The sequence below is a fragment of the Pholis gunnellus genome (genome assembly GCF_910591455.1).
Source record: "Pholis gunnellus genome assembly, chromosome: 14".
In the NCBI taxonomy this organism is placed as follows: domain Eukaryota; kingdom Metazoa; phylum Chordata; class Actinopteri; order Perciformes; family Pholidae; genus Pholis; species Pholis gunnellus.
The window spans coordinates 20,107,261-20,174,777 of record NC_136541.1 but is presented as its reverse complement, the minus strand read 5'-3'; the positions used below and the strand labels follow the sequence as shown (position 1 = coordinate 20,174,777).

Below are 67,517 nucleotides of genomic sequence, written 5' to 3'. Positions count from 1 at the left end.
CCTCGCATCCTCCAGCGTGTCGGGGTGCCGGCGGGACTCCGTTCTGCGCGGCCGAGAACGTCCGTGACCGTCGGACAGCGAAGCCGCTAGCCTGACGGTTTATATCCTGTGTGGACCGCCTGTTGCTGGAAATTATTCTTTGCAAATAGTTCACCACCTCTTGTCTACAGAAGGTGCGCGAACATGCATTATGTTGCATCATATCAAGTGTAAACCACATCGTGTACAAGTCAGGTAATTCGGATGGTGTTTGTCAGAAAACGCAGATTATCTTTCGCCAGCAGGTGGCACTGTGAGCATTAGTGAAAATGAGCTTGTAGACATCCTCAGGCCATGAGGTTTATCAAGCATGTGAAGTTTGGGACCGTTTGGAACAAGTCCAGTTGAGTTAGATTACCTTTTTTCATGGGGAATCACGTAAATTAGCTGCCCGCTACGGCTAAGCCATTGCGTCAAACATAAAGCTTTTGATACCTTTTAATCACAATGGTCTTGAGATTGTACTGACCAAATTTGAAGTGGATCTGACAAAGTCACTAAGAGGAGTTCGTTAAAGTATAGCGACTAGAAATAGGCCAAAATCTATCAAAAAATGACATAAAAATCAAAATGTCCAACTTCCGGTACAGTTTAGAGCAGTGGTTCTTAACCTTATTGGAGGTACTGAACCCTGCAAGCTTCATCAGTGCATTCACCGAACCCTTCATAATTGGAAAAATAAAATATGATTTCTTCAAAACATAGGTATATATTTTATTAGTGCACAAAATTAACCATGCATCAGTTGCACACAAAATCACTGTGTTCAAAGAACAAAACCAACAAAACATGAATTTCGCACAAAAACATAATTCAATGAATATTTACTGCAAATCAATGTGACTTTTGCTGTTGCCTTTCAGATACAAGTTCAGAAATGCGCGGCTTCACCTTGGCAAGTGCTACTCTCATATCATTTTCGCAACAAAGTCTGTTCCTTTTCTTTTTTTATGTCTACCATCCTCGAAAAAGATTGCTCGCAAAGATACGTTGTAACAAACGGTGTGAGTATCTCGAGGGCTTTCTTAGCAATAAGAGGGTATGGTACGATTTGGTGACACCAAAACGTTGAGAGCGTTGTTGTTCTGAAGAGTTGCTGTTGAAGCTGGCTCTGCTGAAGTTCAATGATTTCTTCGAGGTATTCATCGTCGGCATCTGCTGTCGCAACACTAAACGTGAACGGTTGTCTCACCTATGCTGGATATGACTCTCTGGTGGGGAAGTATCGAGAGACTTTGCGAGCTCATCTAAGTGCATGGCAATTGCTTGCTTCAGCTCCCCAGGTACAGAAATGTCTCCAATTCCAGACACGTCTTCGATCTTACTTACACAAGTTTCGAAGTCATCATTCTCTGTTCGTCGTTTCCATAAAGCTAGCTTTTTTTTAAACGCCTTCAGGTTTTCTTCCGCTTCGATGATGTTGACTCCACCGCCCTGCATCTGTCGATTGAGAGCATCGAAAATATCGGCCATGTACGCCAAAATGAGAATGAACTCAGACTTTTCGAAGCAATCTGCGTGACAATGTTGGTACTCTCGCTAAAACAGGGCTAATTCCACACGCATGGCAAAAACACGATTCAGCACCTTTCCCTGGGATAACCACCGAACGTTAGAATGGTACAGAAGTACCTCGAATTCAGAGCCCATTTCCTTACACAGCTCTTTGAAGATGCGGTGCTTCATAGCACTATTTCGCACGTAGTTCACACATTCAACTACAATTTTTAATACTTCTGCCAGTTTTGGAGGCAAGGTTTTTGTTGCCAACACATGCCTGTGCAGAACACAGTGCGTAACCATGATGTGTGGTGCATCGGATTTCATCAGCGCTCCAAAACCAGAGTGTCGTCCCATCATGGCTGGAGCTCCGTCCGAACAAACTGCAGAAACCATATTCCACGAAAGATCGTTGTCTCTGAAGAAGTAATCCACGAGTTTCTTCACATCGACTGCCTTGGTTGTTGTTGTAAGAGGCTTACAAAATAAAAAATCTTCCTTTATCACGTCGTCTTTCATATAGCGCACGAATACAACAAGCTGGCTTATATTGGAAACGTCGGTGGTCTCGTCGAGTTGGAGGCTGAATTTTGCTGGGCTTGAAATCAGATCTGCAACCACTTGAGCCAAGATGTCATCGCTCATGTCATCTATTCTGCTGCTGATAGTGTCATTTGAAAGAGGAATTTGGGATAACTTATCTTCAGCAGCTTTTCCCAGCATGATATTCGCCATCTTCAACGCAGCTGGTTTTACGAGTGTTTCGTCAATGGTGTGTGGTTTGCCCTGCTTAGAGATCAGGTACGCTACTTCGTACGATGCTGTGAGGATCGGTTTGTCGATGGGTACAAAGCCGAGAACAGGCAGAGTAGCCTTTTCATCGAATCTGGCTCTCTTCACCTTGAATTCAGTGAGCGTTGTGTTCTTGTATTTCCCATCTCCATGCAGCTTTAGGAAGTGTTCCTTTAGTTTTGCCAGTGCTAGACTAGAATTGCTCAACTTGGCATTGCAAATCATGCATTGAGGACGCTGACTCCCATCACGTTCCTTTATACACGTGAATCCGTATTGTACGTATTCGTCCAACCACTTTGTTTTTTTGCTCAACATAGTTAGTATGAAGGGATTGAAAGATTAAAAGAAAATCACAAATGACGTACAATCACAACAGCCACAAGTCCACTACTGAGTGCACCAAGTTCCTGATACAGGCAATGTGGCGTGATCAGCTGCAGCCAATGATGGCCAAGCGGAGCGTGACGTCACAAATAATACGAGTGGACTGAATTTATCTCATGCCGGGTTTACACCGGACGCTGAAGCGCCGCGCAGCGCCCAAGGAAAGCCAGGCGCCTCCTTTCCGCCCCCCTGTTACACAAATGTGCTGTTCACATCGGCCGCGCCAAGGGCGCCTCGCGCCCTGCACCGATGGTTTTCGGCGTCGAGTCTATTTTTTCCGCTCGCCGCGAGCGTATCGCGCCAGGAAACACACGGAAAAATTATTTAAACGATATAAATGACATTTTATATTATATAAATGATCAAATATGCATCCCATACTTTGTATTCCCCTTCTGTTGTCCTGCAGTTTCAATCTCCCCGATATTTCCCCTCTCATTATTAACTTTCCCCATCTGCCCATCCACTACAAACAGACAGACAGAGAGAGAAAGAGAGGGTTGGGGGGGGGGGGCTATGAAGACCATCATCATTTACCCCCGAACCCCTACATTGAACGGGTTACATACAACAACAAGCGGAGAAAGCAGAATCGCGGGCTGACCGGCGCGGAGAAATGTGTGTCCAATGTGAACAGCCAGGCGGGCGCGCTTGAGAATGGCGCTGCGTGGTGCTTCAGTGTCCGGTGTAAACCCGGCGAAACACGGCGAAGAAAAATTGTGTGTTGCCAATTGCCAATTTGACGGCCGACAAAAACGGCCCGACATTGCTAGTGCGAACCGGGCTATACTTTATGTGTCTTGACCCCTGCCAAACCCCGGAGAGTGACTCACCGAACCCCTGGGGTTCGATCGAACCCAGCTTAAGAACCACTGGTTTAGAGCATGGTCCCAGAGACTTATTTGTAAGTCTCTATGTGATACATGTTCTGACCAAGTTTCATACATGTAAGTCAAGCGTGGCCCCGGGGCTGCTCTTTTGAACTGGCTAGGAGTAAATAAAAGTATAAAATATGACATTTCCTTTCACCAGTAGGTGGCGCTATGAATTATTGCATTTTTTTCAATTGAAGTATGTTCAGGCTTGAAGTAGCATCATGCATAAGACGTTTTGTGCGGATTGGATTATGTACCTTGGAGTAATAACTTGTTTTTTCATAAAAATGATGCAAAATGGCCGCCACGTCAAGGTTCTTCGACGAAAACTCTAGCTTTTAATAACTTTTAATCACAAAGGTCTTAAGAGCATCCTGACCAAATGTGAAGTGGATCGCATACATTTTCTAGGAGGAGTTCGTTAAAGTACGAAGGCTGAAAAATGGAAAATGTGACAAAAAGCACAACTTTGCGGGTTTACTGTAGCGCCCCCTATTGGTTGAATGCAACAACAATCTCAGGGTATGTTACAGGATGCAATGTGCACATATGCTGAAAGTTTTGTGAATTTTCAACAAATGGTTGAGAAGTTATGTGTATTGACATTAAGCCACGCCCCTAAGAAATGTATTGCTCCATATCTTGTCAACGCAAAGAGCTATCAAAAAGCTTTTGATAACTTTGTGTGATCTACATCCAATAATGATTGGGGCCACTGTAGGCCACTGTGTTCAACAGCTCATTGGCCATTGCATTGTACAGGTCTTTTAGAAGAAGCCTGCGGTCCGGATTGGTGCTGCTGGCAGGCATGGCAGTCATTAGAAGATGAGAGCCACCATCGACATATCCGACAGTGTGGCCAACCGTATTCCGGAGTGCCCTTTCGCCTTCTTGGCTGTAGGCGCTGAGGTCCACGTGTTTTTAAAAAAAATGATAATGGCCCTTGAGTGTGTTCGGGAAGAGGCGTGGTCGTAGGAGATAGTGCAGGCCAGCAAGCCTTGAACTTTCTGAAACTCCACTACCACCCCATCAATATCAAACATATATTTGATAAAAACATGCGGGTACGACACCGTAATGCAGTGCACTGGCACGTGCAACTCCGCATGCATGAAATCTTTCAGTTGTTCATACATTCCAAATTTATCCAGGAGATTGGTTGTGTTTTCAATGCCCACATCATACAGCTCATCATCGATCATCCATCCTGCTGCTCTTGAAGCACTGCACTGACAGGAATGCTCACAGGGTGTGTGTGAGAACCCGCCCCATAAAATGCGAAAAAAAGATTCCTCTTATTGAATGGGAGTCTGTGGCAGCTATACCAAAGGAAAGAGCTAGAGACGCCAAAATTGGATACCATTAGCACCGGCATAGGACAAACACACACACACTCAATTTGGTAAGTATAGCACTAACTCCTCAAACGTGATTAATTATTTAAGGATCGGGTCACGGTCATGAACCCTGTGACTATGCTGTGAAAAATGTATAACTCCACTCTGCTTGCTCCAACTGACCTGAAATCTCGTGTGCACGCATATCAGGCTCCCCTTCACTAATACCCTGAGAGCCAACTGCCTACCACCTACCCAAGTAGGTTTTACTAACCACAACCAGTCGTAAATGTGGCGTAACGCTGACCAACTAATGAGAGTCTATGGCAGCTATACCTAAGGAAAGAGCTAGAGACGCCAAAATTGGATACCATTAGCACCGGCATAGGACAAACACACACACTCAATTTGGTAAGTATAGCACTAACTCCTCAAACGTGATTAATTATTTAAGGATCGGGTCACGGTCACGAACCCAGTGACTATGCTGTGAAAAATTCATAACTCCACTCTGCTTGCTCCAACTGACCTGAAATCTTGTGTGCACGCATATCAGGCTCCCCTACACTAATACCCAGAGAGCCAACTGCCTACCACCTACCCAAGTAGGTTTTACTAAGCTATACATAAGGAAAGAGCTAAAGCCACCAAACTTAATACACAGGTGCTAGAGCATGCTAGGAATACACACACCATGTTTCAGGAGGCTAGCATCAAGTGGCCAAGAGCAAGACACCATCTAAGCCTCTTCACCATATATTCATTACCCCTTCCGAAACATGGACTAGAATAGTTGAGAATTTAATTTTTTCTGGGAACTACCATCCTTTATTGTGGCTGAACATAGGATTGTGGATCAAACAGCTAAAAAATTCCAGAAAACTACACTTTATAGGGGAAGTAAATTGGTGTAGAAAAATGTAATCTGTGGGATATAGTGATTCCTTGTACATCCTCTTTTTCTTAAAAGGAATTTTTTTCAACCTTTTGAATGTTTTTCGATGTGAGATTGGTTGCTAAATCCTTGTTGGGAAATCATTAGTCCTTCTTGCGCTCCCTCTAATTTGAGAAGATAACATGCAGGTGTGATGTGTGTGCAGGTGTGATGAGTATGTTCAGCGAATCAGGCGCTTTCTTTTTAACTCCTCCCTTTGGTTTTTCTTATATATTGTGTGTCAGTCTCCCTCATATATTACTCTGAAGAAGCCAGAGTGGCGAAATGTCAGGAGCGCTTATATTGCACTCAACCCTTAGCCTTGCTGACTTTTAACATATGGTCTTTTGATCCATGTTATTTTTTAATTATTTGATCCTTTCCTATAAAAGTTGTTTGCACAAAATTGCATTTACCAAATGCACCAAATCTTCTGGTTTTCTAGCCAAAGGCCTCGAGAAATCAGCCATCTTAGTGTGTGTGTGTAGGGTGGTTTGGCACAGTTTGCCAGTGTTCGTGTTCATTTTGACACAAACAACACTGGGGTGGCTATTTTTCGAGTCTTTTCGGCCTACCAATGGTTTATAATTGTGCTGAAGTGTTCTAGAAACGTGCTAGTATACTTTAAATCCTCGGGTTGTTTATGAGAAGGACCTGGAGAAAAGAAAAAAACTTCTTAGTATTAGGTAGAGTATGTGCAGGCTGGTCCAGGGGACTGTTCTGCCCAAATTAGGACAAATAAGACATAGGTAGATACACGTGGAATACCTGACCATGACATTTTATGTGAATAAGAACGAGACATTTGCAAAAACAGATTTATTAAAATATATAAGTGTGTGTGGGTGTGTATACTTTATTTATTTATTTTCTTTATCTCGAGCCATCGCTTTTCTCTTCGCCCGCAACCTCGCCCTCGTCACTCGGTCCTTCACATTAATACTGACTATCTTGAAGGACATCTGAAGGGGGCTGACCTTCACCGTGACCATCCTTGTGTATTGGACCACCTTCTCTGGAGTCTGTTGAGGAAGCACAAACAAACACATTGATTATTAGAAGTTTCGTATTCACACAACTGTCATGTACTTTAAACAACCTATCTTTACTTACACTTTCCACAATTCTCGTAAATTCCTCCTTCAATGAGGTCGGCCATCTCTTCCTCCAATCTGGAGCTCCCCGACTCCTGGTAGTGGACCTCAGTCTCGTCATCGCTGTCGTCCCGTTGCAGGGTCTTTGCTTTCTACTTTTATTTCTTACACTGCTTTTTAGTGTTTTAATGACTCTTTAATGTTTCAATGAATGTTCTTAATTGTTTTTGAATCTCCTTTTCTTTTGCCTTATGTTTTGATGCTTTTAATGTTTTTATGTGAAGCTCTTTGAATTACCTTGTTGTTGAAATGTGCTATACAAATACACTTACCCGAATGGCAGTAATTGTCCCGGTTTCCCAATGCCTTTTGGATTAATTTCTGCTATTTGGGTTGGGATTTTAGGGTGGAATGAGAGCCCCGTCAAATGTAGTCGACATGACCCTTTTTGAGTTCTAAGGCTAGTTCGACTAAATACCTTATTTGTGTGAATAAAGAGACGACAGTGATTGACATCAAAATCATAATTTATTGAACAAAATGTAAACACAAATATAACACCAATACTGTTGAACTAAAATATGTAAACTATTTGAACCACACAATGTGCATAAGAAACTACATAAAACATTATAAAAACCTGGAGGAAAACAAAAAGAACGTAAAACTAAGGAGCTTATTAGATTCTAAGAGAACTAGTGTGTCTGTGTCGCTCCTATTTAATCTGCCTTTTCTTGGCTGCGAGCGACTGCTGCCCTCGGCAGCCGTTCCCTGGCCCTCTTTTCTAGTGGGCTGAGCTTCACCCTCAACCTCAGACGTTGATGAATTGGTGTCTTTTTCTTCTCTGGAGTCTGTTGAGGTAGCACAAACAAACACATTGAGTCTATCATTGGAGGCTTCGTTTTCACACAACTGTCATGTACTTTAAATAACTTATCTTTACTTACACTTTCCACCAGCTTGGTGAATTTGTCCTCTTCGTGGAGGTCATCCATGTCATTCTCCAAGCAGGAGCTTCCAGATTCCTGGTATGGAACGTGTTCGTCTTCTTCCTCCGTCTCGTCCTCCGAGTCTTTCTTCAGTGGTCTTTGCTTTTCTTTTTCTTCCTTGTGATTCAGATTGGGAGGCAGAGGATGGGCCAGGTTGGGTGGTGGTGGATGAGGGGGCAACGACAGCTTCAAACTGCTGGCGCATTTCTTTAGCCCCAACAGTGTCACAGTGTTTTTGAATATCCTTTTCTCTTGCCTTATGTTTTGATGCTTTTAATGTTTTTATGTGAAGCTCTTTGAATTACCTTGTTGTTGAAATGTGCTATACAAATACACTTGCCTTGCCTTTCGACCTGATGAGGCGGATTCTGGGGGATTGACGGTGGTTGAGGTCGAGCCGGCCTCAGTTTGGGTCAGGCGTGGTAGTGCTCCCGTAGCTGTGCCTACGGTATGATAGCATCTGAAATGTAAGTCGCTTTGGATAAAAGCGTCAGCTAAATGACTGTAATGTAATGTAGTGGATGGTGCAAGGACCGCCTCGTACAAATTTACATGAAATTAGGGGAGAGAATGAGATGTGTACTTACTCTAATGATGTCTGCTCCACAATGCAGGTGAAGACAGAGGCAGGGCCTTTTATACCCTCTTCCGATTCGTTGAGTCTCAAAATTCGTGTCCGTTATGTCCTGTATTTGGCCAGAAATCCCATATAAAACAATGGACTAGCAGGCTGAAATTTTCACAGTAATTCAACCTTTGACCATAGTGTGAATTTCAATGGGAAATTCAGTTTTTTGTGAATGTCTCCAGTTCTCAATATTGTTGACAAATGACAGCAAATTATAATCAGCACTCAAACCAGTTACACTAACAGATACAGAGTCTCAAAGTGGGTGTTGTAAGGAGGAGAATGAATCGGAAAAGGATGAAAAATGACTTTATTAGGAGCAAAACAAATTAAACATTGTCCATATGGCTCCTCGTCATCTGCAAAATATAGAAAAAAACAATCCAAAAACTGCATATCAATTTTGGAAGAAAATTGATTTGTTAAAAGTCATACCTTACATTCTCTACAAGATCCTGAGCCCAAAGAGGAACATGACTATGCAGTCAATCGCCAGGAAGACGGACAGAACAACAATCGTGAAGAGGATCTTTTCAGTTCCCTCTTCTGGGGCCACATCATTGACTTCCCCCTGCAAAATGGCACAGTACAATAGCCATAAAATATAACATAATAATCACAATGTAAAAACATATGCAGATATTATAAAAACCTAGAGGACTTTCAATTTTGTGCCAAAATGTCTGTCGTCCGCCTTGATGATGATCTCAATTTCTCGTGGAATTAGTTTTTGGAGGAGTCTACGTAGATTTATAGATAAATGAAAGTCGTGTTTTAGGAGGCGAATGCTCGTAGTAGGCAGCTCATCTGAGTCTTCTGTGATATTGTTGTAAATCATACTTAGTTTGTGGGATGATATCCTTATTAGTGCCCTTAGTGGGAATAAAATTGAGAGCAGGGATAATTGTTCCGTTGTTAATTTGACATTTTTGGTTAAGTTGATAACCGATTTGTTCCCCTCCTGTGGTGGCAGGCTTGTGGGGATTCTTAATTTAAATGTGAACACCACATGCACACCAAACATGGCTTGTGCCGTCTCGTGTGTCCAGTGAACATTGTCTGTTTCTGTTTTAAATTGAGTGCTGAGTAACATGGGAATATACAGTGCCTTGCAAAAGTATTGACCCCCCTTGGCGTTTTTCCTATTTTGTTGCCTTACAACTTGGAATTAAAATAGATTTTTATTTGGATTTCATGTAATGGACATACACAAAATAGTCCAAATTGGTGAAGTGAAATTAAAAAAATAACTTGTTTCAAAAACTTCTAAAAAATAAATAACGGAAAAGTGGTGCGTGCATATGTATTCACCCCCTTTGCTATTAAGCCTCTAAATAAGATCTGGTGCAACCAATTACCTTCAGAAGTCACATATTTGGTTAAATAAAGTCCACCTGTGTGCAATCTGAGTGTCACATGATCTCAGTGTGTGTATGTATATATATATATATATATATATATATATATATATATATATATATATATATATATATATATATATATATATACACACACACACACACACACACACACACACACACACACACACACACACACACACACACACACACACACACACACACACACACACACACACACACACACACACACACACACACACACTCTTGTTCTGAAAGGCCCCAGAGTCTACAGCACCACTAAGCAAGGGGCACCACCAAGCAAGCGGCACCATGAAGACAAGGGAGCTCTCCAAACAGGTCAGGGACAAAGTTGTGTAGAAGTACAGATCAGGGTTGGGTTATAAAAAAATATCCAAAACTTTGAACATCCCACGGAGCACCATTAAAGCCATTATTAAAAAATGGAAAGAATATGGCACCACAACAAACCTGGCAAGAGAGGGCCGCCCACCAAAACTCACGGACCAGGCAAGGAGGGCATTAATCAGAGAGGCAACTAAGAGACCAAAGACAACCCTGAAGGAGCTGCAAAGCTCCACAGCGGAGATTGGAGTTTCTGTCCATAGGACCACTTTAAGCCATACACTCCACAGAGCTGGGCTTTACGGAAGAGTGGCCAGAAAAAAGCCATTGCTTCAAGAAAAAAATAAGCAAACACGTTTGGTGTTCGCCAAAAGGCATGTGGGAGACTCCCCAAACATATGGAAGAAGGTACTCTGGTCAGATGAGACTAAAATTGAGCTTTTTGGCCATCAAGGAAAACGCTATGTCTGGTGCAAACCCAACACCTCTCATCACCCCGAGAACACCATCCCCACAGTGAAGCATGGTGGTGGCAGCATCATGCTGTGGGGATGTTTTTCATCGGCAGGGACTGGGAAACTGGTCAGAATTGAAGGAATGATGGATGGCGCTAAATACAGGGAAATTCTTGAGAGAAACCTGTTTCAGTCTTCCAGAGATGTGAGACTGGGACGGAGGTTCACCTTCCAGCAGGACAATGACCCTAAGCATACTACTAAAGCAACACTCGAGTGGTTTAAGGGGAAACATTTAAATGTCCTGGAATGGCCTAGTCAAAGCCCAGACCACAATCCAATTGAGAATCTGTGGTATGACTTAAAGATTGCTGTACACCAGCGGAACCCATCCAACTTGAAGGAGCTGGAGCAGTTTTGCCTTGAAGAATGGGCAAAAATCCCAGTGGCTAGATGTGCCAAGCTTATAGATACATACCCCAAGAGACTTGCAGCTGTAATTGCTGCAAAAGGTGGCTCTACAAAGTATTGACTTTGGGGGGGGTGAATAGTTATGCACGCTCAAGTTTTCTGTTTTTTTTTGGTCTTATTTCTTGTTTGTTTCACAATAAAACATATTTTGCATCTTCAAAGTGATAGGCATGTTGTGTAAATCAAATGATACAAACCCCGAAAAAATCAATTTTAATTCCAGGTTGTAAGGCAACAAAAAAAGAAAAACGCCAAGGGGGGTCAATACTTTTGCAAGGCACTGGCTCTTGACCACTTGGTGCTAGCCTCCTGAAACTTGCTGTGCCTCCTGAAACTTGCTTTGTGTGTTGGTGTTAAGCCAGAGCATGTGTGTGTCAACTTTGGTGGCTCTAGCTTGTTCCTTTGGTATAGCTGTCATAGACTGATCCGTGTGTGTGGTGAGCTGTTTGTGGGTGAGTGCTTGGTTGGTGGCAGTGGTTGAGGTTAGGATAGAGGTGTGGTTGGGCTTGGCTTTAGTGTCTGGACCTGTATTTGGGGGGTGGGAGTGGTTGACATTAGGATTCAGGTCATGTTGTGGTTTGAGAGCTGTCCTGCGTCCCACAAAGGCATGATCAGTGGTAGAGAGTGCCTACCATGATGCATGTGTCACATTTGGGCCTGGCTACATATCCAAAAAGCAGAGCTGTGACATGTTTTGAAAGAAAAACATATCCTATTTGACCAACTTTTTCACAGGGTGGGTGTCAGACTTGGCGAACCTTACCTCAGTGTGGTGCTGTATTTTCAAACAGGCAGTATTAAAACCAAATGTAAAGACTGGTAAATACATGTGTTTCTGTTGTGTCCCATAACACCACTTTTCCATGATGGATCGTCATGAAAAGGACATAGGCATGCTGAATCAAGTCATCAGAGGCAATATTTGTTGCAAAATGCAGGCAGTTTCCACCTCTTTCTCAGATTGTATGACCATCTGTACATAGTTCAAATTAAACCTGATTGTGAAAGGAAAAAAAAAGCCTGGCAGCTGCCGGACCCGAGATTCTATGGAGGACGAACAATGTCTTATGTATGAATAAATAAATGCATTAATGAATGTATGAATAAATTAAATGAATGCATTTTGTTTTGTTCATCGTTCTGTTTGTGTCACGATTAGGCTTTGCCTCTGTGTTCTGTGTTTGTCTACCCTCCTCACTCTACCTGTCAGTCACTCCCTCAGCTTATTCCCTTCACCTGCCTCTGATCACTAATCAAGCACTTCCCCCTCATCAGCACAACTCCTCTCACCTGTTCTTCCCCCTACATAAACTCCTGCCCCTCAGTCACTCCTTGCCAGATTCTTGTATTGTCTACCCGCCCGTTCGGCTTGTCCTGTTCCCGGTTTTCCCGTCTGTCTTCCCTGTCCTGCTGGAATTTCCTCCCTCGTCTTCTGTCTGTTCTGTATGGTCGATGGTCCTGTATGGTCCGCTATTTGGATTGTTTTGCTCATTAAATATACCCTTTCACACTACTCTGCCTGGTCTGCGCTTGAGTCCTCCACCATGCCCCGTGAAAGTTTGAGTGTTTGTTTGTGTCCAGTTTGAGTGTGTAGTATTATCAATAAGGGTGTGTTTGTGTCGTTGTTCAGGTAAATGGAATTGAAATGGTGTTGCCAGGCTCACCCACCTATTGAAAACCACACTGTTTAATCACAACGATTCAGTTTCTAGATGTCAGAGTTTGCTGAAATGGCCTGTGACATTTTCTAAGAGAGGTCATAGAGTTCCCTCTGCTGGCCAAAGCTGGGAATAGCACTCTGCTTCAATAATCAGTCTTACTGCAGATTCTATGACATCTTAAGAACTGTGACTTAATCAAGCCCATATAAGTTGGCTGAGTTAGTGAAGGGGAGCCTGACATGCGTGCACACAAAATCCCAGGTCAATTGGAGCAAGCGGCACTCAGCTGTGGACTTTACAAGTCCATGGTGTAGGTAACTGCTACTAACAACTAATAAGGACAGTTATATTTCTATCTTTTACCTTTTCATCATTTGTGATCCGGCCAATTTTGGAGAAAATGGTCCTGTAGGGAAGGCTGACCACTTCTATAAAGACTAGACTTCTACATGGTATGTGCGTATCTGTTGCTGCAAGTTAATAAAGACGTTTGATGACATTTGTTTTGCTGCTCTTACTGTTGACTGTCTTGATTGAGATATATATATATATATATATATTTTAGTATGTGAAGGGCACAGGCTCTCGCCTCTGTGCTCCCCAGAAGTGGTCGATCAGTTTAAGCCTCCTGTGAAAGGTGTGGAGATCCCCCCTGAGCTCCGGTCGGGTGGGGGGTCTTGGTGTGGGAATGAAAGTGAGCCCTTTTTCCAGTATCTCCAGCTGTGCGGCCGTGAGGGAGAAGGTGGAACAGAGGTTGGTGGTGTTGGAGGTATGGGGAGATGTATGATTACATTCCTCCCCAGTTACATGTTTAAATGCTGTTTCCAGTACCTGAGCAACATCCCGGCCGTCTCTGCTGTCCAGTGAATGCCGTCCTTTGGGTTGACGTGAAACAGAAGTGGGTTGATTTCTGGAATGAAGTTGTATTTGTTGCTAATGAAGGCGTTCAATTGGGTGAGAAGTGCTTGTTTCCTAGGTGCCAGTGTGTCCGAAAAGTTGATGATTGGGATGTAGATGGTGGCATTGGAGAAAGTGAGTTCGCTGGTGCGCCACAGATGTCCAAGTGGTTTTTGCATGGTGAGGAGATGGTTCTCTGCCAAACAGTTGTTGAGGCCTATTGAAAGAATGATGTATACTGGGTCTAACTGAGGAGGGAGTTTCTTAAGGATTGCTGTGATATGGTAAAGGTTGGCTCCGGGGTAACTGTCTATCTGTATGTGTGGATGTCTGAATGTTGGAATGCGTGCGAGGTTCGAGTCCCCAACAATCAGGGTCGTCTTCCGCACGTCCAGCGACCAGTCTTGTAACTTTCTGTGGGTGTGGAGATGTTTGTGGGGTTCTAGCCATCCTGGGGAGCCAGGTGGCGCCGTCGAGCCACTGCTGTGGTATGAGGTGGACAATTCAGGATGAGGTCAGCTTTTCGCTCAAACACGGTTCAATCTGGGACCAAGGTTAGGGCCAGAAGTGGAACGGGGGCCTAATAGTTGGACGGCGTGGCCAGTCCAACCGAGGTGTCCCATGCCACCCTGTCGAACGCCGGGAGGTTTTCCAGGGCGAGGGCAATAACTGAGTCATAGTGGTCTTTCAGGATGTTCATATTGTTTTTCATCCATTCATCGGTATTGTTTCTCACTCTAGATACTGTTACTGTATTTGGGGACGATAGTTTAATAAAGTGTTAGTTTATTGACCTGTCTCAGCATACCCACCGGAAAACTGTCCGTTTGGTAAGTATTCTCAATAACTTCAGCGTGATGGACGGCTTGAAGCAACTTGAAGTACCTTTTTTCCACTCTGTTTGGTTACCCAGTGTCCCCTCATTCTCTCGGTCCCTTCCTTCCCTATTGTTGTGTTGGGGAGCTCTCCCTCCTCCCCCCTTCTCACCACTGTGGTCCATCCTTCCATATTCCTAAGTCTTGGATGTCAATGAAGGAAAAGTATTTTCTTAACCCACTGATTATCATTCACCCCGAGGGGGGAATAGACAATTAGACAAGTTTTTTAGTAAAAACAAAGTAAGAAGGACCCAGTCCAATATCTAAAAGAATCAGTGGGAAAAGACCCACTGATTTATTTCAAGTTATTCACCCTCTGCAATCAACCCAAGTTCTTTCCCTAAAATTAGGGGAACCTGAAGGGGTGACCCATGGAGACCAAGAAACCCTATTAAAACCTTAAAAACCCTGGAGGGGGAGGGAAGGAAATAAAAACCGACTGGGCTAGTATTTCTCGTTCAGCCCATGAGGGTCTATAGTGCCCAGTCGGTGGATCCATTTCCTCTCCGCTGCTTGCCACTGCGTCCTGCTCCACCGCCCGCTGCTCTCCAGGCCCACACTTTGAAGACCGTGTGAGCCATGGAGTTTAAAATGTACATATAGGACGCTCGTGCCATTCCCACTATTGATCATATAAAAGTGCTGCTTGATTCTAAGGTGCAGTTCATTCTTTGTCTCCCCCACGTATAACTTGTGGCAGGTCCCGCACCTCACAGCATAAACCACATTGGAAGCCGTGGGTGGCAGGGCCTGCCCCAAGTTAAAACCGAGTCTACTCTGTGGGTTAAAAACATGGGGGAGACGCATAAAACCGATCTCCGAACCTCGAAGCGCCTCCCTCCTGGTCTCTTTTTTATTAAGGTCAGTGTGGACCAGGATGTCTTTAAGGATGTCTAAATTTTTATTTCTACGAAAGGCGGAGATCACACGGCTGTCCTCCAGGGCGGCACAGTGTTCCCTCGTCCCCTGAAAATTGTCCTTGATGGACTTTAAAAAATTGTGTGTACAATTAGAGAATGTTAAAATTAGGGGGACGAGGGACTGGGCGGGCGGTTGTGGGGCGTCGTTGCTGCCTCTGAAGGTGTCGGCGACCTCCGCCTTAATCGTTCTAAGGAAGCGCTTTGAGTAACCCCTGAGTCTCAACGCGCCAAACAGGGTGCCGGTTGCCTCCTCCACATGGCCCGGGAGGGTGCAAATCCTGTGGAACCGGATCAGCTGAGACTTAATGAGACCTCTGTAAGTGTGTTTGGGGTGGTAGCTGGACTTGTGAAGGAGTGCGTGGCGGTCAGTGTCCTTGAAGTGAACCTTGGTGGCCAGGGTTTTGCTCTGGTCGCCGGATTCTTGGAAGAAGACCCTGGTGTCCAGGAACTCGACCGAAAGATGTTGGAGGTTGTGTTTGAGTTTTATCTTGGGGTGATGTGTATTTAAAGTGTCCAAGAATGTGTGAAACTGCTGTTCGGTGTGGTCCCAGAGGCCGAAGATGTCGTCAAGGTACCGGAAGTAGAGGAGGGGTTTGTGCTGCAGTTTGTGGAATCCCGTTCTCTCCCAATGGGCCAGGTAGATGTTTGCATACGCCGGAGAGTATTTCCGGCCCATTGCACACCCGCACAACTGGAGATAGTGTTTATTGTTGAAGGTAAAGTCGTTCCGAGTCAAGGTGATGTTGAGAAGTTGGATTATTTCCTTATCTGGTCTGTCTGGGTCGGGGTATTTATTGAAGATATCCTGAATGGCAATGAGGCCGAGTGGGGTTTCAATATTGGTGTACAGTGATTCTATGTCTATGGTGAAAAGAAAGGTATGACCGGGTACCTGGAGGTTTTTAACTTTATTGACGAAATGATAAGTGTCCTGAAGATAACCGGGGTGAAGTTGGGAAAGCGGATTAATAAAATGGTCAATGTATTCTGTGATGTTGTAGGACTCGGAACCGCAATCGCTGACTATGGGGTGGCCGACCGGAACAACAGAAGGGACCGTCCACGTCACAGGAGGCTTGTGTATCTTGGGGAGCAGGTAGAAGAGGCGAGGCCTGGGCTCATCAGGGCCCTATTCCTCGTACGTGGTTGAACTAAGTCGATCAAATGTCCTATTATCCATCTTAAATTAACTCGATGATTGACATCAGGCTATCTCGGTTCCTCAAAGGCTGATCCGCGCTCAAACAGTCTCGTTAATTTGAACCAGATGTCAGACAACAGGATCGTTGCGCGTGCCCGTCCTACTTCAAAAGGGGGAAGCGTCGATCACCGAAACCATGATTTTCTAACAGTACAACGGCAAATAAACGCAAAGAAAGAGCCTCTTTTTCCTCCGCTGACGAGCAGGAGATGATCATGAACTCATATGAGGAATTCAAGACCATAATCATGGCGAAATCTAACGCTGCGAGGGCTAGACGAGAAGCATGGCAAAATATCGCAGACTTCGTTAAATGCGCAAGTGTTGGGAAAATGTATCGGCTAATTTTAAGTGCCTCATCACCTCAATCAATCAGATGATATTTCTTTAAATGTGCTGCTGGCAGTAGGCTTAATGGAATGCATCATCCAATCAGATCTATAGCGACAATAATTATATCAACTCTTTCAGAATAAGTAGATAAAAACAAGCCCAAAGAGTATCTAACTGATACGAATGAATAGATACTTATGAGGATATATGTAGGTGTATGCACGTATGTATCATGTACTATATATATATGTGTATATACATGTATGTGTAGATTATCATATAGAATAGGAGTTTGAATATGCGTGTGTGAATCTGTGTATGGGCGGATCAGTGCGTAAGCAGTAAAAATAAATTGTGTGTAATTCTCTCTGTTCTTATCATGAGTCCACCTTAATCATGTTCTACAGTAATGATATCTATGGTGTACTAATAATACTGTCATATCATTATGAGTGCTTTCAACCATCATGTAGTTCAACCAGCCATCAAGAGGACACGGGAGCAAGTAAACACTAAGCACACACACATTATTCAGAATGGTGAGTCAGTAGTAGTAGTACTACGACATGTGCCATGGTAATGTAATGAACACATCCATCAGTTTCTTAATCACCAAATAAACTTTATGAACAGCACGGCATGCAGCGGCTTTCCCGATGTTCTCCGCATCACCGACACTGTACAAACATGAACCACTCGCAAAAAAGCGCGAGGCTGTGATACAGTCTGTGAGACAGTAGATGGCGTGTGGTGTTCAATGTACGGCTCGAGAAGGTCTTTAAATAAATGATTCCTTGTCGGCAGAATCGATAGCGCTCGTACAGGAAGTCATCATGATGTGATAACGGATCTTGGCGATCTCGAAGAACTCTCTCCCTATAAAACGCTAATCTAACTAATATCGCTTCCTCATCGATGGATCTCTGAGGAAGGGAGCTGACACTTGTTTCCGGGGGAGTGGCAGCTTATCCAGCGGATCTAGCTCAAGCCTGCTCTGGAGCAGGTTCAGGCTTATGGATGTGTTGCTATGGTGATTTTTCCAAACTTGCTTCGAGGAACCGAAAAGCCTCACTTATGTAATCTCATCCTGAAAATGATCCGGCTAACTCAGTTAGCCACGTACGAGGAATAGGGCCCAGGACCGTCCAGGTATTGTTTTTGTTTGGTGTTGATGTATTGATTGGCATGTAGGCTATGTGTAATGTCTCTAATGATTTGTTGTGTTTCTAACTGTAATGATTGCGTGAGTGGTGCATAGTATGTGTTGTTATTTAACTGTCTCTCTGCTTCTAATATGTAGTTATGTCTGTCTTGTAAAACAATCTGGCCCCCTTTGTCGGCTGGTTTGATAACTATGTGTTTGCGTTGCTGGCTAATGTTAGGCTGCGTGTGTGCAAGGGGGCGCCATCGTGTCAGTGCCTCTAGATTTTTCTGGATGAGTTGGGTGATCTGAGGTGAGATGGTGTTGGAGTGCGGTTCCCAGCAGGACGGTCCAGTGAACGGGACAGGCTCTCGCCTCTGTGCTCCCCAGAAGTGGTCTAACAACTTGAGCCTCCTGTGAAAGGTGTGGAGATCCCCTCTGAGCTCCGGTCAGGTGGGGGGTTTGGGTGTGGGAATGAAGGTGAGACCTTTTTCCAGTATCTCCAGCTGTGTAGGCGTGAGGGAGAGAGCAGAGCAGAGGTTCGTTATGTTAGATGAAGGGGGAGATGTGTGGTCACATTCCTCCCCCGTTACAAGTTTAACTGCTGTTTCCAGTACCCGAACAACATCTCCGCCGTCTGGGGTGTCCAGTGAATGTTGTCCCTAGTGACCTGAAAAAGAAGAGGGCTGATTTCGGGTAAAAAGTGATATTTACTAGCAATGGTAGTGTTGAGAAAGGTGAGGAGTGCTTTTTTACGGGGGTCTAAAGTGGGGGAGAAATTAATAATGGGCAGATGGATGGTGGCGTTAGGGAAGGTGAGGTGAGCGGTTTTCCAAAGTTGTTGTAGCTGTTTACCAATGGTGACCGGTGTGTGCTCTGAGAGGCAGTTGTTTAAGCCTACAGATAAGAGCACGTGAAGTGGTTGTGGGTGAGGAGGGAGTTTGCCTAAGAGTGTGTTAATGTGGTGTAAGTTTGCCCCGGGGTAACTGTCTACTTGAATGTGAGGGTTTCTGAATGATGGGATGCGGGACAGGTTCGAGTCCCCGATGAACAGGATCGTCTTCCGCACCTCCAGCGACCAGTCCTGGATTTTACGGAATGTGCGGGGGTGTGAGTGTGGTTCCGGGCGTCCTGGGGAGCCAGGCGGTGTCGCGGAGTCACTGCTGGAGTTTAAGGCGGGCAAATCAGATGGTGGGGGTAAAGTCAGCTTAACGCTTTTATTGTTCCCTGTCATCATCATGTTTTTTTCAATACCCGCCTGCGTGGCTGCTGTGATGTTAGCAGGCTCCGCAACAGGCCGCAGTGGCTCCCTCTGCTGATGGGGTGTGTCTATGGGGGGAGAGGAAGAGATGGTGTTACTGCATGGAAGGGCAACATTACTGAGGTGTGTTTGCGGTGGGTGTGTTGCATCTTTTTGTGCAGGGGATGAGGAGGAGGGCACGGGGGAGACGACGAGGCGCTCCGCCCGACGGGCCCGCAACCGTCTGCTTTCCCGGGGAGGAAGGGGAGCGATCTGTACCTTTACTTCCATGGGCGGAGCCACCAAGACGGGAACCCTCGCGCCCTCGTTGGGGGTACAGAGGTCTCTGTGGGGGGAAGGAAGAGGAAGAAGAGAGGGAGGGGCAAGGACGGAAGGAGGGTAAATGCTGGAGGAAGGAGTGGGAGAGGTAAGAGGTGGCGGAGAGGAGAGAGTGGCCGGTGAGGTGGTAATGGAAGGAGAGGAGATGGGGGGGTGAGGGGGGTGCAACTGTTGAAGGCGGGGGCTAGCTGGGTTGGGGAGTGGGGGATAGTCCAGGGGGGAGAGTTGAGAGGGGGAAGCCTCCTCCTCCGTCGGCGGGCTCTTGGATGTAATGTCCCGCAGTGTGTTGACGGAGGAGGGTGTGAGCTTCCTCCCATATCTCGATCTCCCCCACTGGACCGCCTTGTCAAAGGGAATCTGATTAAAAGTGGGGATAGTCTCCAGTCCCCCAGCGATCACTGAATCGTAGTGCTCACGGAGAATGTGCATGTTGTTTTGCATCCAGGTGGCAGTGTTCTGTTGTACTTTGAGTTGGGTTATTTCATTGGGTGAGGAGGGCTTGATGAAGGAGGTGAGGCGACTCACCTTCCTCATCATGCCCTGTGGGAATGTATGGTTGTTGAGTGTTGCGGTGAGAATTTCCGAGTGGTGGATGGCCTGTAGTAGTTTAAAGTATGTTTTGGTTTGTAAATAAATGTGTGGGGGTAGACTATGTGGGTGTGAGGGTTGAATAATGCCCCTCGTGGGGAGGCGGGGGCGAGAGCGGTGCAATACATCACCGCCCCGCGCCCCCCCCAGGAGGAGAGGCCAGTGCTGAGAAGCGGTTTTGAAGGTGTATGGGCATGTTGGATCGCTGTGGGACTGGAGAGAGGAAAGAGAGGAGGAAGGAAATGGAAGTTCAGCTGATGTTGGCATTGGCCACAGGATGTTCTTTGTTTGCCAGGTCCCGGGGCAGGGCCGGGCAACCAGCAACCCCGTGGGATAAAAAAACAATTGGTTAAAAATAAAAACAATAAGCAATTAAATGAAGGCTATATAAAAGCAAGTAAAAAAATGTATAAAAGTGGAGAATTTAAGAAAGGTAATTCAGGGAGAAGAAAGAAAAGCGAGAAGAAAAGAAAGAGAAGAAAGAGAAAACAAGTCAGTGACCTTACCAATTAAAACATTGTCATCAGGTGTGAGTCCATTCAAAAGAAAAAAACAAAATGGTGCCCGTCGTAGAATTAAAAGCAGGGAACTCACGGCACTTTATTGGACCAGATGGTCTGCGGTCCAACATAAAACTCTAAAACTCTAAAACTGAGCTTTAAGAATTTAAAAGGCCGTACACAGCGAGGTTAAAAATCCGAGAAAGAGAGGTTGAAGTGTCTGGGTTTCTTCGGTGTGCACACACTGGTAAAAAAACGTTGTTTGTTAGACTCACTGTGCCGTCATCATTTCCCGGAGAGCTCCTGTGTTGAAGTTGTTGAGAGGCGTCCTGTGATTAAAAATCCACGTAAAAAAGGGTGGGGCAGTCACTATCCCTTATTAAAACAATGCAACTATTTTAAAAGGATCAAAAACTTGCCATGCAAGGGTTTAAAAGTGAATAAAATTCCTTGGAGGGTTTAAAGGAAGAGTAAAATCCCGACGTTTCGCCATTGAGGCTTCTTCAGGAGTTGGGTTAGGGTTAGGTGAAAGGGAAAAGAAGAGAATGGCTGCCCTTAGGCAGCCAGAATGCACGGGCTCACAATATTATTATTAAAACCACTTTTGGTTAAAAAAATGGGTTTGTATTTTTGTGTAAGACAGGTGTCCTTGAGGGTATCCCAGCCAGGATTTATGCAACAGTACATGGGTGTTGGTCGGCTTAAAATATACTCTCGTTCCAAGGCTACTTTCTCCGTTTTCCTTCCTGATCAGAAAAAGAGTGTGTTTAGAGTGTCTAAAAATTCAATTTTTTCTGGCTGAAATTTGTACTTCACCGAGATCGAGGGGTGGTGGTCGTTCAGGGCCCTGGAATAATTCCAAACTCTGAAGATGTCATCCAGGTAACGTACATAAAAACTTGGTCTTTTGCTGCATTTGGGGAAGACGGTTCGCTCCCAGTCCGCCATATAAATGTTGGCATAGGCCGGAGCAAACTTCTTCCCCATCGCAGTTCCATGGACCTGGAGATAAAATTTGGAATTAAACTCGAAGTCGTTCCTGGTAAGGCCCAATTCCAAAAATGTGAGGAGGGCCTCATCTGGCCTAGTGGGGTCAGGGTACTTCCCGAAGATATCATGTATCGCTTTCAGACCCGGTGGAGTCTCTATGTTGGTATAGAGAGAGTCAATATCAATAGAGAAGAGCATCCCACCAGGTGGCACCACGATCTGTCTCAATTTTGTGACAAATTCGTAGGTGTCTTTGATGTAACTATCATGTTTCTGTGACAAGGGGTTAATGTAAAAATCAATAAATTCCGCTATTCTGTAGGATTCGCTCCCACAGTCCGACACAATCGGTCTGCCGGGAGGGACCCGATGTGGAACCGTCCAAGTCTCTGGATCCTTATGGATTTTTGGCAAGAGATAGAATTTGCGTGGACGTGGAGGGTCCTCACCAGACAGGTAATACTTTTGTTAAGCTGTAATTATCTTTTTCTCGTACAAACCTACTGTTGTAAAACTGCCCGTTGGAAGAATTCACCTATATGAGTTTGTCCATTCTTGGTCAAAGACTCTGAAGACTCTGACCACTTTTCTCTTTTTGGAAATCGTCTTGTGAAATTGTCTTACAGACCAACGTATCCGAGTTCCTGCTCTTCTTTCTCTTTCGTTGTCTCTCCCCCCTGTGTCACGGTGTGTATACATCTCAGGAAACTTGTCAGAGTACTCATATTTGATTGGCTGAGTTGCATCACATGATGTGATTTACAGCCCATTGGTCGGCGTGTTTCCTGTTACAAGTGCCGTAAATACTGGAAAAGCTGCGCTGGTTAAAATAGAAGCGCTCCATCAAAATGTAGTAATTCTCAATTATCTATCGGTTTTAGGTCCTGGGTCCAGATACAACAGTGTCTGGGTCAGGATCTGGACCGCGGTCCACCAATTGGCGACCCCTGGTCTAGATCATACCATTGTGCTTGGGTTTCAGTGAATTCACAATGTGCTGCTACTCCTTCTGGGCCCACATAGATGTCAGTGACCCTGATCATTTCTTGAACTCCTTCTCTTTCTTGCTCCCATGCGTCTGTGTATTCCTCATCAGATGTTCTAGTTGTAGGTGCAATGGAATGGGTCGATTGGAGGGCCATACGCTCCTTGGCTGTTGATCCATGGCTTCCATTCTTGATATGTTTTATTGACACAAGGCTGTTCCCTTTCTCCTGGTAACTGTCTGGCCCAAAACACGTATTGTCTTGGGCAATCTCGGGCCCAATGCCCCCATCTTCCACAAGTGTAATATTCGTCATTCCTGTCTTGGTTTTCTCCACTTCCCTGTCGGCCATATCCACCTGCTTGGTAACCTCTGCCTCTTTCTCTACCTCTTCCTCCGTTCTGCAGAGGGGGTTGGTAGTACACAACTGGGGGGGGGGCTAGGGCTGCTGGATATGGTTGATATGGTGCCGGGGGTGCAACTGGGTTTTGGGGCTGTTGAGGGGCCTGAGCCTCGGCTACTGTCATCTGTTTCTTTGCCTGTTGTTTCCTTTGATTTACTTCTCTATCGGCCTCCGCTATTTGGATTTTCAGCAACTGCTGCGTTAATTTTTTCAGATCCTCCTCCCCACTTGTCTCATCAGTTTGGTGTCTTTGGTTGTGGTGGGTGAGATATTCTCTCCACATGGCATCTTCCATGTTGCTCAACCCTACCACTCCTTCCAGCGCTGTTTGTACTAGCAGGGGCAGGCCCTTCTGTACAGTATGTCTCCATACAACCGTGGTAGCTTCATGGCTGTCATGTCTCCCCCCTGTGGCCACATGCCACTCTTCTTCCGCTCTTTTTAAATACTGATGCATTTCTTCTTCTGGTTTTATTTTCAATCCAGTGAGGGAGTTCATGTTTGGTTTTGTGGGCCAGATGCTTTGCATCGCTACCCAGAAAATTCTGGCCTGGTCCGCTCTGGCGGTCATTCCTGTTCTTGCTTCCAGGGCGTTTAATTGAGTCGTTCCCTCTATACTAAATACTGTAACTGTCTGTGTTCAGCCAGAGCTCTACGATCCCTCATATCAGTAGAGACCGGACAAAACTATGTGTATACGTGTGTGTGTGTGTGTGTGTGTGTAAACCATATAGTGCAAACAATGAATAGACACTGCCGTATTTACGTCTAGATGACGTTATGTTGAGTGTTGATGGAGCTGCTACAATGTTAGCATAGCCTAGCACCGGTCGATCCGAGCTCCATTGAGAAAACAAGTACAAATCGGCATCATTACGTAGTTATTTCGGAGTCCCTTTTTGTCGGTTTATTGCTGTTAAATCACAGCCAAGTCAGTTTATTTTGTGTTCATACAGCTGTAGTAAACAGCCGACGTGTGGCTTGCTAGACACAGTGAATACAGCTCGATGAAATCCACGGAGCTCCTCTGGACTATGTTATGAACCCAGACATGACGGCGTTTAGTTTCCCATGATATCTGGGACTTCCACAACATGTACTAGGCAGAAATACAGGTAATTTTTTGACGCGATTAACGCGATTCGTGCCACGTTCATCACATTTGGTGTGAACGCGGCATTAGCCTAAGGGAATTACCCACAAATCATTGCAATGTGACGTTAAACACGGGGTAACCAGTGGATGCTTGGAGACGTAAAAAAAAGGTAAACAAAGAGAACGGCTCACGTGTGTTCAGCCTGTCTCATTCAATTTACACAAACATTAAGGGTTAAAAATGGAACAAAAAGTAAACTTGAAATCAGAGGATATTTATGTATTTATTAATCAAATATTTGATTTGGTCATCAAAGCTGTTTTGACAAAAACGAGTAAATAGATTATATGAAGTTACCTCTCATCTTGTGAGGAAAGAGCCTGGAAGAAGTTCAAATCAGGGAGTACAAAGTATAAACTAAAACCCCACAATTATACATTATATATTTTGTCGTTTTCATGGTAACATATGTTGCAGCAAAGTGCTGTCCCATTCCTATTTATACCATTTCAAGCCCTCACAGTCTCTCACACTCGACCACTTACCAGGTGACGTCAGTAAGTCCTTGAGGGTTCAGGGTTTGAGGCTTTAGGGGGGACATTGGGATTGGGCCAATGCCTTTTCCTGAATATCTCCAAGTATATGCGTGTCATTGAATATAGGCGTGTCATTGTTTATCAACTGCATTAATTAGCTCATATCAAACACCTGTGTGCCTGCAGTCTTTACATTGAGATAAAACTGACAAAAACCTGTCAAACAAATCCTCAAAACCCCCATGACTGTAGCTCCTATTGCTCCGATATTAGAACTGGAGAGGAAGGATGACTCAAGTTGCAATCTAGAAATGTTGTACTGTGTAGTCTGTGCAAGATGTTCTCGGAGTCAGAATTAACATTAGTCTCTATAGAGTAGATAGTTGGACTTCCTCTCACTTTACAGCTGCTGTGGCAAAATGTGTAAATCTGTTGGATTCCACAGACATACTAGACCAGGACAAGATTTGCTACATTTTGACCAAAAATGATGCATGACGAGTTAAAATTGGAAATGGTGGCAAAATAGAAATATCTCTTTCACAAGATTCTGAAGCTCCTCTCCACTCTGGCGATGACATCACTCACTCTGAGCTGCGCAATATATTATAAAATCAGAAACGGACCCAAAATGTTCCTGAAACTTAAGACAACTGTAGCTCCACCTACAGCCTCCTCCATCACCCTGCACCGCTGCCACCTGTTGCCTATTTTATTTTGCCTCCTGTTGTCTTTTTTCCTTAAAAACATTTTTTTTTCATGGCTGTTGACAGTTTTTTCAGATATATATAGTGATAAAAATATATATCCCAAATTCCCTGTATGAAAAAACTCTATGTAAACAAAATGAATTATTAATGAATTATTAATTTGCATATATAAACAAATCTTTCAGGAAACTTGTAATGCAAAAATATATTGTCTTAATGTTAATACAAACTTAAGCCATCAGTATGATTTGAAAGATGCTATATAATATCAACCACTAAAAATGACAGAAACTCTGTTTGGGTAGAGTCATTGTTTACCAAGAAATCCAGTTTGATTTTAGACCTCATATTTTAGGAGTTATCAGCCAAAATATGAAGAGCTTCATAAATGGCCACATGGTGGTGCTATCCCATCAAAATCACTTGTTCCCTTGTTCATGGCCAACTTTCCAAAAAACGTCATTGAAGTCTGTTATGTTGTTTTTGAAGTATCCTGGTAACAAACAGGACCAAATAGCCTACATGTGATTTACATGTGTTAACTACTGTCTCCATACAATGTGTGTATCTTTTGTATCTTAATGTCAAACAAAACAACTTTTATTCAGATCATTTAAGTAACTTGTACTCAAGTAACGTATCCAATGCAGGACTTTTACTTGTAATAGAGTTTTTTCAGTGTGATATTAGTGCTTTTTCTTACAGGATCTGAATATGAAAAGTCGAGTTTATTAATTGTTCATCAAAAGTTGTGTAATGTAATTCAGAACCTGCATATTAATTACAGTGTGTTGACCATTTAAAATGACTATATACCATGAAACTCATGCTTTGACAAGCTTTGACACATGCATTTGAGGACAAATATGAGGCCATAACCAGCAGTTATAATTTTTCTCTCATAAAGTTATTGCACAACTTAATTTAGCTTTTCATGTATGCAGTGTCTCTGCGTTGCCTACACTGAATCAATCAAATGTCTTTTATCAAGGCAGCTGCAATAATAATGATTAGTACTACTTGATAATAGATGACAAATGAGTCTGAAATAAAGTTTTTAGATGGGAAGGAGCTGATTGGCTGGCCTGAAATCCATGTTACCATGACCATGGGCAGCAGACACAGGTACAAACCCTATGTAATTTGTTAAAAGTTAAGCATTCTGAAGGGTATTATTATGTTTTATATGTTATCTCTAATGTTAATAAGGATTATAATGCAGACTTGTGTTGTGAGTGGAAAGATATGCACCCTGTTGCAGACAGCTGTATTTGAGTTAAGTGTGGGTTAGCACTAGAGATGTGAGTGTGTGTGATAGTGACTTTTATGCGTGGAGAGTCATGATATTGAAGCACTCTATACACAGTCTAGAGCAGGGGTCTTCAACGTTTTTCAGGCCAAGGACCCCCAAACTGATAGAGAGATGGAGCAGGGACCCCCGACTATATATATTGTATAAAATTGTGTTTTATATTAAACTGGGCCTAGTGCCATGTATAAACATACCTTGTTATTGTGCATTCAATACTAAGCTATTCACATAATACAGGTTCATATATTTATGTTTTTATTTTAAACATGTGAAGGTACAGTGAGCAGGGGGGCCGTGCCACTGCCATTTAGAAACATACCTTGTCAGCTGATACCAATGGCAATATCAACATTGTCTGTCAATTGCATGATAATCATACATACAAGCTATTCAAATTGATGTTTTCATTTTAAACATAAATGTGGAAACGAAAATGAGTGATGGTCTATTAGTGCCACTGCCACGCATAAATATACCTGTTGTCTTGCATACAATACTGAACTATTAAAATAATGGACAGATTCATGTTTGGAAAAAAATCTAATAAAAAAATTGTCTAATCAACCAAAAATTTCGCGGACCCCCTTTGAAGACCTCTGATAATCCTGCAAAATTATTTGTATTTATTTATTCATTTTATTTGATATAAGTGTAGACAGTAAATAAACTTGAAGGGTTCATGTGACAATAACACAGAGAAAGCGTTAGGCAGCATCGGCTATCGAACAACAAACACTAACACAAGTAGACCAATGAGATGAGGTCATGTCCCTAAACTGACATCGTTCATTATACAACGTGAACAATGGAACATGAATTATACCTCGTGCACGGACCGTTGTGTCATGTTATATAGTGTTGTATATAGTGTGTTGTGTTCTGTTATAGTGTTGTATATAGTGTGCTGTACTATACAGTGTTCCTTTCTGTTTAGAGTGTTTTATTATGTCATATATGGTGTTATGTTATTATAGCAGCTGCTCAGTACTTTGAGGATGGCAGGTCTCTTATCTGTTCAATATTCACCAATACCTCCACTTCTACTGTAATGTATACAGTGTATACCTTCGTCTGCGTCCAGCGGAGTGGCTCAGTGTTTGTACAGTGAACCTGGATACATAAAGGTGAAATGTCTTCTCCTGTTCTCTGCTTTGTCTGAAACAATGCATTTTTCAAGTGTAATGAGATAGCCCAGCCTTGTAATTGGTTAAATTACTAGTCATTAGTTCCATCATATGCTAATTAGCTCATATGTAAATTGCGGGGCCAGATGAATCCCAGTGCCCATCTCTGTGTAATTAGCCTGTAATTCCTCTGCATCCTGTGGAACACAGCGAAGTTGGCAGGCCAAAAGTGTGTCTGATGCAACAGAGGGAGGGACTGGGGACTAATTAGAAATATCTCACATGAAGCATTTCTACATTAATTACTTTTTCTATGTCCCAATACTTTTGTCATTTCTTCTCCCCACAACTGGGCTGCGTCAGAGGACATCACAAACCAACAAGGAGCCTGACTGCTGCTTAATCAAAGATGTGGCTCCTTATTTGCATTTCTAATTGGAATTAATTAGGATCATACAAATAGTGTGTGTTCTCTCAGACACGTTCTTGCTTATGTGGATTTCTTCATTCAGCCGATGATGTCATCAACGGTGGACGGGCAGCAGGACATCTGGAGTGAATCAGCTGCTATTAACAGCAACTCTGTTATGCATAACAATAGCTCCCTGTCCGAACATCTCAGGCTGGCCATTACTGCAGCCACCTTTACCATTTGTTGGTTATTGTCTTTCTTTCATTGTTAAACTCTTTGAAACTGTTAAAAAAGGTGTTGTATAAAGTAGTTATTATCGTTATTACTCTCTGCCCCTTACAAAATGTTATGGTACCACTTTCTAACAAGGTAGGTAGCATTTATAGAAAGGTTTGTAAGCTATCATGAACACTTCACTAATGGACACTAAATAATTAACCTATGCTTCACTAATGGTTAATACATGATTTACTAATGCTTAATAAATCACTTACTAGCACTCTATGGATGAGCCATAAGCTGTTCATTAAAGCAGCTTGCAGGTTGCCAGATTGTGAAAAATATTTGTATTTACTACTACAACTACTACTACTATTGACATGTAGAGGTGGGTGATAAATAAAAAGAATGTGCAGTGTTCCATCACAAACATCTAGAACAGCTTCAGAGATTGTGTGGAACTCTACTGGAGGGATCAACAGCCCTCTTACAAAAATATATCCCCTCATTGGTGGTTTGATGATGGAGAGTGAAGACCATAACAATAATTCATCATGTTCAGCCTCATTTAGTGAGCCCTGCAACCTGTTTGGAAGACTCCAAGACAGATTTTGCTTTCACTAGTCATCTGTATGTTCATGTGATGAGCAGGTTTCCCGCTGTACACGATCTTTGAAAATCACAGAAAACATCTTCCATCTTTTGAGGAGAAAGCGCCTCTCTCCCTTCTCGCATCCCGTCAATGTGATTCATCCCACAGGGGTTCGTGCTCTTTCTTCAGCAGCGTGTAAGAGCTGCAGTGAACTAACTTCAGTTTTGTTGGTCTGACTTCCAGAGTTTCATGATGTTCGAAATACTGATTTAAAGGTTTTCCTGCCACAACAATAAAACTGAGATAAATGAAAGTGAGGTATGAAGATTGTGTAAAAGGTAAAAGTATGTACAACTCCAGTCTCACCATGTACTCATAACCGAAAGAGACGTTAATGTGGCTGGCATACTATATTTCTCACAATCATGTAATATTCATCTAAAACTCACTGCATGTTTGCATTATTTTACAGGACAAACTGCTGCACTGTTGGTTAGACAGGTCTTTGAAAAGTTCCTGTTTACTGCTGCCAACATGCTTTAAAGCTTTTTAGATTTAGATATTTAATGATGTTTTTAGAATATAGAATCACTGTTCTGTCTGTTTAGAGCGAGACATTTTAGGAGATTTTTTTTTTTGCTCTGCAAAATGCTGTTATTTAACTATTTGTACTATTTTACATTGCAAACGTATTTTACTAGTAATATTTAGTGCAGAGGGCATAACCCTGATGGTGTCATAGCACTGGTGGGCCGTCAGGGCCAGCAAAGCCTTCTCTGCTGGCCTAAACAGAATCACTAAGTTATAGCTATTTTATAATTTTTCTTAACTACATGTATTATAATTTATACAAATATTATACAAATATTTTTCCCATTATCTTATTTTCTCATTGCACAGCTACTGTGTTCCTCAGTTGCTCTGCTTCCAGTGCAGCTTGTTTCAAGTAGAGCTTTTATCCAATCAGATTTCACCTCTGTGTCTCTAGTAAGAAGAGGGCCTGCAGACTCACCAGTGAATCCATGTGCAGTTTAAGTGAATGTGGACGATATTGTTGATTGTCATAGTGTTCAAACAATCAGATCTTTAGTTTGACATGTTGGGCATATTTTGACGTGCCAGAGCCTTCTAGCTGGCCTACAAGTATGTCAGCATTAACACGCAGCTCAGTTTTAAGGTGCAGCTCTGCAGTGAGGTGCAGCGTGTGCTGTGATTGGTCAGTGGGCGAGTACGTGACTATTGTGAAATGAAACTTAAAGTAGCCATCAGAGGGTTAGTCGGAGTAGTAAGAGTTCAAATTGAAAGATATGGAAGAAATTATGATTTCTTTTTTGCATGGTGTAGATATATAATTTTTTTTTACATAGCTTTGTTTTTTTAACACTCAATGGCTGAAGGAGAAACGGATTTGTGAGTTGGGATTTAACCGTGGGATTAAACTCTTTGTCAACAAAGAAAGGAGGATGGAGTTTTTAAGTGAACAGCAGCTTTGGTAAGTTAACTGCTTTTGTTTTTATATCTACAGTAGCTTTAATATGTTTGTTTATATATTATTATTTGTACAACTTGTTTCTATGAAGATGGATTTTTGTTTGGTTTTATATGTGATAGGAACCAGTTACATCCAATGATGCTCTGGGGACATATTTAGCCGGTGCCAGTGTTGCCAACATGGCGACTTTCTTGCTAAATCTGGCGACTTTCCAAACCCTCATGGCGACTTTTTTTGTCAAAAGCTACTAGCGACATATCTAGTGACTTTTTCTGGTGTTGTTGGAGTTTTCTGGTGTTTTGACTCTGACGTGAAAGCACGTACCGTTCTACACTGTCGTGAACGAGCAGCAGGAGCTGCCGTGAGCTGCCCCAAAGCACTCACAGTAGCCTCGCGCTGCAGTCAGAGCAGAGAGGAGACGCTGTCTCTGCGTATTCATGTATCTGCACTCTGCAGTTAGTGTATTTATAGGTGTTGGCTTCATTTTTACACGAAACAAATAACCGTAGCTGTGTTTCAGCTGCAGGACAGCAGTGAAGGCCCAGGTATAAAATGCACGGCCCGCCACTGTGTCATAGGGATGTCATCAGGGTCATCTCAAATCTATAACAGACAGTCTACATTACAAACAACGTGGCAGGGCCGGTCCATTGAAAAGATCGTATCAAGTTGCATTATGGGAAGATTATGATCCAGTATTGTTTTATTCTAAAAGCTCAGCTTCTGCTGCTTATATTCTGAGTCTCTCTTGGGAGTCCCCCGCCTTTTATGGACATGTGTCACTAAATGACTGTAAATACACTTCAAAGGGCTACTCCAACCTGTTCACCGAACACTGGATCCCGTTGCTCTCTCTATAGACAGGAATATGTTCAGCTCCAGTAATGAATCCAACTAGATGTCAATGAGACACTCAGGTCCAACTGTGCAATGGAGGACGGTGGCTTTTAGGTTTAGACAATTAGATGGTGTCACATTTCAGTTCGTGAAAAATAAATAAACGTTCACTGCACTATGAAAGGATTCCTGGAAGGGTTTGTCAAAAGAACTAATCACCCAAAAGCCTCAAACAGAAAGGATTGTGAAGCTACTACTTGTTTTGTCAGTGTCAACCTTACTGAAAAGTTGCAGAGCTTTGGTTCGGCTTTGACACCCCATGAAATCTTCAGACTAAACGGAATGAATCTCATGTTCGTGGAAATACTCGTTCGAAGAGCGCTGGCAGCACACATCGAATATGTAGCACATGACCTTGGCTCAGACTATCTAATTCAGTCTGCTGTAGTTTTGAGGGCAGCACTGCAGGCGACGCTGCACCCCCACCCCCCCCCCCGCTCCCATCCTGCACCCCCAACCACACATGACCCCAGGCTATCTGTCTGACAGCCAGCAATTAGAACTTCACCAGTAACTACCCCAGACCCTCATTACCAGTTAATTAAATTAAATCTATTAGGAATTATCTGCTTAAACCTGGGAGGAATACCTTCAAGAAAGCTTTCAAACCCTCAAAAGTAGGAACAAGCTGAGACGGAGCTTTCCTGAAACGTGACCTTTTCTTTAAGCTTGAATTGTTGATTGTTTGACCTACGAGCAAAGCTCAGTCATCGATTGCCAAAACGTCTGTTCATGGTCAATTCTTGAGGTTTCTTACCGGAGGCTTATTTCACAGGTGGAAGTCACGGACTAAAAAGCCCCCCCAAAAAAAGCCCAAAAAACAACATTTTGGAGAGAGAGCCACAGACATTTTTCACAAACAATGTACAGTTTTTATTCCAAAAAAGCAGTGTGTACGAGCTGAAGCCTTTACACATTCTATTTCATCAACAGTAAAAGGGTTAAAATCCTCCATAATTTAAACATTCATTTCAGAAAAATAACATCCATTTATTTATTCTCAAACAGGTAATAAAAAGCTACAAAATGGAGACTCGAGATCTATGCACAGAAATAAAAACATAGAAAAGTCAGTGTGGCTGGACTGTACACAGGTGGCTTCCTGATGGGCTCCTCCTTCTCCCCACTCTCCTCTTCGCGTCATCATTGCTTCACCATCAAGTGAATTTATATGTGTGACTGTCAAGGAAACTCACTTTTAGTCCAATTAAAGGGTCTAAAGGGCATCTTTACTCAACACGCTGGGATGTCCGATATTCAGTCTACCCTCATTAATTTAAATGGGGTGAACTAAATATTAGCACCGTAGGCCACAAAGTCATCTCATCGTAAGGCTTACTTAGGGTGTCCGGGCTTAGTTAGGTCATTGTGTTTATTATCTTGTTTGTGTTTTGCTTAAGTTGCATTTTATAACGTGGTGTTGTGTATGCATAATAATCGCCAAGATTAACGACCCAAGATCATTAATGTTGTGTAGAAATTAGTGTATTTCATACTGCTGCAATCGTGTTTTGAGATAGTTCAGTCCCCGTTCAGTAGCTTGTTGTTTCATCGGATCAAAGGTCAGAACCGCGGTTGGGCGAGTCAAAGATCGTCAGCCGCGTTTCTGTGATGAGATAGCAATCTCCGTATATATACGGCGGTGGTGAGGATCCGTTTTGGAGGATTTATTTTTTCTCTCTTCTTTTACTAACCCACACACATATAGCGTTAAGCTACATGTAGCTCTGGGTTGGGTTAACTGCTTCAGACACCTGTAGATAACGAGACCTCTATATTCACCATTTTGTGGTCTTGAGGGTGGTCACGTGCGAACTCCATTTTGATAGTTCGTTCTAATGTGTAGTCCCACTTGACGTCGCCATGTTTTAGATTACATCATACGTTGTCTGAACTGTTCTCTTGCCTCTACCCTCTCCCCACTCTCTCATTACAGATTGTTTGTTGATTTTAGATAGCGTGCTCATAGATGTATATTATTTGTTGTTAGTTTTAGATATTAGTTGACTAGATCATTATTTTTGGGACTTAATAAACTCTGTTATACTTTAAAGAGCAGCTGTCTGTGATTACTTTGTGTATGTATTGTGATTATAGCTGGATATGTGGTCTGTGTATATCCAGCTATAATATATGCTCAGACCACAGATCCAACACCTTCACTTTCACTCTGAATGTGGAATAGTACTTTGACTATTGACATTGTGAGTGAATACTAATTATGAGACTTAGTTTATAGTTTAGTTATGGGTCCCTGTTCACAGGGTGGTGCCCCGTTAATATTAATAATTGTTAATAATCTTACTGACATTAATAATTGTATTAACATCAATAATTTAGTTTTTCATATTTGTTGATAACTCCTTTCCTTCCCAACATATTATATATATGTGTCGTATCCTTATATTATTATTTATTGTGCAAAAAAACAACATACATACAACTCCGTACTAATGTTTGATCAGCAGGTACTACAGTCGGTAGTGGAAGCTGTGTAAAATGAAGGCTAGAACAACTATGGCTCTACTAACTGTATCTCTATCTGCTATCATGCCAAAGGAGCAGTTATTGTCCTAAAAGAAGCCTTTTGTCCTGACCTGTCATTGCTGTAAAGGATATGAGTCATAGTCGAGTTTCTGGGTGAGAACTCCTGTCAGGATGAACTCAGCGTTGTGGACATCTGGACAACAGAGACAGAATGAGAAACACATCAGTACATATTCTGACAGAACATCAGGATTACAGACACAGTTCTCTCAATGCTCTTTGTAAAAATGTCTCGATGTGTACAAACACATTTTCACGCATTAACAAGTGAAATGCTGCACTGTAGGCTTTTGTAAAGAAGAACTTATGCAATACTAACAGGCTGATATATACAAAACACTGTAGAGTACTGTAAAGCAACGCAGTAGAGTACACAATAGAGTACAGTAAAGAAACACAGTAGAGTACATAATAGAGTACAGTAAAGAAACACAGTAGAGTACAGTGAAGAAACACAGTAGAGTACAGTGAAGAAACACAGTAGAGTACAGTAAAGAAACACAGCAGAGTACAGTGAAGAAACACAGCAGAGTACAGTGAAGAAACACAGCAGAGTACAGTGAAGAAATGCAGTAGAGTACATAGTAGAGTAAAGTGAAGAAATGCAGTAGAGTACAGTTAAAAAACGCAGTAGAGTACAGTAAAGAAACGAAGTAGAGTACAGTAAAGAAACGCAGTAGAGTACACAGAGTAAAGTGAAGAAATGCAATAGAGTACACATTAGAGTACAGTAAAGAAACACAATAGAGTACAGTAGAAGATTTTGATCGGCCCCAATACTGATTCTTCGGATCCATTTAGGACATATCTAATATCAAGTGATTTTACAATTGCTTTCTAAAAGTAGATAATACTCAGAACGTAGGACAGGAGTAAGACTGTCTGTGTGTGTGTGTGTGTCTGTCTTACCAATGTTTTTCAAGAAGTATTCTCTACAAAGGTGGAGGTCATTGTCACAGGAAATTAAGATGATCTCTGGAAGATTCTGCAACAGAAATCCAACATGTAGTTAGTACTTTGTAAATAAATGTATTATGTATTTAATAAAATAAGTTTTACTCTCTGCTGTTTTTTAAATGTCTTTATTAGTACTAATGCTTAGTATTGTATTAGTTCTATTGAGAAACCTGACGTAAAAATAAATGATCATCGTTGCTTAAAAAGTGCATCGTGTATGAGGCCAGAATTTAGTTTAAAACAAAAAAAAATGAACTGCATGTGAAGAAGTTACAGTGCAGAAGTTTGCTTTGATTATACATTTTTGGGAGGGCATTAGTAATTGTAATGATGTATTATTAACTGCTTAGTTAATGCCAGTGTTAGGAAGTTAAACGAATCATAATTCCATCTCTAATATCTAATTCATATTGCTGTGAAAACATCTGGATTCATTGAAGTTTCTCACCAAAACTATATTTTAGAAGATTACATTTGAACACGTCATAATGTTGTCATTTACCTTTGCCCAATACTAATTAGAATTTTATTTTAAATATGAGCTTTAAAATGTAGCATTCTGGTGTACTCTGAGAAGAAAATTAAGTGATAAAACATTTACTTTAAGCAAAAAACAAATTTATTATTCAGTTATTAATCAGTATTTCAGCTCTATTATTATTAACCTTTAAAAGTTTGTCATATAAAAACAAAGATAGCAAGAGTAGCGAGAACCATCGCCTGTACAAATAAAGTGATTAGTTTTCATTACTATATGACTTAATATTAACTTCTACTGTTACTGTACAGCGGTTAGGATTGTGGCCTATCTTCTATTTGCAATTAATATGAATTCAATCCAGTTAAATTATTTAATTGCATGGCTGCATGTTTCATCAGGCTACGTTTTTTCCTCCTAAATCGTGATAATGACGAACGTTAACAGTCCACAGAGTTCTGTATGCAGTGGACATTAACTTAACCCAGCAAGTCTGAACTGTAACGGAACATAACGGAACTTAAACTTTAACGGAGGGAAAGACGCTGTAGACATCTTAACGCTGATTGGCCAAGACTTGACACGTCACATCATAGATGTTTTATTGTGAAGATCACCACATCACCTTTTCTCCTCGTCTCACTCCAATCTGAGAAACGCTGGCTGGCCAGTTGACCACCCCCCCCAAAAATAAAAAAACTCTACGGATCTACACGATTCATGATATATTTTGATTCAAAACGGCAAAAATGCTGTATTGTATAAAATTCTGTATTTCCCCTCACGCCCCACCTGCAATACCGCCGCGCCCCACTAGAGGGACGCGCCCCACATTTGAGAACCACTGGTCCAACCTGTGTAACGGAAGCAACAGAAAGGCTGCTGACCCCTGGGATCAGACCCCAGGTGCTGGGGTTTGCTCTGGATAAATTTGTCTTGTTACAGCTGCTAACTGAAGGTCTGTCTCCCTGAACAACCAGTTGTTCTCCCTGCAAAGTAGTCTCCCGGTGTCGGGGAGGAAAAAACGAAAATACAAGTCGTTTTCTCGTTTCTGCCACTTTGGTTTTAATCCAATAAACAACTATCAAAGCGCAGACGGACCCGGTTGGTGGCACAAACACATAGATAGCTAATGTAAACTACAGGACGACGGCACACGAGAAGATTAGAAGATAGCAATGGTGTTTTGTTCTCAGAGTTTTAGAAGTTTGGCTGATTTCAAATTTAGATTGTATTGACACCTCTAGAGGTGAAATGCTGAATAACATCACCTTCCATTCATTGGCTGTAAGGACTTTGGATAAATTTGGTATTTTAGGGAACATTAAAACCTTTTCACTGTAATTTTACCAACCTAATATTAACCATTTCTAAGAAGAATCACTGTTTTTAAGGACATAACAAGGACAGACTGTGGATGGATGCATTTTAAAGTATTGCAGGTATTTTGAAGGACCTTGTTCTGTTTATGCTCCATGAGCTTTCTGTAGGAGGGTTGTTTGGCCAGCAGTTTCCCTCCAGCACTCTCCAGGATGGGCTTCATGGTGCTGAGGCTGGGGCAGATCCCTGGGGTTAGATAGAAGTACTTCCCCTACATCATCCATCACATGAAACAGACAAAATACATTCATCAGAACCAATCCACGGTCACACATTTTCACCACTGTGTTAGGTCTTTCCAGTACTTCAACCAGCGAGAACAATCTCAATGAAAAACACATTTTGCCCGAATCATTCTGTCCATCAGGTAAAAGCTCCAGTCCAACTGGTTTCAGAGGGAACTTGTGTGGGTGTGAAGCTTGTCGTCTAACCTTGAAGAGCGGTGCGCTGTGTGCTCTCTTTAGTGACTCCTCCAAACTGAAGCCAAACAACACCTCTGCCTCTGCATCCCTCAGAGTGTAGCTCTGCTCATCTGCAAAAAACACACACACACACGGTCATTAGGCTAGGTCACTGCTGTGTGGGACACATTTTATTTATTTTTTTTAGGAAAAAGGGAGACACACACACACACACAAACCAACACATACCCACAAACTTCTGGCTCCTCCAGCTCTCCTCCAGCCACTCTGGGCTGACGATGTGTTTGACCACAGACATGGCAGTGAGGAACTTGATGGTGCGAGTCACCTTACTCGCCACCAGGTGAGTGACTTTCTGACTGTTGTCTGCTACTTCTCCACCTAAAGCGTGTAACCTCTGCAGGGGAGGAGGAGATTAGGACAGACACCATCAAACACGGAGCAGCAGGAGACAGTGGAGAAGCTTATGGTAAGGAGGAACATATTATGTTTACTCATGTTTAGAAACAGAGCTAGTGACCTCATTAAAGTACTTGATGGTGACAAAGTGAGTGTAACAATAGAATCCTGTCTGATGGTTGGTCACTGTCCTGTTAACATTGCTTTGAGAAGTCTGATGCTGAGCCGGATAAAAGTGACAAAAAGACATATAATGAAACATGTAGTGTTTGAGTGAGTGATGAGCTGACTTTACCTTTGTGTACTGCTGTACTTGTGTGGGCTCAAAGCCTGTAAACATGACTCGGGGAGTAGACTCCGGAGGAAGCTTCTTATTGGGGGACTGGATCTCCTCCAGTCTGCACACACACAATTGTACTTTTACCCACAAAATCATCGTAAGAGGGCGATGTGGATCTAACTTGTTGTTTCATAGTGACAAATAGCCTGTACACAGATCTGCTGTACTGACCTGGCCTTCTTGTTTGCAGGCTGGTCAGTTATCTTCTGCTTCTGGAACAGCTGGAGACTCTAAACACCACACAAACACAAGCAGCACAGCGACTATCATTCACTGTTTGGTTCTGTACTGACAGAACTAGTGGTGTAACGCAGTGATTTTCAACCACTGTGCTGCGGCACACCAGTGTACCGTGACAGATCGTCAGGTGTGCCGTGGGAAAATGTCCAATTTCATTTAATCGGTCCAAAAAAACATTATTTAGTTGCTGCAAATAATTTGCCATTGTTGAGCATCTGATCTGCAATATACAGGACTGTCTCAGAAAATTTGAATATTGTGATAATCCCCATACGTGTGATTTAGTTTACTGAACCAAGCTGAGTGTTTTTCAAGGCTCAGGAAACCCTTGCAGGTGTTTCGAGTTAATTAGACGATTCAAGTGATTAGTTGAATACCCTACTAGTATACTTTTTCATGATATTCTAATATTTAGAGATAGGATATTTGAGTTTTCTTAAGCTGTAAGCCATAATCAGCAATATTAAAAGAATAAAAGGCTTGCAATATTTCAGTTGATTTGTAATGAATCCAGAATGCATGACATTTTTGTTTTTTTAATTGCATTACACAAAATAAAGAACTTTATCACAATATTCTAATTTTCTGAGACAGTCCTGTAGAGGCTGGCTAAGTAATAAATACTCTTCCATGCCAGTGGGTGGCAGTAGGTAGCGCAATAATGGCCGTGTTAATTTAAGACGGTAGAATTAAATGATAGGAGAGGTTGCAGAGACAAGACAAACAGAAATATTTGAAAAGGAAAAATGCAGAATCTGAACTGGGCCCTGGACAACATTCTAACCCAGATGAAAAGCCTCGTAAGGATCAAAAATGTAGTTGTCAGCATACATCAGACATGTCAAACTCAAGGCCCGCAGGCCAAGTCCGGCCCTCGGTACAATTATATCCGGCCCTCGAGAAAATATCATAACTGGCCCGCCACACCACAGAGCTCCGGGACGAAAAATGGCGATGTGAGCTGGCCTTTTTGCGCGACATAACGAAGCATCTCACTGCGCTAAACCTCCAGCTTCAGGGACGTGTGATCACAGACATGTATGATGCAGTCAGAGCTTTCCAAGCCAAGCTGCGCCTGTGGGACACTCAGATGCAGCAAGGAAACTTGGGTCACTTTCCGTGTTGCCAAACCGTGTCTCCACCGCTGTGTTCCCAACTGCGCATTTTGCTGACTGGGCGCACTTGGCAGAGTTTTTTTGCCGAGATTTGCCTCAGAAATTTAAATTTGAACTGCTCAGTGATCCGTTTGCAGTTGACGTGGAAAGAGCACCTGTGCACTTCCAAATGGAGCTGATGGACCTCCAGTGTGATGACACACTGAAGGCAAAGTAGGACTCAGTGGGCGCGGCACAGTTTCCAAGCTTCATCCCTGGAACGATGCCTCAACTCTGCCTACATGCTGCTCAAATGCTCTGCATGTTTGGATGCACGTACATGTACCTGTGTGAGCAGCTTTTCTCTGTGATGAAGATGAACAAAAACCCACACAGGAGTCGTCTCACTGATGCACACCTTCACTCCATCTTGAGGGTTTCCACAGCACAGAACTTAACCCCAAACATTAATGAACTGGCAGCCAAAAAAAGCCAAACATCTGGCTCTGGCACATATGCCAAACAAGGACTTGTACAAAGAGGCAAAATACAGGTTTAGCAAGGCGGTGAGAGACACTAAACGACTGTACTCTGAGAAATTGCAACACCAGCTCTCAGCAAGTGACTCTGCTTCTGTCTGGAGAGGCCTCAGACAGCCTAAAACCCCCCCCACTCCATGAATGACCTCCGCCTGGCAGACGAGCTGAAAGAGTTCTACTGCAGATTCGAAAGACAATGGGACAATCCTGACTCCATCCCCCACAGCCACATCAACCAGCCCCAGACCACCAGCCCCCCCAGCTCAGCAGGGTCTCATGACTCTGTACCAAGACTCTGGCCCGACTCCACCTGCAAGTGGATCACAGACTTCCAGTCTGACAGGAAGCAGCACGTGAAGCTGGGAAAACACGTCTCAGCCTCCCGGACCATCAGCACCGGTTCCCCCCAAGGCTGCGTTCTTTCCCCTCTGCTCTTCTCCCTGTATACCAACAGCTGCACCTCCAGTCACCAGTCCGTCAAGCTCCTGAAGTTTGCAGATGACACCATCTCATTGGACTCATCTCTGGCGGAGATGAGTCTGCCTAGAGGTGGGAGATTGACCATCTGGTGACCTGGTGCGGCCTGAACAACCTAGAGCTCAATGCTCTAAAGACAGTGGAGATGGTTGTGGATTTCAGGAAGAACGCAGCCCCACCTGCCCCTATCACTGTGTGTGACTCCCCCGTCGACTCTGTGGAGTCCTTCCGCTTCCTGAGCTCCATCATAACCCAGGACCTCAAGTGGGAGCTGAACATCAGCTCCATCACCAAGAAGGCTCAGCAGAGGATGTACTTCCTGAGGCAGCTGAAGAAATTCAACCTGCCTAAGACGATGATGGTGCACTTCTACACAGCCATCATCGAGTCCATCCTCTGCTCCTCCACCACGGTCTGGTACGCTGCAACCACAGCCAAGGACAAGGCCAGGCTGCAGCGCATCGTTCGCTCTGCTGAGAGGGTGGTTGGCTGCAATCTGCCATCCCTCCAGGTCTTGTTCTCTTCAAGGGCCCTGAAGCGAGCTAGGAAGATTGTAGCCGACCCCTCTCACCCTGGACACAAACTGTTCATGCCCCTTCCATCTGGCAGGAGGCTGAGGTCCATCAGCACCAAGACCTCACGCCATATGAACAGCTTCTTCCCGTCTGCAGTCGGGCTCATTAACAGAGCCCGGGTCCCCCACTGACTCTGTCAACCCCAGGAAAGTCCTTCTGGTCACTCCCCTTCACATCCCGGGTTCTTTATTTAAACACACTCAACACTTTTAACATTTCACTTACATTCACTTGTTTTACAGTACTGTATCTGTTTTGTTGCACACTTTATTATATATTTTATTGTAAATTTCAATATGATTCTATTTTCTGCACTGTGTTGACTGTTGTTGATTGTTTAATGTTTTTCTTTATTGTTAAATGTTACGCACCACCCACCACGACAAATTCCTTGTTGGTGCAAACTTCCTTGGCAATAAACGGTTCTGATTCTGATATGCATAAAAGAATGTAACCTATTTCTTTTTACACTTTCTCCAATATCCTGTTTATTAAATGTTGACCCTATTTGGCCCTCAACGTAGTCCCAATTTTAAATGTTGGCCCTAAAAAGCATTCCATGAAATCGGGATCATTTTTATATACAGATGCTGTCTGGAATGCGGTGCTAGACCGTCCTCAGTGAAACACAGAGAAGAGGAGAGGAAAACGCAGCAAAAACTCTTAAAATTAGGTAAATAAAATCGTAATCATCTATCAGGGGGCCAGGAGGGCCGTTAGCAACAGTACAGGAAACACTGTCTTTACGTTGGTACAGAAACTACTTTAACAACTTAAACAGAATGAGCTGACTGGCATTCATCTCATGAAACAGTGAGTTAACAAACTCACCGCCAAAGCTTCAGAAGATACTTTGATTGGCGTTCTCCAAGCAGCTACAGAGAAAAATAGAAGGCATAAAACATTTGGCAATTACAAAGACTAATGTTCTTCAGATACAATATCAGGCTTGGGGCCTTTTCATTACTCAATATTCAACATAAAATGACTGTTTTGATGAAGGCAAATTAAACTGTACATACCCAGCAGGTTCTGGACCAGCTGTGGGTTAGGCACCAGAGGTTCAGGGTGTGTGTAGATAGAGTATCTGCTGTGCTGAATCTGTCGCAGTGCTTCGAAGTTCCCCAGCAGTATATCACACAGCCACTGGGCATTCACACATGGGATCTTCCACTCCTTGGCCTTCTCATATTTAAGCCCACTGGGTCTGAAGAGAGATCAGCAAGAGGGCCATATCAGCACTGCAGCTGGTCCTTCACAGGCCAACATGGCTGGTTGGCAGAAAACCCTCAGAGCTGATGGTACAAATACTAATATTTATCACTTATCAATGTGAGGCCTCGCTGAATAAGACTTCCTGGAGAACACTCCAGCACTCGTGTTAGTCAGTACATCACATTGCATGGAGTATCCCAGAGAACTGAATTTGATCCCACCCAGGTGTCGATCTTCTGCTACAAGAGCTACAAATAGGATCATCCATCCCCCCTGAATCTTACTCTTTACAGATGAGGACAGTGTTGCTGCGACACAGATATCCGGTGTATCTGGCACCAGCCAGGTAAGCCATCAACTTCAGGTCATCTCTGTCAGCATCCACAAAGCCTGTCACCGATATGATCTATGAGCGACAGAGAAAGGGTTCGAGTTCAGAGATGCAAGCACAAGTCGGAAACAAGATTAAGACACCGAACATTGTGAGCAAGTGTTGGGCTCCTCTGAGGCTGTTGGACAGTAGGGGTGGGAATCTCTAGTGACCTCACCATTCGATTCTGATTCAGAGGGCTACGATGCCATTATAAACGATTATCGATTCATCTTAATGCATTCAAATGTTTCTATACATGATTTCCGTTGCCAATCAGATTGTCTCCACATTAGGCTGCTCAAGCTCAGCCGCCCTCACCAAGACACCGCTAGTATTTAGTTAAGAACGTAAACAAGACGCACGTGTATTACGGCTGTTGCATTCAGTGGCAACGGTAAGGAACCCCGGCGTCACAGAATTGTTACAGGCGATCATAACGTTGAGAATTGAGTTTTACATTTCTGATTATTGTGTTTTCTGCATCGAGTCATAATCGTTCAAGAGAGAATCGTAATGCATCTAAGAATCTATTTTTTTTTCTCCTCCACCCCTATTGGACAGAACCTCAAAGTGTGAGACTGGAGTGTGTCCAGTTTGGAGACGTCTGCTCTTTGCTAGTGATGTAGTTTTGCTGGCTCCATCAACCTGGGAGATCCAGCCTACACTGAGGTAGAGCCCCATCACTGGCTAAAAACATGGAGTTGACATATCCTTGATTCTTTCTCAGGAGCAAATCTTATTAAGGATTACGTTCCTTTCAGATATCACAGTAAAATTGAAGTGGTTCGGGTTTCTGGTTAGTTACCTCCCTGTGAAGGCATTCCTGGAAATTCAAAGACGGAGGAGACTTCTTGAAATCTCATTCTCATTCATTCTTTTACCAGGTTAAATAAGATGGGAAGTGGGAGATCTCCTTTGTATCGAAAGAAAAGTGGATTTTCACAGTCAGTGCCTTTATTGAGTTCACCAACAGAGTTCAGGCTGGTAGCAAAGATGACCGAGTGAAACAAAGTAGATCTTTGTGGGAGTTGGACTTACGTGTTGAGAGCAGGGTTTGGCTCCAGGGGGGAAGGCGAAAGGTAGATGTAATGTCCGATGAGGAGGAACCATCCTCCTCCTCTTCAGTATAGTGTTGAGCCAGTGGGCTGTTACACAGCGCTTCCCCTCTCTGAGTGCCTGGCAGAGAAAACACCACAAACACCAACAAATATGACAAAGATGGGATGTTTTTTGGGCAAAATGATTCAAACTTTCCAGCTGCGAGTAGAGAATCATCCATTCCCTTAAGATATAAATTCAACTTTCAGATACTCAGTCCCTTCTCCTGTCAACATGTTTAGTTTGTCACCTCTTTATCTTCTATATTGTCTCCTTCTCTTATGATGCCTGACACACTGGTTCCATGTGAAGCTGCACCCTTTCCATTTTACTCTCGTCTCTGTACATAAACAGCTGCACCTCCAGTCATCCATCTGTCAAGCTTCTAACACTCATCTCTGGAGGGGGTGAGTCCGTCTACAGGTGGGAGATTAACCATCTGGTGACCTGCAGCCGACTTAAGATCTCAACGCTCTAAAGACAGTGGAGATGGTTGTGGATTCTACTATATTATATACAATTTCAATTGTAGATTTCTTTTTTATATTTATGATTCTTCACTTTTTGTAGTGCTGTTTTTCTTTTTTAAACTTGGTGCTAACCTCATTTATAATTCTGATTTCTGAGAGTTTGCAGTGTTAACATGTTTTGTAGTGGTGACTACTTGGAGAGCTGTGTATGTTCTGATAGCACACATTCTTACCTGTACATACATGTTGCTGACTTGACTCTCACACAGCAGGTGTGTGCAGCGGCTGGTCAGGGTGGGGTCAACAGCACCTCCACAAGCCTGGATGACCTGAGAGAGGGGTTTAGGAAACATAACCTGATTCACAACATCTTCTACCGATTCCATCTTTGCTGCGCTGCATTATTTCTGTGTCGTTTTCTAACATGTGTTTATCTACGTTCCAATGACTGATGTGTTTCATCATTAACGGAACAACCCATAACATAAGCTACTGGTCGTTTCTCCCACACAGTTCTACATGTAGACGACTTCTTTGTGTGACTGAGTGATTGTCTCACCCTCTTCCATGTGGCCAGGAGTTGTTTGTCAGCCATCTGCTCTGGGTAGTCAGCAATAGCAAACACACAGCCGAGCAGGAAGCCGTCCTGTGGAACTGAGAATTAGAAGAGAAAGTGAATCTGCAGGTTCGATTAAACCCTCACACCACCTTTTTTATGGACTTGCACTTGGAGCTGAATTTTGAACCAGTTTTACTATCCAACGTAGAGAGAATTGTAACACAATCTTCTCATGTTCTTGTTATCAAATGGGGGTCTATGGAGAGACTCCACATTAAGGTCATTACACTTAAAGATTCATCTTTTACTCTTAATTTTGGCCCTATGTGAAATGCAGTCTTCAAACCAAATTGAAGAGCCTTTCCAAAGATTTCTCCATGGTGGTTAAGTCTCAAAACATAACCTACCCGGCCGATCGATATATATATATATATATATATATATATATATATATATATATATATATATATATATAGAGAGAGTAGTGGTGGAATGGATCACAAGCCACAACAACAACAACAACAACATATATATACTGTATGTATATACTGTATATCAGTGGTGGGCCGTCAGGGCCTGCAAAGCCTTTTCTGCTGGCCTAAACAGAATCACAAAGTTATAGCTATTTTATAATTCAATGATTTTTCTTAAATACACTACATGTATTATAATTTATAAAAATATTTTTCCCATTATCTTATTTTCTCATTGCACAGCTACTGTGTTCCTCAGTTGCTCTGCTTCCAGTGCAGCTTGTTTTAAGTAGAGCTTTTATCCAATCAGATTTCACCTCTGTGTCTCTAGGTAGAAGAGAGGCCCCAGGCCTGCAGACTCACCAGTGCCTCCATGTGCAGTTTAAGTGAATGATATTGTTGATTGGCATAGTCTTCAACCAATCAGATCTTTCGTTTAAGATTCTTAGACGCGCCAGAGCGGCCTGCAGGCCTACAACTACGTCAGCATTTCTCCAGCTCACTTTGCAGGAGTGAGGTGCAGTGTGTGCTGTGATTGGTCAGTGGGCGAGCACGTGACTATTGAAAACAAAACTTAACTTGCCTGCAGAGCTTAGTTGGAGGAGTTTATTTATTTTTTTACCTAGCTTTGTTTTTTTAGCACTCAACAGCTGGATAAGGAGGAGAAACGGATTTAGTGGCGGAGTTACTGACAACGTCTTTCTCAAGAAAGACATTTCAGGAAAAGCTGGACATCGTAAGAAATGGTCAGTCAACGCCACAGCTGGCAGCCCTGACTCAGCAGGAAGAGGATTTGTATGAACAGTATTTCTTGCTGACAGTGTCGGAGAAGCATTGCACATTTTATAGCTGGGTTTGGAGCTATGCTACGCTAACCTGAGGACACCATAGCATTTGAAAACTTTTGGAGAGACTCGAGTGGATCTACAACTCAACAACCACTTTCACAGGGAAACATCTCTACAACCGCGGCCCGACGTGCGGTCAGCGCTGGCCGGTGGGCTCCCGGCCCCGCTGCGAACCTGCCGCAGCAGACCGGCGAAATACAACGGAGGATCGACTGTCATCACTGGCTCCATGAATCGAGAAGGACTTCTTACTGGAAGTGAAACGATGTACTGGGATTAAACTCTTTAAGTTTCGGTAAGTCACAAACTGCGTCAGTTTTTTTGCATAGTAACGTTACTACTGTTCATTTGTCTATCGTGTCGTTTTTATGAATAGTATTTGAATGGCTTGTGCTCTTGTGTGGTGGAATGCGTAGATCTGATGCAGGTTTGCTGGATTGATGCATCATAATGAGGTTATTAGGTTATTCAACTGTAGTAGGACAGCACAGAAGACCCAGGTATAAAATGCACAGCCCGCCACTGCTGTATATATATAACAGAACGGTCTGGACCATAATCACCCTCCACTTCAACTGTGGGCGTACTTACTTTCTTGTCCTGGCTCGTGTCCAAAAAGCTGTGAGACGTGAGGAGGCTGCTGGAGCTGAGGCTGCAGCGTTGTCTGCTGCTGCTGATGCTGCTGCTGCAGGGCCTGCTGGTTCTGATGCTGTAAAACCTGCTGCTGCTGATTCTGCAGGTGCTGCTGCTGCTGCATCTGCTGCATGTGTTGCTGCTGCTGTAGGAAATGCTGTTGCTGCTGCTGTTGTAGATGCTGTTGGTGCAACTGCTGTTGATTCTGCTGTTGCTGCTGTTGCTGTAACATCTGCATGCGTTGCTGCTGTTGAAACTGCTGGAGCTGTTGTTGCAGTGCCTGTTGCTGCTGCAGCTGCTGTAAACCAGGTCGCAAGAGCTGCTGGGGCCGTAGCTGCTGCTGCTGCTGCTGGGGGAAGGCATGTTGTTGCTGCTGTTGCTGCTGCTGTTGCTGCTGCGAAAAGATCTGCTGTTGGTGCATTTGCTGCTGTTGCTGCAGAAACTGTTGTTGCTGTTGGGGCAACTGTGCAAACCCTTGTTGCTGTGCGACCTGTGACTGTTGTTGTTGTTGTTGGTGATGTAGCTGCATCATCTGATGCTGCTGCTGCTGCTGCTGGAGGTGCATCATGGGATGCGGCGGTTGCTGCGGTAACTGTTGATGCTGTTGCTGGGCAGCCTGGTGTGACTGTTGCTGTTGCAATAACTGTTGCTGCTGCTGCTCTGTTGTGAGGGGCTGGCCAGCCAGTTTGGCCTGATTGAACAGAAGAGGGTTGGTACTGTTCGGGGTCGGAGCATGGCTCTGATTGGTCTGCTGCTCCAATGGCTTTGTCTGATTTGCTGTCAGATTCTGGATGATCTGCAACAGAGGACAAAGATAAAGAAGTGAACACGTAGAGCAGGCACTGATGTACATGATATCAGTGTCCATATTGTAATACTTGAATAATATTAGTCATGAAATGTGGCCCTGCTCTTCCTCAGGTCGTATCCTCAGTGACAGCAGGTAGGGAGAACTCAGTCAGAGCACTAGGGATGCCCCCCCCCCCCCGATACCCAGTTCTAAATGGGAACTGCCTAGAGTATTGATAAGGTCAAAAGATAATGCTTCTGCTATAGGTACTTTGTAAGTTACGAAGTGAGAGCTATGTGGAAAAAAGCAGCATTGTAAACCTCCTCTCTCTGTCTCTTTGTGCTTTTACTCTGAGAGACACACACACACACACACACACACACACACACACACACACACACACACACACACACACACACACACACACACACACACACACACACACACACACACACACACACACACACACACAAAATGCGTTGCCAGCAAATCACCCAAACAAACAGTGGAGGGAGGCTTCGGCAGACTACGTTGGCTGCAGCGTGTGGAAGAAATATAGATAAACAAATGCAAGACAAGCTAACAAATGCCACAGCGAAGTGGATAGCTACACACTGCAGCTGATTAGTATTGTGGAAGGTCTGGGGAACGTTCTCAAGGTGCGTTCGAGTCGCATTTGGTGTGAACGCACCTTTAGGATCGCAACGAATGACGACACGTATGAGCCTCCCTTAAGATGCACCGTCACAAGAAGAACACACGAGTTGTATTAAAGGAGAGGACTACAAAAGCGACGGCGTTACAATGTGCATCAGCTGTTGCTCTCACTGGAGACTACTGGACATGCTGGGTAACCATCATCACCTCGGAGTTACAGCATTATAGTGATGAACAGTAGAGCTGCGTTCACATGCTCTGACTGTCATGAAGACAGAAGACAGACATTTTGCTGAAACGTGCTGAAACATTTTATTCATGTTGCTCAGCAGTGGAACGTTTCACATAAAGTCAGCACACTGAGCACAGATAGTGCAAGAAATATAACTGCTAGTGTAAAGTGTAAAATAAAAGTGTGCAATACACTACGTTTGAGTTCATTATTGAATTTTTAATTAATCGCAGAAAATCATGTGATTAAACGCGATTAAAAATGTTAATCGTTGCCCAGCACTAATTATAACTTATAACTTATTACAAGACAGACTAGCAGCTTCAAAATAACACAAGTTATTTTGAATAATAGTTTATGACAATAACAATAGTGAGTTATTTAAAGATAAATGCGGCAGTTGCCGTTGAAGAAAAACAATTTGTTTACATATGAATAATAAAGTAATGTTGATTATTTTTTAATTGTCTATTTTGTCCTCACAAAATAATCAAAAGTAACCGATAAGAGTATTGATAAGATAAGAGTACTAGTATCTCCTACAGAGCACTGCTGTTCTAAATGTGTGGGGAGAACCATTGGGTTTCTTACATGTGCTACGTTGGCAGGTCGATTGGTCGGCGGCAGGTCAGAGTTGTTGGTGATGTTGCGGAGGGTTCTAGCAGCCGGGCTCCACCCAGGGATGCCCTCTGGAACGGATGCACCTAAAAAATCAGAAAAAGGTGAAACCTTCATTAACAGGATACTGTGTTAGAAAAATGGAACAAAGTTCAGGAGAACAAGGACCGCTGTTGATCCACTTAACATTCTGGGTGGGTGAGGAGGTGGAAGCGGACAAGTACAAGTACCTAGGAGTTTACCGTGACAACAGACTGAGGCTGGTAATATAAAAAGGATGGAACAGACTCTACTTCCTGAGGAAACTCAGGTCCTTTAATGTCTGCAACAAGATGTTGCAGATCACTTTTTGCAAGTAGAAACTTTTTTTGCTGCAATGTGCTTGAGCAGTGGCATCAGAGCTGAGGACCAAAACAGACTGAACAAACCGATCAGAAGGACCGGCTCTGTTCTGGTGGGAGTTGAGGATGATGCACAAACTGTTGTTGCATCATGGAAAATACATCACATCCTTTTAACCACCTCCTGGTGAAACAGCGGGGGACTTTCATTAAGAGACCGCTACAGGAGGCCTTTCTTGCCAGCTGCCGTCTCCCAGTACAACCAGTCTCATCTGTGTCAGGACAGGGGCTCAGGGTGTGACGCCTCACGCTTCCCCTTAACGGACTGATGCAAACACTCTCACCAAGTACTCATCTTTTCTAAATGATCTGAGCCATAACTGATCTATACTTTTACAGTATCATTTCTGTTTAGTTGTACACCTCACAACATTACACATGTGTACAGTAGGGGTGGGTAGGGGAAACAGTTGCCTTATGTTGTTGTTATTAAGTCTTTCTGATGCTGCTCCGATGGTCCTCTAAATACGGATAGTGTAACTTAGTCTACGTGGGGATATTTTTCAGAACATCAGTTATTGTCGATATTCATTAAAGCCTCTGAACACCAAAACTGGAGTTTTCAGTTCTTCTGACTGATTAGACGTCTGATTTGGTAGAAATGTATACGGTCATACATTTTCATCTCCCAATATGAATGATAAAGGTGTAATATGTTCCACCCTAACACTCAACTATCCTATACAGGCCCACAAATCTATTTATGTTGCTGTAAAAACATCTCCTTCAAAACAACTGTATATATTAAAATGTTCCATCAAAACGAGATTACATGTGAACACATCATGATAACGATATAATTAACCTTCGCCCAATAGTCATGTTCACTGAACAGAGCCTGAATGCAGCTTAATATAAGTGGACATAACCTTTGTTCGTTAATCATTAGTGGTGCTGCTAACGTTCCTCCCGTCAATTTCAACGTTAAACTGTGTGATTAATCCGCGGTTCAGATGCGTGCCGAACCTTGAGGGGCGATCCGTACCGACCACGGATATTCTCTACCGGAGTCAGCTGTACATTGTATGATTTGGGGATGGCCCCAACATAACTCAATCTTGAAAAAAAAACGTGGAAATATTTGTCGTCAACCCAAATGGTGATCCTACATGCCACCGTGAGACACGTCCATCTCACTGACAGAGTTTTGGAAACCAAAGACAGACTGCAGTGTTTCCCCTACCATTATATTAGGGGGGCAGCCCCGATCCGCTCACACACACACAGACATGTGCGCGCACACACAGGTGAGCACACTCCCACCAGCGGATGTGGTGAAGATGCAACAGTCGCAACAGCCCCTCCCCCCGCCAAGCAGCTACGGTCCAGTCTCCGGTTTTTACCCAGCCTGGCAACAGTTGCTCTCTTGCGAGTAGCCCCCCCCAAAGCTGTAAACCTAGGGGACACACTGGACTGGGTCCAAATCTAGCCCCAAATTGTCACTGCTACAAACTAGCTAATCAGGATAGGACGTGGACTGGCTCAGACCACACTGGCTGACACTTTTGAATCATGTATATTTAAAAATGGCCAACGCTTACTTTTTGCTGTATTTTAAAAAAAATGAGTGGTTCAGATGAATGACATTTCCACTGAAGCGCAGCGACTCAACATATATTCATCACACAATCTGACACACCTCAAACCTGAGAGCATAGTCTGACTCACATACCTGCAAACTCATAAGAGGGGAAAAAGGAGACAAGCACCCGAACCTGAAACCCTGTCGGGGGGTGCAGGGGCATTTTATGAGCTTTAAAATGTAGCATTCGGGTGTAGTGTGAAAAGAAAATTAAGTGATAAGACATTTACTTTAAGCAAAAAACAAATGTATTCTTCAGTTAGTAATCAGTATTTCTGCTCTAGTTGAAAAGCTGGCTAGTTAGCTTTTTTTCCCCATCAATATTATTATTGTTATTATTAACCTTTATTTAGACAAAATCCATTGAGACCGAGGCCTTATTTTCAAAAGTTTTAATCATATAAAAAGAAAGCTAGCAAGAGTATCGAGAACCATTGTATACGTTTTCATTGAACCCTGTATGGCTTAATATTAATGGACTTCCACTGTTACTGTACAGCTGTTAGAATTGTGGCCTATCATCTATTTGCAATTAATATGCATTCAATCCAGTTCAATTATTTAAATGAAAATGATAATCTACTCTGGTTGAGGTAGCTTATTAACAAGAGTAAAATAATAGCTGTGCTTTAACTGCAAGCTTCCAATCTATACACACCTCTGCATTAGCAACCCGCTGAAATGAAGGTACAGACACCTTAACCCTCTCTCTCATTACTTCAGGGCCCTTGGGAGCAATTGCACTTGGGACTGTTGGGACTGGAAGTACACTGACTGTGGTCATTACAGTGAACACCTTTTGCCTGTGCACTTCTGTCTGGCAGTGTGATGAGAGGGCACGTGAGCCCTTTTTGCTGTACTTTATCTCCTTGGAGCAGAGGCTGCATTTAGCATACCCTGCTTTATTAATGTATTTAAAACACTGTGACAGCGGGAAGCTGTACTGCTCTCCCTTCACATCTGTTTTGACCTCCCCCTTTATCCAGGCCCAGCTCCTTCACATCTCAGCCCTGCGCTACACAAACAGCCTCCTCTTCCTGAAGCTCTTTGACCTCATCATCTCATCAGTATCTGGGCCTCATGTTTCGTGGTCATGAAAGTTATTATGACCACGAAATCGCCTCATTCTACTTTGAGTTAAAAAAACAACAACCTGCAACCAGATGCGCCGGTGTTCCGGTTTAACGTTAATGAGTGACCGCGTGAACTGAACCATGTTTCATCATGTTACGTTTTTTCCCCTCCTAAATTTGCGATAATGACGAATGTTAACAGTCGACAAAGTTTTGCATGCAGTGGACGTTAGCCTTAACCCAGAAAGTGTGACCTGTAACGGTACATAACGTAACTTCAACTTTAACGCCAATACACAATCCACTACTGACATATTTAGATTCAAAACGGCGAATTTCGCCCAAAAGCGACAAGGAGGACCCGTTTCTGAACGTTCCTGACATACTGACCTTGCTGTGTTGTGTGACTGATGGCAGCAGCAGCAGAGCGAGCCTCTGCAGGCATGGCTCCTCCACTGCCAGGAACAGGAGGCACAGTGGCACACAGGTTAATCAGCCCACTGCCTGCGGATGAAACCGGGTCTTTGCTGCCGGGCGGCCCAACTCGCCGTCTGGCTGTGCCGGTCGGAATAGGGGGCGTCGGCGTGACGACTTCGGCCGGCGTCCAGTTGAGGTTGGTGCCCTCCTTCTCTGTGGAGGAGTCGTCGTCGGAATCGTCGAACATGCGCTCGCTGCGGCGCTCAGGCTTGCGGGGAGATGAAGGGGAGACAGAGTTCAGTTTTTTGGGTCCTGGCCTTCTGCGGGGGCTGGACTCCTCACCGGACGAGCCGCCGCTGGACAGCCGGGATCGCCGGGGGCTGTAGCTTCCATCTGAATGGGAGCGCTGGTCATATGACTCTGCTTCGCTCTCCTCCTCTTCCTCAGGCTCCACATACGTGAGTCTGGGGTGATAGAGCACTTCATCTTTCCTGCTTTTGTCTGTAAAAAGGTGGAAAGAGGGAATAAGTCACAGTTTGTATCTGATCATAGAGAGCGCCATTCGCGTCGGCCACCATGGTTCTATGGTTTATGTGATTACTTTGATAGTTAACCATATATTTGCAACAGTGCCCCACCCGGTGCACCAATAACAGTTCAGGCAGAGAGTGTTACTGCAGCTAGGAAGATGTCAGAGAAAATGCCGAAAGGTAAACGGTCAAAAGTGTGGCTGTATTTCGCACAAAATACATTTATTTACTTTATTTTGACAGTCCGTTGCTCACTGGCAGCGGTGGAGGAATGGAGACTACTGGACATCGCTGCGGTAAAGTCAGCAGACACTCAGGTCTCCGTGGTCAACTCAGCAGACACTTACATGTTAGTGACCTATACGCTGAAATTCACGGTAAACGCATTCAAACGGCACAGATCGGGAGCGAGCGAAGGACTTTGAAAGTTAGCGGAAAGATTAACCTGAGACAACATCCGGTTTCGTCAGATGAACATCCGGTTTTCAGAATAAGATGCCAACAAAGTATGAATTATATTCACATTAAGTATAAAACATGCTACCTGCATCTCGTGAGTTAACGGGAAAATACACCTAAACCGTGCGTAAAGTGTCTTTATTCTTTGATCGCTGGGTAACAATTACAGCATTATATTGATGAACAGTAGAGCTGCTTCACATGCTCTGACTGCCATGAAGACACAACACACACATTGTGATGAAACGTGCTGAAACATGTTGTTCATGTTGCACAGCAGTGGAACGTTTCACATGACGTCACACACTGAGCACAGATAGTGAAGAGATAGAACTGCTACTGTGTAAAGGGAATACTGCTGTTAAAAATAACCTTATTTGTTTAAAGTGTTTGCAAACCAAATGTTATTGACCTTTTGTTCATATAGCAGTACTTTTAAAATAAAAGTGCACAATACACTACTTTTGAATTCATTATTGAACTTTGCCATAACAATGCGATTAATCGCAAAAAAATCCATGCGATTAATCGCGATTAAAAATTGTAATCGTTGCCCAGCACTAATATTTATAGTAAACTCAGTCAGCACATCAGATAATAATCCTAAAGCAAAATGAATGCATAAATTCTTCAGCGACAGCAGCACTAACATTACCTTTGACAGAATCTGTTATCCAGTCCGGGGTGACAATCTTGATGCCCAGGTGTTTCAGGGCACACTCAAACTTGGCCTGAAGGTAAAAAAATAAAATAAAAGTTTAATTAGAAGTGCACATAATGATGAAGATTCTGAGCAACAACATGCGCAGTTGAACTTATAAAATGGTAAATATCACACACGGAGCAAGCACTTACCCCCTTTGGTTCCTTCACTACTAAGTGGGTGACCTTCTTGTTGAGGTTAAGTTGACATTCTCCTCCATAAAATGTTATGTAAGCCCACAAAGTGTTGAGATCGTCTGGAAGCTGTGTACAAACACACACGCACACACAATAATGAGCTGAAGATGCTGGACTAGTTTTTGTCTTTTACAAGTAAACAATACCAGCCCAGCCCATGGACATACTTCCCAAAGTTAAGTAGAGGAGTAAAGCAACACGAGCGTTCTTTTTCTGTTTAGAAACAAGCCTAGTCTTGATTGCAGAATAATTAAACTAATCCCTTTTGTCTGCATATCTCTCAAATGCCATGATAAGTTCATGGAGAGAACAAATCATACACACACACACACACTACACACACTACACACTTACCCTGGGAAGACAAGCTGTCACACCAAAGAATATCTGTCCTGATTCTGGGGAGAATCCTGTAACTCTGTGGAGTGCATGGTTAGGGAAAAAAACAGAGGAACATCACGCTCTTATTGTGAAGTTTTAATTAGTTCCACAAATTCTATAATCTTTTTGGGCCAATGAATCCCTAAGAACATTTTTTTTTTTTTTTTTTACTTATGGAATTCTAAACATTAATAGTCAGCTCTCATATCCGCTGTTATTGTTTTTTCAAAACGTCTTTAAATTACACCCATTTGAGGCATTGTGGTGGAAGGATACGGTAACAGGTCTCCACATCTGACTGAGAGGATCACCCAGGATGGCTGGAAAACATGAGGAGAAAAATATGTTAATGTCTGGTTTCTACTTCTTTCTCTTAGTTACACCTGTTCAAAGTGGCTTTAACTCACTGTTACTATTTGACAGAGGTTAATCATCAACAATAAGGAAACTAACCAAATGGTCGCCTCCCTCATGCTCTATCTTTATGCATTAAAGGAATACGTTGACATGTTGGAAAATATGCTCATCCGTTATCCCTCTGTTTACGGTCTTTATGCTGGGATAAGCTGACCGGCAGCAGAACCACTTTCAGCCCAAAATAAAAAAGGAAGAAATGGTACAACCCTTACCTTGACAACAGGCAGGTCAAAAACCTCTCTTGACTCGCCCACCTCGGGGTTGTCCCCGTCCTCTGCGATGATGTGAGTGGCCAAAGCATTGTAGGACACCTCCTTCCCTTTTCCTGCCTTCAGCAGCTGCACAACCTGGAACATCAGCCAAAGGTTCAACCACATTCTACTTCAGTCCAGACTAGCTGAGACAATGACCCTGACGCTCTGGCCAAAGATCATACCATTCAAAATGTAGAGAGACTAAGAACGGAAGTTCTCAACAAATACTTGAATCACTTCTGGGAGTTACTCTGATAGCAATGCAACACCACTAATATGGTAGTTGTCTAAAAGCGACCGTACACAGTTCAGTTCATATGAATATTTGAAAATTAAGTCATTAGACAAGTTTTGGAGCACGATACTTATGATATTCAAAATGAGATTACAGCTAGAAATTCAGGATGTGTTCAAGTGCTGCTTCATACAAAAAGACAGAGCTGTGGCTCCGCGTGGTCTTCCATCTCCACAGCATTACGACATGCTGCTGGGACTGATAACCATGAAGCAAAGAAATCATTTAGTTAGTAATGACTATGTGTCTATCAAACGCGTTCATATCCACAGAATTCAAGAAAACATGAATAGATTTCAACGGCTGCAGCGTTTCAACGAACTACTTATCAAAAGTCCTGTTCAAACCCTGATACTTCTATCAGATACATCTGCACTTTGTCCCTCATCTAACAGCTACTTGGTCACAGACCCACTGCTGCAAGTTTCACACATTTTGACATTCTTTCATTAAAGCTTTCTCAAACCCTGAATTTGTTTGCAAGGGTCTCATTTTAACAAGGCATCCATCGAAACCCATGCATGAGGCCTCAGCAAAAAGACATGAAGGAAGAGAGACATGCAGTGCCATCTTCGATCTAAAACAGTCAGTGTTAGGACTGAAATGTAAACAGGAAGAAGAAAGAATTGTGCTTACATTACACAACCGGAATATGATATGATTTATTAACATTTGAACCATAGTTCCCAAAGAAGTCAAAATAAGATGTTGGCCAGACTGTTCAATAAGTTTACGTTTTAGGTGAAAAGTCTCTATAAACAACTACTATAATGTTATGATATCACGTCTTTATTTCACTTGAGCAATAAGCTCACAGGGTGGTGTATCTAACTAACATCAGTCCATACATCACTTTCGCTTGTATATAAACACGGTGAAAAAGAGGTGCGACTGGGGTTCACTATTTGGCAGGAAGTACAGCTACCCAGCACCAACGAGTGAAACAGCATTGACACATGCGCAGTAAGGGGCGCCCAATTGAGCAAGATGTTAATAGTCACAGGTTGATGCAGAATAACCCCGTGCATAATCCTGTGCACATAGGTATTTCACTCCCCTAGAACAGCGCACTACTGTACTGAGGTTGTTCGGCTGTTATGATTTAGGAAAAAGCAAACTAACACACGCCATCTTTAGTACCAGTTTAGCAAACCCCGTGACATAAAACGTTAAAACGCAAGCAATAAGCTAGCAGCTTACCATCTGTGCAACTACAAAACTCATAGCATCTACATGAAAAGTGTAACCTTAGGTGCTAGGTAAGTTAGCTTCTGCACATATTACTCACAGTGTAATAGACTATCATGGATACAGCTTCACATGTTTGCAAGGCATTATGTAGGGTTCGTCACAATACTTTAATGCTAGCCAAAGATCAAGCTCACTGTTTTCCATGTAGCATGTTAGCCAGTTAGCTAGGTAGTTAGCTTCTCCTGCAGCACTTCATTTAGATTGAATGGTACTAGCAACTTAGCCTGCTACCAACTTAGCTACAAGAAGCTAACGTCCAGAGCCTCACCTTTTGGTCAATGTCCCCTACCACGTAGAATTTGACATCTTTGAAAAGTTCGTCGGAAACCTTATTTTCCTCTTCAGACATGATTGCCCATTAACGTCATGGGGTTACGTATTGAAAACCCAGGCAAACGCTGAAAGAGTAAAGTGTCTGTCAGAGCAGCTGGTTGAGTGTACAGTAAACCGGAGACACTCTAGCGCCAAATCGCTGAGCGCGCCTTGGACTGCAACATTCCGAATACTGAGGGGGGGTCCGTATTATGTTATCAGTCGTATATTCCTTTATTTTGTCTTTTATAACCCTACCATGCATTTTATTGCCTTATGCGTCTCTGGATGGAATGGATTGTATCAGAAATACAATACAACCGACTTACAGGGACGGAAATGAATAAATATATTTTTCTAATGGACATGTAATACCCCTGTCATATGAGAGCTGATGTTTTATCCAAACGTGTAACCTAGATTACCATGCCAATGAGACAGTAAAGTGAAGAGGACATTTCATTATTCCGCGTCGTTTGTAAAAAACAAAAACAAAAAGCGACATTCATGGAAAGATCAACTCCTTTGTTATATGTCAGTGTTTGGGAGCATCTCGTCGTGGACGGTGTTCATCTACCCGTCTTTAATAATTTAGCAGAAAACGAAATAGACCCATAACATATTTTTAGATAGTACTGTAAAACATGGTAAAGTGATAAATAGTCTGAGGTAATAAGAAAAATTTGAATTGTTAGAAAGAAATTGCTGTTAAGCAAATAGTACATTGTTATGAAAGCATCAGCTAATGTCAAAATAATATGGGGGCCCTGGGAGCTCAACACTGCAAGATAACAAAATATGTAGGCCTACGCCTAATAGACAAAACACAAGCAACTTAAGAAAACATAATCACTAATATGGCAACACAGGCGTAGCATTAGAAGCTGCAAGTAGAGAAAAGACAACCAAACGTGCTGCAAGTAGCACAACACAACAACAAAAACTGTTATTAGGTAACCCTAACCCTAACCCTGACACTAAGAATTTATGTATGGGGGTTTTCATGGGAAACTAACTATGATGCAAGAATTCTCTCTCCATCTTTCTGTCTGTGTGTTCTTCATATACTGTATGTGGAGAACCACTCATCTGCTTCACACTTGGCGGGTTTATTTCTGGGCAATACCTTCTCTGCCTTCTCTGCTGGCCTAAACAGAATCACAAAATGATAGCTATTTTATAATTAAATAATTTTTCACAAATACACAACATGTATTATCATTTTTTTCCCGATTAGCTTATTTTCTCATTGCACAGCTACTGGCTTCCTCAGTTACTCTGCTTCCAGCCTGTAGCGCTGCTTCCAGTGCAGCTTGTTTTAAGGAGAGCTTTTATCCAATCAGATTTCACCTCTATTTCTCTGGGTAAGAAGAGAGGACCGATGCCCTCTAGGTAGACTTTGCAGATTAAAGTAAATGGAGACGATATTGTTGATTGTCATAGTCTTCAACCAATCAGATTTTTAGTTTGCCATGTTGGGCGTATTCTTTGACGTGCCAGAGCTACCGAGATATCTACAAGTACGTCAGCATTAACGTGCGGCTCAGCAATAACGTGAGCCGTGATTGGTCAGTGGGCTAGCGTGCTAAAGCTAGCTAGCAGAACTTAGTAGTTAGTAGTAACAGTTCAAGTTGAAAGATATGTAAGAAGTTATGACATTGACATGACATTTTTTGTGTTTTGCTTGGTGTAGATTCTTTTTTTTTTTTACCTAGCTTTGTTTTTTTAACACTCAATGGCTGAAGGAGGAGGAGAAGTGGATTTGGTGGCGGAGTTACGAGCAACTTTCAGCACCCCTTGTCTCCAGTGGTATGGGAGATCCTCCTGGTCTTCTGCCCAGCCTGTCCCCCCCCCTTGCCTGTCTGCCGCTGCTGCTTAGAAGCTGGGGAAACATATGTCTGCTCTGACCTGACGGGCAGCAGGTCTAACCAATGCCACGTGCCTAGTGGCTGCAGCACCTGAACCGGAGAGAACACTCCCTCTATCACCTCCCTCAACCTGAGCTCTGGGATGTGCTCTATGTGCTGGATCTGCTTGGCTTCTTCCCCTGGTTTGCCTCATACACACACACAATACTTTTTAACAGCTACATTGGTTGTTGGTTTGGCTCTGCACATGTGATTTGGAGACTACAGGGGCGAGAGAGAATCTCCAGACTTATCCGTTAAAGAGTTAACTTATCGGGTATCATTAGTCTAGTTTGTTATTTGTTCGGTTTCATACTATGTGATTCGTTGTTGTTTGTCAGTTTTGCAATTGTGTGTTAAGTCAACCTCATGAACATGCACTGTGTAGGAATGTAGCCATCACCATTGTTTTTATACACAACGTGATCATTCTCTGTTTTCCATAAACATCACCACCAGCAGCACATATCTGTCACAACCAGTCTGACAGCTTCTGCTTTCATACTGAAGGATGTATAATTCTAATTTCTAAGATGTCATTTCCTCTACAATTTGTTCCTGAGGTAGTTAATTACTTCATTCATTAGTAGGTGTCAAGCCATTTGTGAAGCCCATACTAATAGGTAAGTCTGCGTGCAGGACACACACACACACACACGCACACACACACACACAGACACACACACACTGCACGATGAATCGTAGATGCATCAGTGCTAAAGAACCTTGACAAGCTGCAGCCAATTGAGAGCAGTAATTGGAGGAGCTTTCTGACAGCTACATTAATGATGTAGATGGTGGCCTCTTGACCTTGTTGGTATGAAATGCAGACATTACATTAGACACACCACCTGTCATAATGCACCATGTTGGTCTTGGTCCTTATTTCAGTCGCCTCCCAGTCTGATCAAACTGAGACACAGCTGTGGGAGCAGTCATTGGAAAAGCCATTTGACAGCTACATTAATGCTAAAGCTGGTCACCTGGTGACCGTATACCTATTAGATTTAGACATATCTCTTTAGGCACGGATCTGACATGATGTAGCAGACTGATTAAGGAGCGCTTACCCATGTAGTGTTTTCTTTCACAGGTACAGGAGTTATATCTTTACAAGTGAATTGGATTTCTTTTTTTAATCTGATCACTTTATCTCTGGTCATGTAAATGAGGTGCGCTGATTTTAAGAATAAATAAATCAGCGAGTATGTATGAATATGATCTTTTTAACCTCATCAAAGATTAACATAATTACAGACCATGAGCTTTCGTAACTTATTAACAGGCTACGAGTGTATCTTTTAACTTGTCACATGTATGGTGAAATGAAATTGAATGATGGAATCCTAATTACAATGTAACTCTTTGATGAGGTAATGTATACTGACCGAATATGAAAAAAGTATCACAAAACAATAAGAGGTTATACAGAGGTGTTATTATGGATATGTACAATTTAACTTATAATAAGAAGACAAAGCATGTTTAAACAAGTGGAAAGATGATATGGATGGATTAGTTATAAACTAATCTTAGACATATAAAAACACAATATTAGTATTATACAAAATATAAATACACACATACATGTGGGTCAATAAAATCATGGAACCACAATGGCGACGCGCGGCCGAGGTCATATCTAAGATCTGCAGACCTTTGCACTTTTCCCTTTTGACACGAGTTGACCGTATGCAAAACCCGATTGCCGGAAAGCTGAACCCTTTGGAGATCTGATGTTCTGGAAAGCAGCTGTAAAAATGGACCTTGTTGGAGAACTAAACCAACCAACTGATAACTATAACTGATGCAAACCTCTGGGCAAATGGCTACTAACAGAGTACCAATCAAAGAGGAACACCTGCTGATCGGTATGCTATCGGTACTATAAATAGAAATCAAAGACAGCAGGTGAAGAGCAAGCAAAGTGAAAACATTGGAAAGGGCAAGTGTCTATAGTTACATTTGAAAATGAAGACCTCATATTGGACAGTAAGAGCCGGCACTTGAATCTCTGTATCGACGTTAGGAAAGATAACATGGGCGAGAACACCAGAGAGAGAATAATCAAGATCTTCCAAGAATTACGCTGTGTAAGGAGTTTGGGATTCTCTTCATAGAGGAAGTTTAATAGTCCAGCATTAATGTAACTTGACCTCACACTGCAACTGAGACTATTTTACTTGCATCACACCCCTAAATATATCCTCTTCGACATACAAAATGTATTCATGTATAATCCGAAAAGGGAAAATACTTAAATCCAGGAAATTCAAAATGGCCACCGTCTGCCCTCATTTGATATTTGATTTCCAATCACAGATGGGCAGTATCTTTGATACTTGTATTTGTAATACAATTCTTTTAAAGTATTCTGTAATTGGTTTGATTGGTAAGGGTAGAATGAGACCAGATCTGGGTAGAATAAAACTTGGGTCTTGTACCACGAAGCAGGATTTGGGGTTATCAAGGTTACTTCAGGGTTAACTTTGGGTTTTTAGTTCCACAATGGAGGTTCATTTCTTATTGGAATAAATCACCATGCCTGAACACCTAAACTGCTCCGGAGCAGGTTATATTGGAGATAAGAGATCAACTCGTATAAAAGTAGCGCCTACTGACCAATCAAAGCTGGGTAAACAGACACATGTTGTCATGTTGACTATGTGAATGTGTAAATTAACAGATAATCAAGATAGGACCATATCTGGGTAGAATTAGACTAGACCAATTATGTGATTATACTGTACGTCTATGCCTTTCTTTTTTACCTCTTGAAAAAATACAGCAAAGTCAAATCTAGCATGCACTACGATGTAGGCTTGCACCAAAATGTAACGAAAAAGGCGTTTTGGTAGGATCATATTAGTTAGAGACACTAGAGTCTACAAACACTACAAGTACTTTTTCATTTTTCTCTTTATTTCTTGAATATTTTTTTTTCAGTCAGTAATCATTTAATAGTTTGCTAGAGGTCTTCAAAACTATTGAGTTTTTGTTCTATCTTTATTCAAAATGTATAGTGTTCCTACAATTAAAGAGCATAACCACTTGAGTTCACATTGAGATTTTGTAATGCTTTCCCTCAAAACCCTGTCGTCGCACCTTGCTCTACTTCTGCTCAAACTGTATGCTTGCACACACTCTAAAAAGAGTATTTCAGTAGAAGTCGATGTGTCGTAATTTTTCAAAGGGGTCTAAATCAGATTTCTGCTTTAGTGATGGCAATGTACTTTTGTGGTATATATCAATTTGAAATTATAATTTGTTCCCTTAACCTGCTATTCTCATTTAAGTAAAAACGTGTCAATTAGGTTTCTCTTAGTGTTGTGCGTCTGACGTCATGACATCCACATCATTTCCAGATTTTTCCTCTGCAGTTGAGCCGCCATTTTCTCTCATTACAGTGACTTGGATAGAAGGTAAGTCAAGTGCTACATTTGATTTTGTATGTACACATAATGTAATAGGTTAGATATACTGTATATTATAGTGACTTTAACCAATATCCATTTTCGATCTTAAAGCCACTGGGGGGGTGAACACACCGGCCCCTAATTGTTAATGGCAGGAGGACAACAATTCAATAGATATTTATATAATGGAGCCAACAAATCCATGATAAAATGAACAAACAAAACAAACAAAAACCCCAAATTCCCCTAAGGGTAAGAGGCCACTAATAACTTTATGTTTCAGCTTATTGTAGAAGACAAAGTTTGGTCACTGGCCTGTCCAGCGTGTCTTGGTTTGCACATGTGCAAATGTGATCGCACCAATCCTTTCCTGTCAGGATAGGTCTCTAGAACCTTTCCTTTATGGTGCTTACAGAAGCCATAGTTGGACAGGATACTTCTTGTTGCTGCATTAGCACTTGAAATCCAGTACTTCATCCATAATCTGAAAAGAACATGGTTTCTTCCACCATGGCCCACCTTGGTTCGTGAATGGGCTTTAATATGATACATAGTGGGTACATGTTGGATTTTGGACAGGATGACCAGATGTTTTGTCTCCTCAGGCATGATTGCCATACTCAATCTCCCTCCAACTCTAAGCAAACCATCCTCCAGAACTGGGTCCAGCTTGAATAAAATAACTGAATAATCAAGATCTTCCAAGAATTACGCTGTGTAAGGAGTATGGGATTCTCTTCATACACTCAAAAAAATAATTCATTGGATGAACTCAATTAAATTGTGGGCAGGTTTTCCATCCAATACATATGTGTAAACCGAACTTAAACTAAGAACATCCATGCAATATAATTGAATTGAGTTAGTCCGACTCAATTTTATGAAAGACACCCTAAATAAAAGAATACCATTAATGGAATTAAATTGATTTATGTTTGTCCAACTCAATATAGTTTAATTAATTGGAAATGAATTAATCAGGTAAAAACCTTTTTTTTATCCCCAATTAAGACACACATGAGACAAAACTTATTTCAGGTGTTTTTATTGAAAATGCTTAAATACATTAAATATGGTAAACATCTGACCATCCATGATACTAGAGCCTGCATACAAAAACACAAAATATTAAAACAGTACTCATGTAACAGCTCCACAACTGGTGAAAAATAAATACCAAGCTATCCCAAATCCCTCAGCGCCAAACAACAAAGACTCCATGAGGGTGGAGGCTATGCACTGCTCTCCAAACAGGGAACATCATTGCACTGCAGTGTAGTCATTCAACATAAATAGAAATCATTTCCAAAAAGCACAAAGATTCCTGCTATCGATATGTAGAACCACTATAGCAAGTGCTTAATTCCCACTACATTGGTTTGTCAAGAGCAATACAGCTTTGTTTTCTTTCCTACAGATGGTCGTACAACAGGACTCCTTTACACTGAAGAATAGCCTATGATGTATAATCATGTGCAGCAACAGGCAACTTGGAACACTTTTGGGCTACAAAAGTAAAATCACAAAACATTCACAAACTAAAAGATAGATTACAAATAACAAGGATACCCATAGTCAATGTAAGTTACAGCGTATTGAACAGTGTTAGTGTCCATTTAAACTCGAGTAGAGAGTCATTCAATCAGACAACGAGGAAAATGGACGTGCAAGTTGACATTAGAGAGTAGTCACATTGCTTCTGGGTTTGATATATGCAATCAACCTGTCTTATCCAAAACCCCTTCATTTCACTTTTGAAGTGCTCCAGAAAATCGTTATGCAGCTTGAGCAGCACAAGATGTCCCCCAACTTAAAATTGTATCGTTAGAATAGGTATTTTAATTATGTTGAACAAATTACAATTTTACACTAAGATTACGACACAAATTAGTTTTCCTGAAACCATACTTTTAAGTTGTAAAGGAGCAGTATTTTACTTTTGGGTCAAGCAAATAATCAAGTTGGATAAACTGGAAACTTTAGGTTGACTTGCCTTCATTTTAAGTTGGAGTAATGCAAACCATTGATTTGAAAACCATCAAATTATTACATAAATCTGACTTAAAGCAATTGTGTTAATCCAACTTGTTAACTTAATTTGGGAAAACTTAATTAATTTGTGTGTTACCAATTGAAATAATTAAATTAAGTTGGTCCAACTATTCTTTTTTTTCAGTGCACTGATATATTGTTGCTTGCACAGATTGTGCTCCAGCTTCAGCCCTTGCCCTCACACTCAGGCTGCTTCTATGGGAATTATCTGCTCTAGGGTATCTCCTCTGCTCTCTGATATTTTTGTGCAATAACCCTGGCAAAATTACCCAACCAATAGAATGCTAGTTGTAATGTTGAACAATGAAATGATCCCTGTCTCATTGTGGGTGTGTTCGCTTTACTGGTGTCCCTGGTGGTTGTGCTTTAAACTGGTTCATCATCAAGTTTGTGACAGTTTTCCTAAAAGTTTCTTTTCGTGCATAAACCTAACGTTTATACTGTTGTCTTAACCTAACTATATTAAGTTATTTAAAGCCCAAACATGATGTTTTTCCTATACCTAACTAAGAGGTTCTGTTGCCGAAATATTATCTTTGTTTTGCAACAAAATTTTGTCCCGAGAATGAAGTCTACATGAGCGACACAAAAAACCCTGGAAATTTTGTGTCCCTGTGCACAAAACCAATAATTGCATTTGGTGACTATTTCACTAACTGCCATGAGACTGTTTGTGTGTATATCATACACAGTGCACAATAATAATGATAACATGCTGAGTGTCCAAAACTCATCAGCTGATTCTGAATGAAAGCTGATGAACAGGAAGAAATGTGTCAATAACAGTCAATGAATATTGAGACAGCAAGACAAAGTTGGTCTTTTATTTGTTACCATTGTGATATATGTTTGTGTTACAGGGCTGGCCTTACATCTTTATGGGGCCCAGGGTGGTATTTAATTTTGGGAACCCACTTACACAGCTCAACCGCCCTGTCATTTTTCCAGGATGTTACACATAAAGCTACGATCGAAAGTAAACTGATATTACCTTCTCTGTGCAGCTGTGGCTCAGACGGTAGAGCAGTGTTCGATCCCTGACTTTTCAAATCAGCACTTGGAAATGTCTTTGGGCTCGACATTGAACACCAATTTTGTCTTTGTCTCTTACTGTAGCTTTGAGTGGTTGGAAGACTATCATTTTCCAGATATTCTGCCCTATCAGTAGAAAATATCTCATGTGACTACATGTTAACTACACTGTGCAGACATTTTCCAGGTAGAAGAGTTGATGTATCTGGGTTAAAGGACCAGTGTAGCATTGTTCTGCATTTTACCTATTGTAAACATATTAAAAGACCTACTCTGTCTGTGGCTCTCAGCTCCAAACTCACTGGTTCTTACTTAAGATGTACTAAGTCATTATAAATGCTTAAATACATTGTTTCAGTCCGGCGGATTGCTGCTCTAGTGAGTATTTGTGGCAGCAGGACGGTGTGGGATTGAGTCAAAATAAACTATACTGGGTGTGCTCATATAATGAAGGAACATGTCACCTAGTGCAACAGTGAGGCTCATTGATGGGATTTAATAGTTATGGGACAACAATGGAGCTCTATGGCACAGAGAAATATCAGGCTTTGAAACACACAATACTGTTATTAGGTACATTCACTGTTGGTTTGGTGCTGCACATAGAATTGGTTGACAAGATGAAAAATCCTCAAATAGACAGGAGTCATAACTTCTACAGATTCTAGAGGACTTGAACATAAGCAACTGTTGTTTCGGGGCATTTGTTTAAACAACTAATGCTGTCACCTTTCTTGAGAATCATGCTGCACAGAAAGATGGTTTGAATTCACTCACAGGCCTTTCAGATTGGAACGTATGTTTTTTCCCATCTGTGGATTATAATCTGCAATTTACACTATAGGCCTTTTGATGAAGAACAAAATCCAAATGGAACCGGCTTCTTCTTCTACTAATTCCAGTTAGCAAATAACAAAATTGTGCATTTCCATGTCATCATCTGGTAAGAAGAGGAGTTTCAGAGTCAGGTTGGCTCGGCCTGTGTTGCTTTCATTTTCACCATTGTTTTCAAACCTGTCTCTTGTGAGTCCCCCTACTGTATTGAAATGCCATACAAATGGCCGGAGTTCCCAGTTCATGTAACCAAATATTGCTTAGATCCTTTTTGCAATCCTAACTCAAGGTCCACTGAATAGCTTTTTTCTAGAGCTTTCAACCATATGACAGTCTTTATCAGCAGATGAAGTCCCTGTCAATGAGATGGATCCAGATCAGTAGCTGTTGTGATTTCATTAATTACATACAGTGTACACCATCAGAATAAGCTTGTACACATACAAGCAATGTAACTTTCGGTTTTAACTTGCTCTCCGTGATCACAGTTACAAACCGTTGCAAGAACAATTTACAGGGAGATAAAAGCTGGGCTAAAGACATTGACCATTAAGCAGAACAAAGAGAGGTACAAAATATAAATACATCTGTTATGTATATGTGAAAAGTGTATAGAAGGAAAACAATGACCAACAACATAAAACATCTATATATAAGGCAAAAATGTCTGTAAACTGTAAACAACTAGCACAATGGAATACATATTGAACCGGTATTGTACTTTATATACATGTCTTTATACTGTAAAACATGCAGATTTATATTTGACAACACTAGTTATGTACATGTTAAAGCACAATGTGTGTGTTAAACTGTATCATTTATAATTTGTAGGTCAGTGAATGTTTTGGTGTTCCAGGATTACGGACACTATGTGACTGATGTCATCAGAGGGACGG

The 67,517-nt window shown here is 42.4% G+C and overlaps 1 protein-coding gene across 1 annotated transcript; it reads right to left on the bottom strand.

Annotated features, from left to right (window-relative positions):
- Positions 1-32,546: 32,546 nt before the first annotated feature.
- On the bottom strand, positions 32,547-57,501 carry paxip1 (PAX interacting (with transcription-activation domain) protein 1). The gene is made up of 23 exons (XM_079173269.1): positions 57,334-57,501; positions 55,478-55,612; positions 55,125-55,168; positions 54,822-54,885; positions 54,423-54,533; positions 54,223-54,298; positions 52,552-53,079; positions 49,079-49,191; positions 46,767-47,604; positions 44,855-44,949; positions 44,529-44,624; positions 43,766-43,903; positions 42,639-42,760; positions 42,162-42,346; positions 41,971-42,014; positions 38,386-38,444; positions 38,170-38,272; positions 37,704-37,872; positions 37,485-37,585; positions 37,130-37,264; positions 35,148-35,223; positions 34,312-34,371; positions 32,547-32,865 (listed from the first exon to the last, which is right to left on the bottom strand). Exons 1-23 carry the CDS (start codon positions 57,412-57,414, stop codon positions 32,849-32,851), a joined length of 3,390 nt encoding a protein of 1,129 aa, XP_079029395.1. The 5' UTR covers positions 57,415-57,501; the 3' UTR covers positions 32,547-32,848.
- Between the last annotated feature and the right edge of the window lie 10,016 nt (positions 57,502-67,517).

Excerpts from the sequence above, each read along its gene's own strand:
- paxip1 (XM_079173269.1), bottom strand. The coding sequence starts at position 57,414 with ATGTCTGAAGAGGAAAATAAGGTTTCCGACGAACTTTTCAAAGATGTC. Across the intron at positions 38,273-38,385 it reads CCTGCAAACAAGAAGGCCAG|ACTGGAGGAGATCCAGTCCC; the intron begins GTCAGTACAGCA and ends GTGTGTGTGCAG. Across the intron at positions 37,873-38,169 it reads AAGTACAGCAGTACACAAAG|AGGTTACACGCTTTAGGTGG; the intron begins GTAAAGTCAGCT and ends CCTCCCCTGCAG.